The sequence below is a fragment of the Marmota flaviventris genome, chromosome 1 (assembly GCF_047511675.1).
Source record: "Marmota flaviventris isolate mMarFla1 chromosome 1, mMarFla1.hap1, whole genome shotgun sequence".
NCBI lineage: Eukaryota > Metazoa > Chordata > Mammalia > Rodentia > Sciuridae > Marmota > Marmota flaviventris.
Genome location: NC_092498.1, coordinates 12,949,921 through 13,010,868, shown reverse-complemented (window position 1 = coordinate 13,010,868; position 60,948 = coordinate 12,949,921). Strand labels below are relative to the sequence as shown.

Below are 60,948 nucleotides of genomic sequence, written 5' to 3'. Positions count from 1 at the left end.
GTGTAACTGTCAATCCCTAAGTTTCCCTGTCTGACCACAGTGACCTTCCACATGCAAAGGTGGCTGTTTTGTTATATTCAAAACCCTACACAAATGCCTCCTTGACCAGCTCTAACCCAGAAACATTATGGAAAGATGTTTCCAAATGAGGAAAGATTGAGTTAACACCTCTGACCCAGGAAGGATTCTTGGGGGCACACCTGTCTCGCCCCTGCTGTGGTCTCCATGCTCCTCCTCTGTTCCAGGTGGACCTTGGACTCCTCTGAAGTGTCTCTGATCTAGATTCCCCTTCATGACTGTGGCTGAGGTCTTTCTCCTACTCAGCAGTTGGCCTGTGTCTCTTGCTTCTTTTTCTTCATGAGCTTCCAAGGTACTGGAGTTCAGCCCAGCAGGATTAATTCCTGAAGAATGTGATGCCTTCCTCTACTCAAAGGAGAGCTTCTGACTCCAAAGTAAAGAGTAGTCATTTAACTGAGAATAAGTTGGAACTAAGTAGTAAAATAAGCTCCTTAATGTTAGCTGACCAAAAGTAAAACAAATCTTTATTGACCTGGTGATCTCCACATTTCAGTTCCCAGTTACCTAGTCCAGGGTTCAGAATGTGTGAGAGTTAGTCAATCTGGGCGTGTGAGCTGGTCTGTTGTGGGTTTGTGACAGTCACTTGTTGAAAAAGCATGGGAGAACTAATTTCCACAAGTCAAGCATTTTCTAATGTAAATCATGTGTTCTGAGGTTGTGGGGATGGACAGAGGAAATGATGTCACTGTGGGGACTGCCTTGCGGTGACAAGGGACAGACCTCCTCCTCTTCTACTCTTCACAATGGCCCTGCCTTGGTGATCCTCCATCCTTTCTGACCTGCTATGGGCACTAGACTACTCTTCTGGGTGGGCTTCTGTCTCCTAGGAACAGGTGAGTCCTCAGAACACCAAGCAGTTTCATTGTGTGTGTGTGTGTGTGCACGTGCACATGTGTATTCAAAATAGAACTCAAATTCAGTGTGTGTGTGTGTGTGTGTGTGTGTTGACTAATATTTTCCTGATTCTTGTCCCATCTTCTGTCTCCACGTACCACACCCATGCTGGAGTCTCCCAGTCCCCTAGGCACAAAGTCACAAAGAGAGGACAGAATGTAGTCCTCAGGTGTGACCCAATTTCTGGACACAATGGCCTTTTCTGGTACCGGCAGACCCCGGGGCAAGGCCCAGCATTCCTGATGTCTTTCCTGAATGAACGTGCAGCAGACAAGTCAGGGATGCCCAGTGAGCGGTTCTCTGCCAAGAGGCCACAGGGATCCTTCTCCACTCTGGAGATCCAGCTCACAGTGCAGGGGGACTCGGCTGTGTACCTCTGTGCCAGCAGCTCAGCCACAGTGTGGCATAGGCTCCCCCTTCCTGCTCACAGACCCCTGTGCTCAGCCCTCCTCATGTTCTCAGAAGCCCTGCAGGAGGGAGTGGCCAGTCTCTTCCCCAAGGAAGGGAAGGAAGGCATCTGTACCTTCAGGGGTTCTTCCAACAGGAGGAGGTCGGGAAATGACCTTGAATCACTAAGACAGACAATGTTGGGTAGAGAAAATTTTGGCTCATTGCTTTCTGGTGTTTCTCAGCTTCAGTCAAGATTCAATAATTGGCTTTGAACACCAGAGCTTAGTCTCAGGGACAGTGACAACTTCGTAACTTCAGTACATTATTGATAAATTCCTATGCTGGGTGTCTAACTCAGACCTCTCTAAACCAAGGAGTGAGCCAACAGAACAAAGCCATATTAAGCCATTGGCAACACCAGCCTTAAAAAGAGAAACTTGAATCCTCAGTAAGGATTGTCATCCTCAATTATCCGGAAGGCACTGTCCCCACAGGCATGCCCACTGACCCATGTCCATACAGTGCCGTTCTATTTCTTTAAGTTTAATTCTCTTCTTCAGTCTAGCTTTCTTTCAAAATAGAACCAAAATTCAGCTTGATTTCATAAAACATAACCCCAATTGAGAAGGTGTCAAATGGAAGTGATTCAAAGACACAGTCAGTAGTAGCATCCACCAAGGGGGACTCCTGGGGGTTTTCAAAGTGGTTATAACAATTTACACTCCCAACAGGTGCACAAGAGTTTCAGTTGTTGCTCTGGGGCTTTCTACCTCCCTTTCTGTAGATTATTTTTCCAGTCTTTTGACTCTGTGTTACTCACCTATTTTTCTTAGTAGTTTAGTTGTAAATATTAACAGGGTGCAGTTAAATAATTTAAATACATCGTGTAGTGATCACAAGAGTTGGCATTTATATCTCATTAAACATTTTATAATTGTTTTTTTTTAATTTTTTTAGTTGTCAGTGAACCTTTATTTTATTTATTTATGTGCAGTGCTGAGAATTGAACCCAGTGCCTCACACATGCTAGGCAAGTGCTGTATCATTGAGTTACAACTCCAGCCCCACATTTTAAAGTTTTAACTCTGTGTTAGTATGCTAACTGTATATGTTCATGGGATTGTCTTAATTCACTTTTCATTGCTGTGATCAAAATGCATGACACAAACAACGTAGAGGAGGAGAGCTTATTCTGGACTTGCTGTTTAGAGGTTCAGTCCATGGTCAACTGATTACATTTCTCTGGACCTGAGTGAGTCAGAATATTATGGCAGAAGTGTGTGGTGGAGGAGAACTGTTCAGCTCATGGAAGATGGGAAGCAGAGAGTTATAGAAGAACCAGGGACAGAATATAATCCCCCAAGGCAAACTCCCACTGACTTACTTCCTGCAGGCATGCCCCACCTGCTTGTAGTTACCATCCAGTAATCCATTCAAATTATTAATCCTTCAAATAGAGCAATCCAGTGACACAGTCTAATCATTTCACCTCTGAACATTCCTTCATTGCCTAACACAAGGGTATTTTGAAGGAATCTCACATCCAAAAGATAACTGGGCTGGTGTATATGTATATTTATGGTGTGATATTTTGATAAGTATAAGGTCTTAAGCCATATCTTTCCATATTTACCTGTTTCTTATAATCATTTTGTATTTTGGTCATCACTTTGTATTAAGATTAGGAAATTGTTGCCTACTTTCAAATGATCATGTTTTCTTATTTTTCATCCTAAAGTCTTTAAATTTTCAGTCCTTTAATTGAAATCTGTAATCTAGCTGCAATTAATTCTTCATATGTGAAGAAGGGATCAGGTTATATTTTTCCACATAGTTATCCAGTGGTTAGTCCCTGGTTCAGCAATGTGGCTTATTAAAGGATTCCTCACTGCCCTGTAATAACACTTTTGTCACAAATCAGTCATTATGCATGTGTTGGTCTGCTTTCTGGGTGTCTGTTATATTTGTCTACCTATTCAGTTCTTGCACAATGTTGCATTTATCTGTTCCTTTATTCTCAGTGGTTCTAGATGACTGTTTTAAATTTTTCATATATAGTCTAGAATTGGCTTACTAAAGTCTTCAAGAAAAACATGCTCATTGAGAATTTTCTTTTTCTTTTAAAAATGTTTTTCCTAAGTGACTAAAGATCATCATAGAACAAAGCTAAGATATTAACAACAATACTGAGATACCTATCACCCAAATGTATAAAATATACAACATTTGGCATCTAATCAAAGATTCTGGAGCCGAGTGTGGTTACAAGTCTGTAATCCCAATGGCTCAGGAAGCTGAGGCAGGAGGATCGTGAGTTCAAATCCAGCTTCAGCAACATGAAGAGTCCTTAAAAAACTTAGCGAGACCCTGTCTCTAAGTAAAATATTTTAAAAGCTAGGATTTGGTTAAGTGCCCCTGGATCCAATCCCAAATATGGTAAAAAGAGATTCCAGTCACACAAAGAAGGAGCAAATATGATCTTTAATGGGGAGAAAAATCAATCAATAGAAACCAATTCAACAGTGACAAACTGAAAGAATAAATAAAGAAAACAGTATTATCACTGTAGCCCATAGGTTCAAGGCTTTGTAGTAATGGAGAAAAAAAAAAAAAGATCCAAATCAAGCAATAAAAATAAATGTCAGTGATGAAAAATACCTTGGAGGAATGAACAGCAGATCAGCAGATTAGACATCACAGAAGGAAAGAGAATGCATTAGGAGATACAACAATAAGAAATTCAAAATGAAAGACAAAAGAAAATAAGGATATAAGTGAGGTAAGAATAACTTGAAGTAGCATAGTACGCAATAGGAGATCCCAAATGTCCATAGTTTAATTTGAAATGTTTGAATGGATGATTTCCTATCTACCAAAACAATTCTAACACAGCACAAGTCTTGCAACATATGCAATATATGTTGAAATTTAAATCAATGATATAAAGAAAGGAAGAGGGCTAATGAGTATATGCCATTCAATTGTAAGGCTTTCCTAACCTATGTGCAGTCATTGGAGGATAGACTGTTGAGACAGAGATGTACACTGCAAACTCAGGAATGACCACTAACATGGTCATTAATGGCCCAGAGATAGAGTTAATGAGCCAGAAAACAAGAAGTAAATTATGTAAATGCTCAATTAATCCAAAAGTTAATATAAAATCAAAAGAACAAAGGAGAGATGGGAAACAAATACAAGATGGCAAACAGGAATTTAACCAAATCAACAATCCCATCAAATCTAAATAGTCTCAATGCCCCAAATAAAAAGCATCAACTGTAACTTTGAACAAAACAAAACAAAACAAAAAAAACAGTCAAACTATGTCTCCTACCAGGAAGGTAAAGCATTCTCTGACTCCAGTGGGACTATATTAGAACTCAATTACACAAATAACTGTGTCTGGAAAAACCCAAATATTTCAAAATTAAACAACATTTTAAAAAATGTTCCTAGGGCAAAAATAAATCAAAAGTAGAAAGTGTGTTATACTGGATAAAAATGAAAATGTCTTGAAGATGATAGGGTGCCACAAAAGCAGAAATAAGGGAAACTGAGGAACAGGTAATAATTTCCTATCCCTCTGAGATGAGCATTCCTCTGACATCAAAGTCAGAAATACTAAACAAATAAACAAAAAACGTGAAATAATACAGTTTCAGTTATTCATTCAAAGTGACAGTGTATTGAGTACAACAATATCTAAAAAGGATAAAATGTCATAGCCAGTGGCATGACTTTAATAATGCACTGATTTACATTCAACTAAAAAGAAAAAAAATATAGCCATATAATCGCATCTATAGATGTTCAGGAAACATTCATTTAAATTCAATATCTATTCTGAAAAAAAAAAAACAAAAAACTATAACAAACTCTCCATAATACAAAACTTCCTTCACTAAATAAAGGAAATTTATGTAAAATGTATGGTTAAAGAGAATATTTTACAGGTAGACTGTAGTAAGTCACAGATGCATATGTTAGACCCTAGTTAATCACTAAAAGAAGGTTAAAAAAAACAGTCTTTTCAACAAACAATACTGGACAGACTGCATCTTGACATGCAGATATAATGAACCTCAGCTCTTATCTCATTCTGGAGGACAGACGCAGGCAAACTATTACTCAGGACAAAATATGACCTGTGCTTGCTTTCACATGGCCCACAGGCAAACAGTGATTGTTTTACACTTTTAAATTGTTGAAAACATTTTAAAAGTAATATTGCATGACCTATGAAAATTATACAAAATACCAATTTCAGTACCAATAAAGTTTTACTGGAAAAAGGCCACATTGATTCCTTTATATTGTGTGTTTGCTTTTGCACTATAATGAAAATTGAGTAGTCAGTAGACCAAGACTCCACAGTGCACAACACATAAAATATGAGCCTCCACAGAAGTGATCCTCGCCATAAACAAAAGTTAATATCAGGTGTTTCAAAGTCCTCAGTGATGTGAGAACTCGGGTCTAAAGCTTCTGGAAGAAAGTTTCCCTAGTTTTCTTCATGATCATGCGTAGGCCAAAATTCCTAACAGAGGCAGAAAACGGGCTCTCCCTCAAGGATTACTTTATTCTTCACCAAAATCAAAATGATATTCTAAAAAAGAGATCATTTAGTACATATCTGTGTATACTTAATACTTATGAGTTATTTACACACCTATATCTACATAAAATGGACAAATTATAGAGGTAATATAAAGAATTCCTACACATCAATCATAAAGAAAAATATCAACTCAATCTTAAGAAAAACAAAGTTAAAGAGATTAGAACAGAATATTCAAAAGAAAGAAGACAGGTAGGGAGGCAGTTTCTTGTTCCTTGGGCTGGTTGGCTTATGTCCCAGCTGCTTATAGGCTCACTGGGCATAGAAGTCCACTGTCACCCTCTAGGAACTGCCTGGGTTTGCCCAAGTTCCTTCCACTCCCAGAGAAATTGGCATCTAATGACTGGAGGGTTCTCCCTTCTTACAACATTAATTGGTAAGATTTAGAATTTTATTCAATTTCTCAGAAGAATAAAGGAATTTGATTTATTCTCTCTCACTCCTAGATGACAGTAGGGACTATAGCAGGTTAATCTCAAATCTGTGAGTGCTCTGCTGGGTCCTGCAGTTCCTGAGGCTTCATTAAAAAGCCACAGCCTACTTAGCATCCCTACAGCTGCATCTTAAACACTGCACAGTGGCCACTAGAGGGCACTGGGGGTCCACTGACTGAGCTGCAGCCAGTGCTTCTGGGAGAGGGATGGCTCAGGGGTCTTGGCTGGGGGACTGCATTAGGGATAACACCTGATGAGCCAGGACAGGTGAATCGTGTTCTCCACACATCCCATGAAGTGCACGTGAATGACTCAGAGTACGGAACCATGAACTGCATCTTGGTAAATCAAGATTCTCTGGGAGCTCCTTTGACAGGGGATATGATTGGACTCCACGGGGGCAGCACACACCACAATTCAGGTGGAGAGAAGCCCCTGACTCCCAGGAAAGCTGGAGAGTGTGGGCATGGACTTCCACCCCACACCCTGGCCTACCCTGATCAGCACAGCCAGCTGCCCCTGTCCCACAGAAGCTCCACAGAATGGGGAAGGATTACATCAACTGAGCATGTCCAGGGGCTACAGGAGACCTGCTGAACCCACAGGCACACTGGCATCAGAAGAGCGACATCACTGATGTCACAGCAAATCCTCCAAACAGAGAAAACGGAGGAGCCAAGTGCCTGCTCTCAGCCCAGTAGACCAGCACCCTGAGTGCAAAGATGCTTAGACCTGTCCTTCCTGACCCTGCCTGGGGACCCAGGCTCCTCTGCTGCATCACCCTTTGTCTCCTGGGAGCAGGTGAGTCCTGAGCACAGGGGACAGCCCCTGGAGCCACAGTCCTTTCTTGTTGCTTTAGATCAAACTCCTCCCTGTGTTAGGTGTTCACTCCTGTCTCGTTCCTCCCCAGGTTCAGTGGATGCTGAAGTCATCCTGTTCCCAAGACACCTAATCAGAGCAAAGGGAGGAAAGGGCACTCTGAAGTGCTATCCCATGTCTGAACACAGAAGTGTGTCCTGGTACCAGCAGGCTCCTGGTCAGGGGCCTCAGTTCCTTGTTGAGTACTTTGAAAAGATGCAGAGAAACAAGGGAAACCTCCCTGATCGATTCTCAGCTCAGCAGTTTGATGACTATCACTCTGAGCTGAACATGAGCTCCTTGGAGCTGGGGGACTCAGCCACATATCTGTGTGCCAGCAGCTTGCACAGCCCTGCAGAGTCACTGGCTTTCTGTACCCTAACCTTCCTGTCCCAGCTGAGGGTGTTCTAGGCAGAGGAGCTGTGGGTTGCTACCCAGACTTATCAAACGCCCCCAAATGCTTCTAGCTCTTTGTTAACCTTCTGTCTGCCCTGCTGAGCTCAGTCAGAGTGCTCCTGGTCATTCAGGCCCAGACCTTCTGAGTGTTCTTACCTCTAACCTGGCACCTTCCAATTCCTAGCAAGTGGCAGGAACCCTACTTGGTGGAGAGTGTGGGTATTCATGATGAATTTTGATGTAAGGATCAACACTTGTATCCATTTTATGGATGATCACCCACCGTATATCACTTTATTTAGAGGAGGTTGCACGAAGCCCACAGACTCTCCCAGTATTTCACATTTACAAGTATCAATAGCAGAATGGAAACCTACATTTCCAAAATCAAAAGTTCTTCTGGAATCCATTATTGCTCCCTGGTCTTTGTCAAAATGTGTATGAGAGCAGAGTCTCTTCCATTCAAGACCAGCTGGGCAGCAAGGGGATGTCACATTATGGGATAGAGTTACATAGTTTATTGCCTTTCAACTTCAAAGACACATGCAATTAAGGGCATGTTTGTCTGTCATAGATCCAAGTCAAGTGTACCTTTCCAACAACAGAAAATGTGTGACTTGATAATTAATTACAAATTCAATGAAAAGACAATATTCCTGGGGGATGCAGATTTCCCCAAAGAAGTTTGAGTATTATTGATAAATCAGACTATATGTTCGAAATTGAAAGAAAAGTGACCACAACACTCGGAACAACCAAGAGATCTTTATTGTAGCAGTGCAACAAAGAAAAAAGAAAGAAGGAGAGAAGTGGGAGGGGGCAGCTGGGGAAGGCTTTTATAGCCCTTCTGCTGTGCTGCCTAAATCTAACAGGGTCTCTGGGTTTGCAAGCTGCCTTGTTGGCACACAAGGGGGTTAAGTGCTCGGCCTTGAGTGGCAGGCTATGTGTTCAGCCTTGAGCAGGGGGGTGAAGTGCTCAGCCTTGAGCGGGGGCTTGGGCGTTTGGGCTTCAAGCAAACAGGTGATAAAGAATCAGACAGAGGGTTTGAGCGGCCAGGTCATCCTACAGCCAACTTTGTTTGGCATGCCCTGCAGACAGCTTACTCAGCCTGTCCTGCACCTAACAGAAATGATCCTCAGAGCCAGGGAATTCCAAATGTCCTCTGTTGGTGGACCTTGGAACCAGCTGAGCTCTGACCACAGATAGGAGAGACCTTCCTAGGTTGGCCAGGTCTTACCACACCCTCTGCTGTGTATGCTGCTCTTACCTCCTCCTGATCTCTGTCTGATTTTGTGCATTTTCTCACTAGACATCTTGTAAAAAGTACCTATCAAGACTCCACTGAGGTGTGGAGACACCAAAAGAGGCCTCACAGTGAGTTATGGCCTGTGTGGGAAAGAACAGCACTCAGTGCTATTGCATGGCCGCCAACATGATTCAATGAATCTTCTCTTATTTGGTGGATACAAGATCATATGAACGAGGACAGAGCATTTCCCTGTGACAGTGGAGGCACGAGTCACGTGCTGATATCTCATCTGCAACACTAATGATCCATCTCTTGTTTTGATCGGGAGAATTGTCATAGCGATCTAGGTAGCCAGGAATCCTGGCCTCACCTGAAGCTGAGGGAGCATCCACATCTATAAAGACACACTGAGTCATGAGACTGCTTGGAAGGGATTCCTGACTTTTTGTGAGACTAGATTAAAATTTTTTTTCAAGTAGAAATGACCTTGATCTTGCTGCTCTTAAACCTTTTGGGGTCAGATGACTCACGTAGTCATGAAGAGCATTGCACACTGACATTCAATTCTGAGAATTTGGGCAAATAAAGAACTAGTACAAGGAATCTGAAATGACTTTGGCGCAGCAAAGTTATAGAAGGCACTATGACTGCCATTAGTATATTCTTAAATTGAAGAAACATGGGGAAAAGTTAAAACAGTACACAAATAAGAATGTGTATATTTCAGGGAATAAAAAATGCCTAGATAAACAAATATCCTTCCTAAAATCAGACAAAAAGAGTATCCACCCTAATAATTTAAAACAGACTACAAATTCTTTCCACTAAGAGCTGTTGAATTTTGTATATATATATATATATATATATATATATATATATATATATATATATACACACACATACTGTAAATTATCATATTTCCTAATACTATATAAACATATATATGTAAATGAAAATTGACTTTTTCCATAGGCAAGAGGTGTGGAAGGTTGTTTGTACATCTCATGCATTTGTGGAAGAGCGTGTCATTACTCAGCCACTCATGGCAAACGTTCTATTTCCCCCAAACAGGGTTAGAAAACACAGAATTCCCCTTGGCCCGAAAATGGGCACCAAGGTCTTCCTCTGTGTGGCCTGCTGTCTCCTGTGGGCAGGTGAGTGCTGGTCATGGGGGCTTCCTTCTCGGGAATTCCAAGGCCTCAATCCAAGTCTTTCTCTTGAGGTGACATAAACTTGTGTCCTTCTCTACCACAGGACACATGGAGGCTGGAATCACCCAGAACCCAAGGCATATCATCACGGAGACAGGAGAAAAGGTGACTTTGAGATGCCACCAGACCTACAACTATGACTATATGTATTGGTATCGACAAGACCCAGGGCAAGAGCTGCAGCTGATCCATCACTCATATGGTGTGGACAACACTGCCAAAGGAGACGTGTCTGACGGGTACAGTGTCTCCAGATCAAACAAAACCGACTTCCCCCTCACTCTGGAGTCCACCACCCGCTCCCAGACAGCTGTGTACTTCTGTGCCACCAGTGACTACACAGTGCTCCAGGGCCACCTCCTTGCTGCACATAAATAGGAAGACTGTGGCTGCCTGTGCTCAGGAGCCCTGGCCACCCCAGGAAGCAGAGCCCTTGCCAGCCTGGGGACCTCACAGCCTGGGCAACAGGCCCTCAGTGCTGAGGTCCTCCCCTGCCAGTCTCAGCCTGACCTCAGACCTCCCTGCCCCCTTAGCTTGCTGCTGTTCTCTTCAGCAGCCCTCTCTTTCTACCTGCAAAAGGAAAATGCATCTTAGTGGAGGTTCCTGTTGAAGGCCTTGCCAGTCTCAAGGCCACCACCTTCTCACCCCAGGGCTTCAGTGTCTTCCTCATCCTCCTATAGGCTCTTCAACTTCAGCCCTGAGTCTCCTCCCCCATGACCTCTGCTCCTGGCTGCATCCATCCTGGGGGGAAGCCCTAGGGGTCTGTGTCATGTGCCTTCCTGTCTCTCCATCCTCCCTGCACCTGGGCCCTGGCTGTCAGCTCCTGCCACACTCTCCTCTGAAAGTTTTTTTCCTGCATGTGGACTTATCCTCACAGGGTGTTTCTAAACATATGTCCCTCCTCTCATTCCTGGGACTACTTTATTCCTACATGACAGTGTATTTCAGGGACACTACTCCTTAGTTGTGACATGCAAAACTTTAAGTTTATTAGAAAAGATGAAGGAAATACTTCTCTCATTTCCTTGAGGGAGGATTTTATTTTATTTGAGACACAAAAGAAAACATGGTATGAAAAACAATTTTGTAATCATGGCAGTTGTATGAAATTAAACCAACATTAAATTAAATCACACCTTTTAGGGGTTCAGAAGGGGACCTGTTCTCTTGTCTTTTCAGTCACTGGAGGCCACTAGCACCTGGGCTCATGGCTCCTTCCACCTTCAAAGCCAACAGTGACCACTTGAGCCTTCCCTTGGGCTGTGTTACTCTGGCTCTTCTTCCTTTTCCTTCCACATCTTAAGGCCCTTCTGATTACAACAGCTTGGGGGGACATTCCAGGGTAATCTCCTTGTTATCAGTGTCCCCTGGTGAACCACCCTAACTCCATTAGAACATTTAAGTCCCCCTGGCCATGCAGTGTAACACATTCCCAGGCTCCAGGGACTAGTCACACCTATCTGCAGAGGAACATAATTTGACCTGCCACATGTAGGCACCTGGAAATAGAAGGAACAAACAATGCTGCTGGTTAGAAAGCAGTGAGGAGCCTAGTCTTACACTAAAGGTTCAAGACACCCTGCAAGAGGACAGTGCCTTCAAGGGAAGCAGGCACGTCAGATGCCTCCAGCCTGCCTGTAACTGTGGGTTATCTAAAGTTGTCAGGTTCTCTCAGGTGCAGGGGACTCAGAAGGCTGTCAGGGTGTCCACAGCACATGTGGACTTCTGTTCCTTCTTTGTAAGCAGATAACGTAATTGACCACCCTAAGAAACAGAGCATGCTTCAGCTTCCCATAACGCCAACCTGAGAGGAGGTGTGCTGGGGACAGGTCCTTTCTATAGGGAAGAGGCAGGTGTTCATGACATCAGTGCAGTCCCTGTAGATCCACAGTGAGTTGACCTCTTCCTCTTCCTGGGGAGCCACAGGTCAGCTCGTACCTAACAGAGGGTGATCTGGTTGTGAGTGTGTGACTGGGGTCTTGTGCCATCAGTGAGAGCAGAAGCTGGTTGCAATGAGATAGGGGATTTGTGTTTCAGTGCTTGGAGTTTGAGGTGCAGATGGAAGGAATGGGCAGGCTCTGAGGTGAGGGCATCTGGAGAGGAGTCATTGAGAGATGATAATGTCAAACAAACTGCAGAGGGCCAAACGTGTAGATCTGTATCTCAGGTCTTTTAAAACTGAATCCAGTCCTGACCAGTTCATCACCCAGCTGTACAGCCTCCTCTGAAGGGAGCTTTCAAGTTGGGGACAGTGGCTCACTGGATGATGTCACTGACAGATGCATCTTGTGAGAATAAAATGTGCTAAGGTTCCTTTCTTCTTCCTGCTCAGAAAGGCCCTCCAGGTCTTCCACATCTGCTCTCATGGTGAAAATGACTTTCTCATGGGTTCTATTATATTTACATACATTTGGAGACCAGGAATTTCCTTGAACTCTGCTTTGCTTCTGTTTAAGTGCACAACTCCTCTGCTTGGAATCTTTCAAGATACAGCGACCTCATCAAAATTAACATTTGTCCTGTGAAAGACTGTTAGGAGGAGGAAAACAGAAATTACAGCAATACAGAAAACATTCACAAACCACCTGTTCAACAAAACGCTGGCATCTAGATCACTGAACCAAGACACACAGAACTGTCCATCTAATCCATGCACAGGAGGAGTAATAAATTGTGACATTTTATACCAGTGAGTTCTAGGGTGTGGGGGCTTCACAGTGTTATTGGCAGTTCCTGATTGGCATCGAATCTCATAAACTATTTCTGGTGTGTCTGAGTGATTCCCAAGTGTGGCCACTAGGTTTTACAGAGACTGATATTCCAACCTGGTCATTCTTAAACACTTAACTACAAATTCCCAAAAAGTCTAATTGCCTTACAATAAGAATTTACAAAATAGTTAAGTTTCTTTGATCTTCACAGCAGATAATTCTAATTATGCATTCATAATATCCAATAGATGTATTTGTGGTCAGTAACAGGCCTATTAACATTTCCACTTGTTCAAATAAAATGCAGAATATGTATTTGGTGGGAGGCAGCTGCAGGCTTCTGGGTCCCCCACGATGCACATGTTGTCTGGCCATTTGCTCAGATCCTGGGTAATTGCAACCTCTCTGTTCACTGGTAGAAGATTACAAAAAATACAGGGTCAATACTGATACAAGTCTTTCAGATGGTGAGGAGATACTCATTGAAAAGTCTCCTCAAGTGGATTGTCATGGTAGAATTATGATTTTTAGGATTGTCCAAGATGACAAGGAGAGTTAACCATCAACAGCTGTGAGCTCCCAGGCAGAAATATTACAGTTTGTGATAGGAAATGACAGTAAGTACAACCACCAGGCAATTTCTGTTTTAGACAAAAAGTAATGAAGAGGACACTGAAGATGATAGAAATTAGGTACACACAAAAATCCAAAATCAATCATTTCAATGACTGCAATAGCTTAGAGCATGCTCCAAAGAATGCCTGTGCTTCCAAGCATGTGACACACGGAATTAAATTTAAATCTGCGAAGAGGATAGATGAGACTGGACAGTGTTTGCAGGTTAAGCACCTGTTTTGCCCACAGGACAGGAAAAAAATGGAAGAATATTTGTGAAAGAAAGCCTTATGGAGTTAATTATATCTTGAGCATTTCACTAGGTGTTAAAAAGCATTCAGTCAGTGCCCTGTCTTGCAGCAAAGGAAATTGAAGCAGAATGTGCATAATTGTCCCACTGTCACTTAGCTAATAAAGGAAAGGGGATTTAATAATAAGAAACGTAGGAACAAATTTATAAAAGCCTTTACAAAACATTTCAAGAAATAAAAATAAAAACATGGATTAACTACATAGGAGATTTCTGCAGAAGCAGTACTGGCATCTTAGGTGACAGGAGAATGGGGATCCCAAGTTCAGGAAAGACAGACTTTAAAGGGGAAAAGAATTACAGCCAGGGCAATCTGCTCTCAAAGGGGGTGGTAGGAAACAGGAGGACTGAGTATAGTTATTGCCACGGTAGATAAGATGACTGGGCCTCAGGAAAATGCACTGGGAAAAACCTTCAGGATCTCACAGGCACCCTGGAGGAACCCCCCAAAGGAACAGAGATTTGGGGTGTGTGATGACTGTCTCTGAAAATCACTTGTCTATGAAGGTCACATACATCTGGAACAGTTGCAAAAGAGGGTGCTTGGGGAGATCAATGACAAAACTCACACCATCATATGATCTTCAGCGATCATCTGAGCCTCAAGGATCTGCCTAATTACTTGCTAAACTATGATTCTTAGGAAGGTCAAATGCACAATGGGATACATGAAGGAAAAAGCAGGAAGAACAGAAAGAGGGAACCTTAGAAGTGGGCCTACAGGACAGGGGAGAGTGAAGGCACACAGTGTTTGTTGTAATAGTGCTTGTTTATGAAGACCCAGACCTTGCTAATTTCACATCTCAGCTAATATCACAGAGTTCAAGCCTACAGAATATATTAGGAAGCTAATGATGTGGATCAGAAAGAAAGCATAAAATCAAAGAAGCTGTTCAATTCCTCTGAAGATTGCTAACACTATTTTTCTGAGAAGGAACAAAGAAATTTTAAAAACATTTTAAAAATTAAGAAATTCATTCAGCTCAATGTTTTTTGTAGTAGAGGGAGAGCTGATTAAAGTGTATCATTCTAATAGAAATTAAAAAAAACCTGCAATGCAAACAAACACTGTTCAATGCCTGGAACACATGAGATTGAGAAGAGAGAGAGTCGAGGATTAGATTGGCCTCCCTTTGGTCTTTGAAAGGAATTTGTGGGAGAAGTGGTACATAGTCCAATTCGAGGCGGCTCTGGTGTTGGCATTTTATCATTGGTGATTCAGTAGGCGTCCTTTAAGCTTGTCAAAGGATCTTTGTTTCATCAAAATGAGAAATATAGCAAGGCATATTAGGGAAGAAAAGGTGACTAGAAAACTAATTCTGAGCCTTTCAGCCAGGGTGGCCTAGGAACTTAATTGCCACACTGTCATGAACCATTTCACGTGTTCTGTGGCCAGAGCTGTATTCAGGGGAGCAGCAGTTGATTCTGAAGGAGACACCTCCAGGAGGTGGGAGCAGTGCCGTCCTCACAGCCTGTCCCTCTCCTGGCCCACCCTGTAATGGATGAGTCCCAGGTGTGAGGGCCATGCAAGCTTTGAGCATCTTAGGGAAAATGATAATTGTCTGGAGACCTGCCCTGGATGGGAGGGGTGGGATCCTCTGGAGCAGTGTTTCTTCCCCTCCCTCCTCTCTCTAGTGGGAAAACCCAGTGATCTGATTGTGATGTTGAAGGAAGGAACTGGGCATGCTCAGCTCAGGCCCTCTTTTACCACCTGTGAGGAAGATGCTTTCCAGTCTCCTGCACAGAATTACAGCACAACTAGCAGCAGATTCTTCATTCAGGAGGAGAGTTGGCCACTATAGAACAGGAGGATCAAGGGTTGACATGCTCAATTCAGAGGGACACTGGCCAGCCACAGCTGCATAGGTGAACCCCTCCCATCCCAGCACCAAGGCAGATGTTTGGACTTTAGTTTCTCTGAGCTCAACATTCCTCTCTCAAGTGTTTTTGATGTTGGACCAGAAAGAATGGTGGTGCTCTTGGACCTAAAACCCCAATGACTCTACCCTCATTCCTCTGAACCAGGGGAACACAGCATCATTCATCCATGATCATGGCAAAGGGCTACTCTAGGGAGCCTGCCCGTTGGCCACTATGGGACACTGTGGCTCTTCCATCACTCAGTGACTTCAGAGGAGCAGAGAACTGTCTGGCAGGGGGAGTTAATGGAAGGCTCAGGCCTGGTTTCTGCACCATAAACCATACTTGTGGCTTCTAGGCAAACACCAGAAAAAGAAAGGTGGGACTCAAAAGCCTTGTATTCTTGTGCAAATTAATTAAAACTAATAGTGAACATGGGATTTTTAAGCAATTTGGAATGCCTTAAAAAAGCAGCCAGTAGTATTGCAGCAGCACAATAAAGTAAGATTAACAGAGGTCTTTCTTTGGTGGAGATGCACACATATGGAAAAGAGGAGGAGCAATGATTCCCACCTCCTGCTGCAGTCTCATAAACCCACAGAGCTGTTTGCTGAGGGGCAGACCCTGTCCTGCCACTCCACATAGCCATGGAGACAGGAGGGCAGCACACTTCTCTGTGACAGTGTAACCACAAAATTCTCTTCCTGCTGTAGGAGTGCCCTGATGACAAGGAGGATCTTGTTCTGTAATTGAAGGGGGACCACTGAGGCAGCTGTGAGCTGGTGACTGAATGAGGTGTGGAAAGGCACCTCTGTGGCCCTCTGTGCATGCTTCACAGGCCACCTCCAGGCTTGCATAGGACACCAGGGAAAAGGAGCTGGTGGGACAGCTGTGTGCCCCAGTGTAGGAAAAGCAGCCCACAGACGGTTCCCATCAGAGCTGATGGAAAGGGCTTTCCTGTAACACAGGCCGGGTCCGTCCTACTGTGATGCTCTGAGATTTCAAGTCAGGGCCCAGAGACAGACAGTGCAGTTGTTCTGAGTCAGAGGGGCTCTCAACTTCAGAAACCTACAAGTGTACTGAATCACCAGAAAAAAACAATTTCAGGGCCCAGGTTGGCCACAGTATGCTTTCCCCTAGTAAGGATCAAAGTACCAAGGAAAGCAATGCCCCAGTCATGGGCTGAACTTCTTATTTGCTCACCGTTCCTCTTTCATGCTCCTCATACCCTAGACATCAGCCCTGGGTGCAGGTAGAGTTTTCCCATCCTGGAATACTGGGTCCTGGTACAAAGTGATATCCCTGGGTTAGGGGTACCATCTTCTCCCCAATCCCTGGATCCAGCTTCTGCCTTCTTCATGCCAGGGTCCCTGGATGCTGCAGATCCTCAAGACACCTGGCCAGGGAGACAGGACAAGATAGAACAGAATGTACACATGTGCAGGTGTGCGCCCGCGCACACATACACACACACACACACACACACACACACATACACTCACACACATTGGCACAAATATGCTCTAGGCCAAGAAGACATGAACACAGCTGATTCTCCACATCATGACAGTTTCACTGCCTATCTCCTAAGAGAGTTGATCACATGTCTTCTCTTTTGAAGGACATATGGCCCAGTTTTGGGCATAGGATGGCTGTATCTCTGTGCCAACATCAAAGACACAGGCCTAGTATGCTCTGTCAACTCTATGAACAGAAACTGTATAATCCATAATGTAAGCACCTGGCCATTTCTCATATTTCCTTCTCCCCACCTGAAAGAGTTAATCTTGGTATCTCATTGTTCAATGTCAGATGTTAATCATTGAAAACCTTTGCTAGTTGTAAGATTAGACGCAACTGCAGAGTGCTTTATTGAAGTGCTTTAGGAAAAGTTAAAAGCCCAATTATTCTGTTCACAATACGCCTAAAGTATTAACAGAATTTATAGTCTGCCCTGTGCTCTGGGCTGGGGTAGGCCCTGCAGCACAAGAATGCCAGTCTTTAGCCTTCACCAAGAATAAAACTAGCATAGTCCCAACTCCCAGGGTATCTGCTCTTTTTCATGACTAAAGCCAAAGGCTTAAGGGGGAGTCTTGGGAAGTTCCTAAGTAAAAAATGAATCATTTTGGTTTTGTGTGTCTGGGAGATAGAATTCTCGGAGGAGAGGAAAAATCAATTTCTTGAAATTCAAAAGGTAATTTATTGATATCCTGATCATGAGCTGCTACAGGCACATCCAGGTGGAGATATCCAACAGGACCCATCAGGTAGAGTGGGAGATGTGACATGTGATAGTCACTGCAGCACAGGGCTAGGAGAGGTAGCATCTGGTGGAGACCTTGGGGTTTGAAAGAGCCCACCACATCCCAGAGTAACTATAATTTATTTTGGTCAATCTTCTGTAGAGGATCAATGCTCATCTTTGGAAGGAAGTCCTCACAGTCCTGACAGAGACAATGATGTCACTGCCAGGCCACATTCTATGCTGGTGAGAAAAGAGGTCCTAGAATCCTCAACTGCACTCTTCATGCTCACAAGGTTTTCTGTGGGTGAAGCCTCCTCCTTCCACACCTTGCCATGGTCACCAGGATTCTTTACTCTGTGGTTCATTGTTTCTTAAGAGAAGGTGAGATCATAGATATAATGAATCTGAATTTCTGGACATTTTTATGTATAACTGCAGTTTTGATTTGTAATCTGTGCCCTGCTTCTGTGTCTCTTCAGAATCTATGGATCCTGGAGTTACCCAGACACCCAGGCATGAGTGGCACAGAAAAGATAAGCAGTAACTCGGAGGTGTGACTCAATTTCAGACCATGAACCTTTTCTGGTACAGACAGACAGTGGGGCAGAAGCTGGAGTTGCTGACTTACTTCCATAGCAGATGCCTTAATGATGATGGTGGAATGCCCAAGGATCGGTTCTCAGCTGCCATGCCTGAGACCTTTTCCACCCTCAAGATCCAGCCCACAGCACCTGGGGACTCAACTGTGTACCTCTGTGCCACCAGCTTACCCACAGTGCTGCAGAATCACCCTGTACAGATGCAGAAACCTTGGCGCTTCCCTTCTGTGTCTCCCAGCCTCTCAGCAGTCGTCCTAGGCTGCTGTCCTATCTCCGGAAGGGTAGGGGTTCGGTGGTGTACCTGACCTGGGCAAGTAAGGACAGATGACATTCATGCATCACATCAGGAAGCTTTTGGACACTGGGAGTTGGCTCCTGATGCTTCAAAACTTTTTCACAAGAGCCACTGTGTCCAATACAGAGGCAGATGTCAAAGACAATGCTTCTGTGTGGTTAGGTAAACCTAACATTGTGCAGCCAGAGTACGCAGTCCTTATCTCCCATTTTTGCTTTTCATCATGTCTTCTGTACTGTTTCTTGGCTCTTCTACCTTACAGCTCCCAGCTTCCTTGATGGCTTCCAGTATCTAGTTGATGCTTTGGCCTCTCAGTTTCTTTGCTTGTTCAATTCCAATGATCACTTCCTCCAACCCATCTCAGTTATTCACTTCCATTCTCATTTTTCAGACTTAGAATGAGACATGATTTGGACAGCCTGCAAAACAGCCCTCTTGAATCTCATATTTGCCTTCCACAGTCTTCTCATTTCCTCTCTAATGCTACCTGATCAGCAGTGCTACACCCCATTAGGACCACTAATATGCATCTTCTGCAAATGGCACTGGGTTTCACCTGCTTATGTACTCACTTCCTTCCTTATTCTACTAGAGTCCATAATAAACTGATGAAATCTTTTATATATTTTTAAATTGCATTCCTTTTCTGTTTTCTACCTGGAAAGAAAATGGCGCAATTTCTGTGCCCTTTTGCATGGTGCAATGAACCATAAAGATCCTTATGCTCGTAAAGCATGTTCTAACAGGGGTGAGTGTCCTTAGGTCTGTAAGATCATCTATCTATGCATTGGAATTTCATGAGCTTGCTATTTTGGATTGTTTCTATCCTTTAAGCTTATTTAAGTTTTTTATTTTTTATTTTTTGTGGGAGAATGGTTACCAGGGATTGAACCCAGGGTTGCTTAATCACTGTGGCACATGGCAAGCCATTTTTTATTATGATTATTATTTCATTTAGACACAGGGTCTCCCTAAGTTGCATAGGGTCTCACAAGTGTGCTAAGGCTGGCTATGAACTCGCAATTCTCCTGACTCAACGTCTAAAGCAACAAGGATTGCAGGGTCACACCACCATTCCTGGCTATATTTAAATTTTTGACAATAATAAAAGCATTAAAATTGTGCCTACAGACTGGATGATCTATTCTCATTGATGTGTGCATGTGCTTCACTTCTTATGCACAAAGAAGTTAAGAGGTGGTAAAAAAAAACAAAAAAGCCCATTTATGAATGTTCTTGAAGGAGTATCAAAAGGTGAAGGGGAATTCCGGTAGTCAATTCCTTTTGTCTGTTTTCTTGTTTTTTTGATCATATGATCATATTTCCTCCTACACTAGGTAATTATTGGAATGCAATATATTGCATTTGAAAAACTGTAGATGCAGTGAGACTCCAAATTATTTCATCTTCAGAAGAGACATATTTTTTGCTTTTCTTTAGAAATTGTAGCAAGGACATGTAGGGGGCACAGGTCACCTTAATTTAGTTCATGTTTGAAATGGATTGAAGCTGGTTTCTGCCTTTGTGGTGACTTCCCATTCTTGCTCCAAGGGTGTACCTATTTAAGTTCCAAACATAATGTCTAGAAGATTTTTAACAGCTTCATTGCAGTGAAATTCACAAAACTTAATATTGACCCATTTCAAGTTTGCAACTGAATGTGTTTTAATACATTTGGGGAGTTGTAAACTATCACCAGGACCCAGTTTGAAACCATTTTTAACCCCACACCTTCAAATTACATTTGTGCTCCTTTTAGGTGAACCCCTGCTCCTGAACCCAGGCCAAGACCTGGGATCTTTACCAGGGTGTTCTCCTGCAGTCACTGAACATAATGGTTATGCTATGAACCAGAAAGTTGATGGACACTCCTCTCAGCCTCACATGCCCTCAGTGTCTTCCTGCATCAGCTGTTTTACTGAGGATATTAAATTGGAAAATGGCTTAAAAGGAAAAAACGGTTCATCAGATTTATCTTTTCTCCTTGAAACATTAGTCTATCGCGTCCTTAGCACCTCCATTAGCACTAAATGCTGTCCAATGTGAACCTTTTATATTTTAAATATAAAATATCATATTTTCTAGATGACTAGGAGTATTTTTCTGAAACAATCTAATGTACTACACTAAAACCCAGTTTTATGTGCTTTAAAGTTGGAGTGCATTTGAGTCTGTTTGTATTTGGGGTGGAAGTAGCCTGAAGAGCGGAAGGAGGGAAGAAGCCTATCACTTGTTCTAGAAACCTCATGTTAAATATTATCACTTCATCTATTATCTCCAAATGTTGGTGTTGCCCATCTGTGAAATGTCTTACTAGAAAATAGCTCCTAGAAAACAGGCCTCTCCAGGTTCTTTAAAAATGTGGGGCTCGTTAATTTCTGTCATTTTAAGTCTTCACTCTGTCAATGTTTATCAAAGGGTTCAGCTGATATTTGGGATGGAACACTTCCATTTTGAGAGAGGGTTTCCTCAACAGTATTTGAATTTTGAAAACTATCTGGTAAGAATGGCAGCCATTATAAAGTCAAACAACAACAAGTGCTGGCGAGGATGCGGTGAAATAGGTACACTCATACATTGCTGGTGGGACTGCAAATTGGTGCAGCCAATTTGGAAAGCAGTATGGAGATTCCTTGGGAAGCTGGGAATGGAACCACCATTTGACCCAGCTATTCCTCTTCTCTGACTGTACCCAAAAGGCCTACAAACAGCATACTACAGGGACACAGCCACATCAATCTTTAGAGCAGCACAATTCACAATAGCTAGACTGTGGAACCAAACTAGATGCCCTTCAGTGGATGAATGGATAAAAAAAATGTGGCATTTATACACAATGGAATATTACTCACACCAAAAAATAACAAGATCATGGCATTTGCAGGCAAATGGATGGCATTAGAGCAGATTATGCTAAGTGAAGTTAGCCAATCCCTAAAAAAACAAATGCCGAATGTCTTCTCTGATATAAGGGGGGGTGACTCAAAATGGAGTAGGGAGGAAGAGCATGAGAGGAAGATTATCACTAAATAGGGAAGAGAGGTGGGAGGGAAAGGGAGGGAGAAGGGGAATTGCACAGAATATGGAAGGAGACCCTCATCATTATACAGAATACATGTATGATGATGTGAGTGGAAAAAAAAAGAAGTGTGTCACATTAGATTGGGTAGAGAGAAGTGATGGAAGGGGAAGGGAGGGGAAGGGGGGATAGGAAGGGCAGCAGAATAAAATAGACATTATTACTGCTTTATATATATACGTGACTGTATGACCAATATGATTCTGCAACCTGTACACTCAGAAAAATGAGAAATTATACCCCATCTGATGCAAATGTATGATATGTCAAGATCATTGTACTGTCATGTTTAACTAATAAAAAAAAGAAAACTATCTGATAATTTGGGGAATCAAAATGCCCTTACACATTTACAAATGTCCCCAAGAGATACAAAGCACACAGTCTCTAATAGACAACAGCTAGAACCTGCTATTCTATGTAGAATCTTTGGTTCTGATATTTCCCCCCAAATCACCAAATCATTAACACTGAGAAGCTATTCAACAGTTCTCTCTCAGTCCCCATCTCTGGGCTTATCATCCCCAGGTTCTGAAGTCCCTTGGAGGTGCCTCTGCCACATGGCTTACCTTCTGGTGTGGGCCTGGACCATATGCTTGGCCTCCCTCTGAGAGGCAGAGGGAGTCCTGGTCACTGGTGTCTTGCTGGGGTGGAGGCTCCTTCTCTTCCTGTGGAAGTTGTTTCTAAGGCTGAGGTGCCTCAAAGACAATGAAATCACTGTTCCAATAGCCTGCAGTGGCCCTTTTCTATCTGATTGCCTGAAGCCTGACCTTGGGGAATTCTCTCCCTGCTTTGCTCACACAAGGGGCACGGGGTTCTTCAAAAGGGGGCATTTTGAGAAATATGACTGGATTGAGAAAGGGCAGGAACTGATTACCATCCTCTCCCCTCCCATGTGGTCTCTGTTTCTAAGACCCTTACCACCATGCTGCTCTTGGTGTGCAGCAGGACCAAGTCCTAGTACTCCTGACCCTGCAGCCACAAGGGGGAGCTGTGACTCTGTAGAGATCTAGCAAACTCTGAGCAGGGCCTGAGAGAGTGCTCTGGATGGGAGAGGGTTAAGAGGAAGTTTGGGTTCATACATCTGGGAAAAATGTGGTCTGCAGGAGCTGAGGTCAGTGCTGTGGTGTGGGCTGTTATGGGCCCAGCTATGCCCTTTGCAGTGAAGAGCAGGTGTTGCTGTGTCAGCCAACAGCCTGGACTGTCAGATGGTTGCAAGGGAGCAGCCTGGGACCAGAAGGAGGAGGGTTTGAGCTGAGGAGGTCTGGAGACTCAGGCAGGTGCAGATGGGGGACCTGTGCCTGAGGGAAGTTAGAGAGGCTTGGGGACCAGTCTCAGCTCAGTTCAGCCCTATCCAACCCAGCCCTGTGGCAATGATCTTGAAAGGCCAGTGTTCCCTTACTCCAGATACCAGGAAATTGAACTAGAAATGGTGTTCCTCTTCTTCATTTACTGGGTGGTCCTTTGTGATCTTAGAACAGGCTGTTCTAGTAATGGCAGGTCATTTCCTTTCTGGAAAAGAAACGGTTCCTTAAAATAGCAGCAATCTCTCCCCTCTGAACCCTACTTCTCACCCCTGTCTCCACCTCGAAAGACCCATGAAATCTAGAATTGTCCAACTGCCAAAACACCAGATAATTCCATATTATAATTATATATAATTCCATATAATTTCATATCATAAAGATAGAGCAACTTGGTTCTAAGCTCCATCCATCATGAAGATCAGAGCTGGGACTTTTCACTTTGTCTCAAGGCAGGTGTTTCATTTAAAAAAAAAAATCTGGAACTTCTCTCTCTTCTTTGTAATCTAAGAATGCAGCAAAGTTATATTCTATGGTGGTGGCTCTAATGGTCCTGCAGGAGAAGGGAGCTTCCAAATGTTTCTCTATGGTGCCATGTTTATTCAACCACATGCCTGAAATAAAAGTCCAGGAAAACTGTTGAACAGGAAAACAGATCCCACTTGTGAAGGTTGATCTTGCAGTTCACCTTGAAATGAGCAAAGGAATCCATTAAGAAGCCTCATGTTTCTACACCAAAATCAAATTTTACTAACTTTTTTGTGTTATGAGACATTTTCAAAATCTGTTAGAAGTTATTAAACACCAGAAAATGCAGAAACACACTTTTTTTTTTTTAGTTCTGGGGATTGAACCCAGAAGCCCTTTACCACTGACTACATGACTATGTCCCCAGCCCTTTATAAATATATACTTTTTAAAGATATTTTTGACAGGGTCTCATTACATTGCTGAGACTAGCGTCAAACTGGCCAGCCTTTCTCTCCAGCCTTCCAAGTCTCTGGGCCTACAGATGTGCATCACTGCTCCCAGCAGGAACATCAGGCAACTAAATATTAAAATTGAGTAACTTTAACTCAAGGTTTGGGAATTCAGAATTCTCCTGGATTTTTCTTACTCCCTCCTCTACCAATCATCTATACCTCATTTCCAATAACAAAAATAACATGACTTATAGTCATTTTCAAACTTAATAAATAATGCCTATGCATCATATTAGTGTATTGAATTTGTGGTGTTGTTTTCAGTGAACTGTAGATTAAACATTTATGATCCATAAGACAGTAGAAATGATAAATGTAAATATTTTATGTGGCTAGATGTATTTTCAATAGGTCAATAACTTAACCTGAATACTTATAAAGACGAAGTACAAACCTGTAACAGGATGCTCCTTTGGGCTTAGATCTGAATTTCTGTAGCTGCAGGTCCAACTGCAGACAAATGATTGCATGAATTGCTGTGTATACTGATTTTCATATGTTGACTGCAAGAAAAAGGATTGTTTTCAGGGTCAGAGGCAGAGGACTCAGCAGACATCTGGGCAGAATGGACAGGATGCCTGGCCTCTGGTCCCCTGCAGATCTAGAAGCTCACTTTGAGCCCCAGTGAGGAGAGGCAGAATCTGGTGATGCCAGGCTCTTCCTGGGGTTCTGTGCCAAGGTGACCGCACTTGATGTGACTGGGAAGGAGAGATCCTCCCTCCACCTGTTCTGCCAGTCCACCCAGCACAGTAGCCTCCTGAGTTCCTAGGGATCCAGTGGAAGGAAACCGCTGTGCTAGGTGCAGCTGTGGTCTCCTGGAAGTCACCCAGAGCAGAGGCAGTCATGCGCCTCTTCCATTCCATTTCTAGAATGGAAGAGTTGGCACACGCCTATCCCCCAGAGACGGAAAATTCAGCACAGATGTAGAAAGAGGTTTAAATATCAGACAGCAAAATCATGACCAATGTCCATAATTTGCAGTTGGGTGTCTTCTCTTCAAGCAGAGCACCACTCAGCTCTGCCTCTCTAAAGAGAACATTGCAGGCAGCAGGGTTGCAGCTTAGTCCCCTCAAGGCACATCAACAGAGTGCTCCTGACAGTCATCACATTCAGGCAACTTAAATGGCTGCAGCTGTTTGGGTGAGAACTCAGGGCAATCTCCTGCCCACGCCTAAAGTGGTCCAGGGGCCACTGAGCCTAAGCAGACATTGAAGGGAGACATGATGTGAGTGGGGTCCTCCAGCATTACTGGAAAGGCAAAGGAAGGGTCCAGAGCAGGAAAACCAGCCTCATTCTGACACTGTCCGGAAAAGGAGGGGAAGGGCAGAGGTGGTTCCTCCTGGGGCTCTGAGGGAGGGAGGGAGCTGCTGGTGCAGGAATGGCTGTCAGACCAGCCTGGAGGCAGCAGGCCCAGCCAGCTCACACCTCTTCCAGAAGTTCCATACTCAGCTGGGACAGGAGCAAGCTCAAGACAGGAAGAGGAGGAGACTGAGTTCATGGAGACCTTGAGAACAGGGAAGGTGTCACAGCTGTGATGTAACCAGCAAGGCCCCTGGCAGAGCTGTGGAGGCTGCAGCTGCTCTAACTCTGCAGATTGAAATCCTGAGCTGGGGCCTGGCCTGACCTGGCTGACTTACCATGGGCTCCAGGCTGCTCTGCTGTGTGGCCCTCTGTCTCCTGGGATCAGGTGAGTCCTGGGCCGATGGGACATGGTACTGTTGACCTTGCCTAGATTCAGGACTAGCTCCTGGGATTTTCCTGGATTCTGCTTCTTTCTTTCACAGGCCCCTTGGACTCCGATGTTTCCCAGACTCCAAAATATCTCCTCGCACAGACAGGAAAGAAGCAGTTCCTTAAATGTGAGCAAAATCTTGGTCACAATGCTATGTACTGGTATAAGCAGGACTCCAAGCAATCACTGAAGATGATGTTTAGCTACTATAATAAGGAAATGACTGTAAATGAAACGGTTCCAAGTCGCTTCTCACCTCAATCTCTAGACAAAGCTCATTTAAACCTTCATGTCATGTCCCTGGAGCCAGAGGATTCTGCCTTGTATCTCTGTGCCAGCAGCCAAGACACAGCCCTGCAGAGTCACCAGCTGCCCGTGCACAAACCTGCCAGGCAGCCAGGAAGCTGTGGTGACAATGAGTTCCCTGTGCCTGAGCCTCTGCTCTCCATTCCTGTGGTCCCCGTGGAGTGTCAGTGTGCAGCAGCCTCCAGGGCGCCTGGTGGGCAGCTGAGTTCTCCACACACAGAGCCCTGCAGAATCCCTCTGGTCAGCTGAGCAGGGACTTCACTATCGTCACCCACCCATCCAAATCCACCAAAGATGGAGGACTAAAGACCTTAAGTGATGGAGCAGATGTTCATTGTCCTTATCTGCTGTACCTATGGCCACATCTTGTCCATTATGTTGTCAATGGAGACACAAGTTTTAAAAATGTTTGATGAACACAAGCCTGAAGAGTGGCCAGGGTGAATACTCCTATGATCAAAAGGAATTCAGATTATCAAAGGCTTCATTTTCCAAAATAATAATAAATAAATATATAATATAAATATGTATGTGATACATAAATATATAAATATACAATAATATATAAAAATATACATTACAATGTAATCTAAATATTATTTTATCTATAAACATATATATAAATAATAATGATGATAATAATAATAATTACATACATTTTCTTTGAAGAAACATGTCCATCATTGGCTCCAGGTGAACCTGAAATCAAGGGTGGCAGAGAAGTGAATCCAAGCTGCTTATGCTTTGGACACTGCAGCCCTTCAGGAAATGTGCAGCAGGATCCTGTCCCCATTACCACTGACTGTTGTCTTTGAACCTTCCTCACAAGCAGGAAGCAGCCAGATGATGAACCATGCTGGGAGCTTGGGAAGGACAGGGGCACAAATCTCTAGGCAAATCTCTACTGTTGGTCTCACCTGATGGAGAAGGCATGATCAAGTTTGCATTTGTGTGAAGAACATGGGAAACAGTGAGGTATAGAAGGCTGATAGATTTTAGGGAGAATGGACAACTAGTACTCTTCTAAAATATTTCATGTGAAAGATTATGAAGCAGTTTGTGTAGTGTGCTGTGGAAAACAGAGGGTAGAGGCTCTGTATCATGTTATATTCTTCTAAACTGTGTTAAGTTTATGCAAGTAGATTGGACATAAGATCTTCAACTTTGACCTCCCTTTGGGCTGTCTTAGCATGGGGTCATCATTTCTAAAACATGAACTTTTGGGGTCTCAGAGCAATTCACTGCAGTTTCACAAAGGACTCTCACTCTGAATCAGAATGACAAAGTCCTCCAAGTTGTGTATCTTCTGAAATATCTCCTTAGGTCTCCATCCTTCCTTCCAGAACTTCTTTTCTGTTTACCCTTCTGTTGTCTCACCTTCTGCACATGGAACTTAAGAATTTCCCAGGGAAAAGAGAGAGAGAGAGAGAGAGAGAGAGAGAGAGAGAGAGAGACAGAGAGAGACAGAGACAGAGAGAGGGATCATTACACATGTTCTTGAGCTCATTTTCAATTATCTATGCCCTAACTTCCTGCTGTTTTGCAGTCATATAAGAATTTTTCTATTTATCACCAAGTATTATATTGTTTGCCATTTATATAGTTATGCTTATTTTAGTTTATTTTATTATTCTACTTTGTACTCTTATTTTTAATTTATTATCATTATCTTGCTTCACTAAAATGGAACTCCATGGACAAAAATATGTGCGTTCTTCTGCTTGTTCCTAGCTTTTGTTCTGTGCACATCTGTTGAGCAAAGCACGCTGGTCAAAAATCAGGGCTGGGGAGTCAGTATCTGCTCAGCTCACTGCTACGAGTCCTGACATGCCAGTCTCTGGATTGTAAAACGGGCAGTGTCCTGGGTGTGTGGCGCCTGGTGCTGGGGCCAACTCTTTCTGTTGTTTCAGATGCTTTTCTCCTTCTCTTTCTCCCCTGGCAGTTCCAGCCCTCCTAGGGAGTGCTGGCTGGAGGGGTAGAGGCCTGAGGTCTGGAGAAACTTAGCTTTGGCTACAGGGTGGCGCTGTGCTGTGTGGAAGTATGTGAAGCAGGGCTGAGAGGAGTAGAGGGAGGGGAGAGTGGAGAGGTGGGCATTCCATCTGACTGCATTCTCTCTGCTGGGAGCTTTTCTTTGCACAAGTCATCGAGTCAATTCCAAAGTGACTCCCCTTGTCTTGTAGCACCCTTGCTATGGCATTCTCTTTCTGAATCTTGTGTGCCAGATATGTTTGTAATAAGCACTGCCAAACCCCCACAGTCTCAAAGACAGGGACAGAGACAGAGGTTACTCCTCTCAGCACATCCTCAGGGCCTGGCTCCTGGCTGGAGTCACAGTCATGCACCTTAAATGCTCCTTAAGTGGTCCAGAAGGGCACCATGGACATCTAATCATCCTCCCTCCTCAAAGCAGGCTATCAAAGTTAGACGTGTTGGGAGAAATCTTTCCAAAGTGCTGTCCCTGAGCTGTGACTGAGCAAGGGAGAAGGGGAAAGTGGTCTGCCTTGAGAGGTGTCCTGGGACGAAGGGTGGAGGGGCTCCCAGGGGCTGTCCTTGGAATTCAAGCCTGTTCCTTGGAGCCTTATTCCTGGGCTCAGTCTGAATTTTGTCCTTTTCTCCCCATAGTCCCCATGGACACCAGCATTAGCCAGCGACCAGGACACCTCATCATGGAGATAACACATAAGAAGTCCCTAGAATATGAGCAACTTCTGGGACATAATGCCATGTGTTGGTACAAGCCCCTGAGCTCATGTCCTCTGCAATCACAGGGGACTGGTTGAAAACCAGACTGTGCCCAGGTGCTTCTCACCTGAGTGCCTGACACTCTCGTTATACCTGGAGCCCCAGCACTCAGCTGTGTCCCTCTGTGCCAGCAGCTGAGACACAGCTCCAGGGTCACCCACCCCCTGTACAGAAACCTGTGGTGACAGCCTGGAAGCTGGGGCAGCTGAAGGCTTTGATCATTCCCTGTAGGACCCCAGACAGGAGCTGCAAACCATAAAAGGCCCTGCCACCTCCGCCCACTGGCAGCCCTATATTTGATGGCATCTATAGGGGTTTCTTGCACTGCTGTGACTCTGCTCTGTCAACTGATGAAAAGATGAACATGTTGGGTCTAGGTTGTTATATTTCATTTTTACTTTTTGGTACTGGTGATTGAACCCAGGGGCACTTAACCCACTGAGCCACATCACCAGCCCCTTTTAAAAATAACTTTATTTAGAGAGACAGTCTTGCTTCACTCGCTCAGAGCCTTACTTAATTGCTGAGGCTGGCTTTGAACTCCCAATCCTCCTGCCTCATCCTCTAGAATCACTGGGATTATAATCATGCGCAATCTAGTCCAGCTTTTTGTATTCATTTTCTAACATGAAATAAACAATACTGCTGTACAGTGGATCTTTTATTTGAGTTCACTTAGGTCCTCTAAACAAGTACCTGTGCTGCCTCAGTCACCTATTGTACAGGGCCAGAGGGAGCAAGGTATCCGCCCAGGTGTCCTGCTCTCTAAGGTTCAGATCCTACCACTTCCAAGCTTCTTCTCACCACCAAGAATTCCCTACCCTCAGGATTGCTGCCACCCAGGGTTAGCATCATCAAGATCAGGGAAAAGGAGGTGGGTTTTCCAAAATGGGTACAAGATGGAGCCAGCTCCAAAGGACAATAGGAGAATCCCACCTTTGGGAATTATTTTTTCAAAATTTATATATAAATGTATGTGTATATATAGAGAGATACACAAATACATACATACATATATATATATATATATGTGTGTGTGTGCGTGTGTGCGTGTGTGTGTATGTGTGTGTGTGTACACACACACACAGTCTTTTCCAATTCTATTCTCCTTTATTTCAGCTTGTCTCTAATTGAATTTCTACTTTACTTTCCAGCTGTACTCTGAATCCTTCCCCTGATGGATACTCCACATCTGTATGCTCACTTTCTCTGAAACCTCAGGCAGGAAACATGGCCCATGACCCACTCAGCTTAGAGCTTGCTCTTCCCCCATTCCTCTTCCCTTGCTCTGAAATGTCCTTGCCAGTTTCTCTCTAGATTGCCTCCCTTCAATGACATTTAGAGCATCACCTTCTGCATCCTTTATCTCTTTTTTTTTTCCCACCAATTGAAGCCATCAGGGTCAGTGGACTTTGCATAGACCCGTAGGGAGGAAAGTGGGTCCTGCTATTGTATTTGGGTCTTACGCTCTACCTCACTGTCCTGACCAACATTACCAAAGGGCCCCTGTCAATCATGCTACCTAAACCCTTCTGCACACTACAGGATGCTCAGGCGCTGCCTTAAGGCATCTGTTTCCACAATGCTACTTAGGTCCTTTCTCTCCTGGGGACATTCTTGAGTCATTGGGTGTACCACAGGCTGAGATGTCACTTAATCTCCCCCTGGGACTGCTGAGCACCACAGCCCCAGCTGGTTGAGGCCTCAACCTGCCCAACCTTGCCATGGACAGCAGCCTCCTCTGCTGGGTGATCTTTGGTCTCCTGGGCACAGGTGAGTCCTGGGAGGGCTTGGGCAATTCCCCTCTTACCTTTACCTGAGGGCAATCCCAAACTTGCCCTTCATTCTCTCCTTGCCCTCTGCCTCCTCCACAGCACATATGGAGCCTGGAGTCAGACAAGCCCCCAGTCACGCTGTCACAGGGGCAGGACAGGATGTGGCTCTGAGTTGTGACCCTGTTGCTGGTCAGGCTTCTCTCTATTGGTACCGACAGACTCCAGGAAAGGGACTGGAGATCCTGGTTTCTTTCTATAACAAGCAGCCTTCAGGGAAGGCCGACTTTTTCAGGGATCGATTCTCAGCTGAGAGGCCTGAGGGATCCTTGTCCACCCTGAAGATCCAGCCCACACAGCTGGGGGACTCAGCCACCTATCTCTGCAGCAGCAGCTTAGGCACAGCCCCTCAGAGACACTTCCTGCCCTTGCAGAAACTCCAGGGCTTCTGCCCCAGCTCTTCCTGAGGCAGGAATGATGGGAACTGGGTGGGACTGCAGGGGTCCAGTGGAGGTTAAAGTAACTGTAACAGAAGCTTAATACCAATGGGGGTGTCAGGTCTAGGGCACTAGGGAATGCCCATAGGCATCAGAGCAGTTGACTGTGAACCCAAGGATGGAACAAATACTGCTAAAAAATGGATCTCTGTTCTGGTTCAGTAAATGGTGAGTGGTGACTCTGTGACACTGTGGGCCATGGACCACTTGTGGGCACTGTGGTTTCATAGAGCTGCAGGGCACTTGAGAGGCCTTCCAGAATGGCCCAGGACTGCAGGGCTGAGGGGATGCTGGCTGCTTGCTTGGAACAGAGAGGCAGATTGAATTCTCTGAGTGGGTCCTGAACACTTGGATATAAACACAGAGTCATCACTGTTCAGTGCAGAGAAGAGTGCATGGGACTGAAAGAGTTTCTGTGTTCCTATATGGACTGGGGAGGGGAAGAGAATGGAGAGAGGAGAGCGGGGGATTAGTTAAGGCCAGCAGTGGGAACAGCTGGGAGGAACCAGCATGGAAGGAAGTAGGATATGGAACTGGCCTAGGAGGACCCACCTTCAGATCAGGGGCTGTGCAAGGCAGGAAGAGTGGAGGGGTACAGCCTGGGTCTTGTCACTGGGTGCAGTGGGCCAGGTGGCCTGCAGGGAGGGTCATGTGAGAGCATGACATATGATGCTCTGGGGGAGACTAGAGCTCCAGAGATTTAAATGCTGAGCCCAGGAGGCCACACCCCTCAGCCAGGAGACCCTGGGTTCCTGATGCTGCTATGGGCTCCAGGCTCCTCTGCTGGGTGGCCCTTTCTCTGCTGGGAGCAGGTGAGTCCTGGGTATGACAGGTGAGTCCTGGGTACAGCTTCTTCTCTGTTATCATTATTCCTGGAGCACATCTCACTCCAGGATGGCTCAGCGGGACCCTTGCTCCTGGGCTCTGCTCTTAGCTCCATCTCCTCCCACAGGCCCAGTGGACTCTGGAGTCAAGCAAACCCCAAAACATCTGATCAAAGCAAAAGGACAGCAAGTGACACTGAGATGCTCCCCTCTCCCTGAACACCTCTCTGTGTACTGGTACCAGCAGACCCCGGGCCAGGGCCCTCAGTTTCTCTTTCAGTATTACAATGGGGAAGAGAGCGAAAAAGGGAAGAACATCCCCAGTGGATTCTCAGCGCAGCAGTTCCCTGACTACAGCTCTGAACTCAACCTGAGCTCCTTGGCGCTGGGCGACTCGGCTCTGTTCCTCTGTGCCAGCAGCCGGGCACAGCCACCCATGAGCATCAGCCTTCAGTACAAAATCATTCCTGCCTGTGTCAGGAAGTGGCCAGGAGGGTGGAGCCTCAGCCAGGCTGGTTCAGGCCTGGGAAGCTGCCAACCTGTCCCAGACACCTGTTGTGGAGTGCATTCAGCTGCTCTAGTGCCACAGCAGTGGTGCAGGGCAGTGTCATTCACCTGGTCCCATCCCCAAGGGGACGCAGCTTCCTGGTCTCATGTGGTCATTGGCTGATGTCAGCTCCTCAACCAGGTGTTCCCCCACCCCTCACTCTGCAACTACTCCCTCCACTGGTTTCCCTCTCTCAGGTCTCCACTAGCAAGTTGAGAAGGTCATGCAACATGCGTCTTCTCCTGTGTGACTTGTCCAAGGAACACATGACTTAAAGGTAAAGCATATCCCAATGGGTCCTCCTCTGTGAAGAAAAGTAAAAGGTGCCATTTTCTGCACTGTAGTCCTCTTGCTCTGGTAAAGACCAGGCCAGGTCATCTTTGTCTCTTTCATGGGGCCATGAGAATAGTGAGCATCCCCTGCTGGGGTTCAAGAGGAGGGGCATTATCAAGAGAACTTCCATCGTCCTGAGGGTGACACAGTTAGACCTAAGGGAAAGGAAGAGAATCAATGTTACTCACTCATTTCCTTTACGTTTTATTCAACAAACATGTTAGGGTACACACTTTTTTACTGAAGACAAAACATGGGGGAAAAGTGAAAATGGGGAGAATAAGGAAAACAGAAAAAAAAAATTTAAAAAAAAAACCTGTGCTCCGTGCCTTTGAATATACATTTACTGTATAGTTTACTCAATTTCTGAATTAGGCAAATTTTCTTATTTGCTAAATACCCATTTTACAAGCTTAAAAAGATACTTAATTGTGCCAAGAACTTTTAAATGAGATCTAACTCCTTATCAAGTTTTGAGGAGTATTGATTTATGTAGGGCACAGTGTTGTAGAGCAGGTCTCCAGAACTTGTGCGTCTTGCATAACTGAAACGTCTTACCCGTTGACAAGGACTCCTCATCCCCACCTGCCAGTATTGGCAACCACTATTCAGGTCTCTGCTTCCAGGAGTCTGACTATTTTAGACGCCTCCTATAAGGTAAATCATGCAGTACTTGTCTACCTGTGACTGGCTTACTTCAATATACATGTCCTTCATGGGTGTGGCTGTTGTGTCATAGGGCAGGACTTGCTTCATTCTGAAGGCTTCATTACTGTTCCATCATGTGTGCATACCATGTTTAAGTGGACATTTTTCACATTGTACACTGGATTTCCTATAGAAACCACATGTCACCCTAGCAGAAGGGTCAGTGGCAGAGCCATAAGCTCGCACTCAATTGCACTCTCACCACTCAATTCTACTATGTATTGAAGACTCAGAAAAAATAACCTTGGCATCAGTTGTTACCAATTTGCTATATAGCAAATAAAAGCCTGCATTTGGAACATTTCATTGAATCAGAAATGCAGTTATCAGAGGAAAAACTTAAGAAGAAAATGCTATGATTGTCCTCATTTTCAGTTGAGGTCATTGACCTATAAATAAAACAACTTGACCAAATCCAATAGCTATTAGGATGCAGAGCTGGAACTCAACCTCTGGTTTAAGTCCTATGTTTGTGACTCTTTGCAACAATGAACATTCAATAAGGGAGATCCCTACGTTCACAATCACTGTGTCATCCTCTTTGTCCCTCTCAGACCTGTTGAATTTCATTAATAGAAATCCATTCTTTGGGAGAGAGTAGACAGAAAGATCCAGGGAGCGCCACATACACCTGCTGCTGACTGCAGCTCCAACACGAGCTCCACAAGACTGGGGCCAGTCTCTTGACATATTTGGCTGAGTATTTTCCTCTAAGAATCTCTATCTATAGGGGTCAGAGTTCTCCAGAGAAACAGACTACTAAGATCAATTGATCTATCTATCATATATGTATGTTCATTATAGGTTATTGGCTAATGCAATTAAATCTGAAATCTGCACGGTGGGCTGGAGATTCAGGGAGAGCAGAAGGTGCAGTTCAAAGGCAGTCAGTGGACCATTCTCTGATCTGGGGAATGGACTGTCTATTCATTCTAGTCACATCTTCAACTGATTCAATGAAGCCCCCTCACATTATGGAGGACCATGTAATTTCCTCTCCTGATGAAAATGTTAATTCACTCGCATGTGAAACTCTCCTGACTTACATATTAATCTCATCCAAACTATCATCAAAGAGAGATCTAGATTAATGTCTAACTTAACTATCCTGGCAGTGGCCCAGTGAAGTTGACAACTCTCCATCCTCAGGGATGTATGCAAAGGTAATAAATATAAAGTCCACTGCACATAGTAGATTGCAGGTATCTTGATTCCCTTGGCTTATATTAGAGCCCCGTCCATCACTCCTTCTGTGAAAATGCAAATAACCACACATTTTGCCTCGTTGTCTTAGAGTTGAAAAACTCAAAAACCACAGAAATGAAAATACATATATGCCTGTTCACTACATGAAATTAATAAACATACATTCCAAGTCAGACATTGGAAAATCAACCTTATTGATATATAAGCCACAGGTAATAAACATTACACATTTTAAATAAATTAGTCCATGATTTTTGAGCAATATATATGCAGCCATGTAACCTCCCATATAAAGGCATAGGATATTTCCACACCAGGTAAATTCCCTCATGCCCCTTTCCAATGCATCTCTTCATCTTTTTTAATCCATAATGTGATTTCTATCATCATAGAATAGTCTTTCCTCACGCATCTTTTTTACAGAAATTTAAAATCTCTACCCAATAAAACACTTCCTCTTCAATACCTCATTAAACAGACAAGAGATGAAGGTGCTCCTGGAAAGTCGTATGGCTTCAGTATGTTTGAAACCAAGTGAATACCTGATCCACAATTGGGACAAGCCCATCTCCAGATAGAGGACGTGGTAAATGACTTTCAGAAGGTCTTCTCAGCTGGTGCAGGCAGATTCTACTCACTTATATTCATTTCTCATCTCTTCACTCACTCAAATTCTTTTATATTCATACTTTGACAAAATGAATCATTTCCCAGGATGTTATTTGAGATTTCATCAGAGAGCTTGTGCCTGGACTCCCTTTATAAATTCCTGAATGTTCTGGATCTGAGCACACCAGGCATTAATGACTTCACTGAGGGACGATACCACACCAGGAGAGAGCTCTCTTTGTGTTGACCTTGAGTATTTCACCAATTGAACATGAACATTGAGCTACTTCTGGCCGTGACCTAGAGACCAGGCTGCTATGCAGTGTGTCCCTCTGTCTCCTCACCAGAGAACTCCTGGGCACAGACACAGAGCCTTCTGGTGGGCTTGCCACCTCTACAATCTCAGTTAGGGGCATGGCACCAGTCTTCCCGTAATTTCCTCTCCTGATGAAAATGTCAATTCACTCGCATGTGAAACTTTCCTAACTTAAATATGAATCTCATCCAAACTAACATCAAAGAGAGATCTAGATGAATGTCTAACTTAACTCTCCTGGCAGTGTCTCTGCATTTGATTTCTGTGTCCTTCTTTCCTGAGCCCCACAGATTCTGAGTGACCTTGCCTCAGAAATGAGCTTGTGCCAAAAGGAAAAATAATCACCAGGGAGAGTAGGAAGAATCTGAAACACAAAATCATGTACTATAAACCAGCTTCATAACTTGTTGCTGGATCTTTGGTCAAATATTGTTGAGAATTTTCTAGATCATAACAGCAGATTATTAAACCAAGGATGAGGTCCTTCTACCTTAGGAGCTCTGTGTAACTGGATACAGTTTCTTAGCTCCCCTATTTTTAGCACTTAATAATAATAGGCACATGAACAAGGGGCTGTTCCCTATGAGATATAACATCTCAAAGAAGAAGAGCTTTTTCTCTCACCTTTGGGACCACCTTTCCCCGAGTCCCCCATATACTTCCTCTCTGTGCCAACAGGCCACCTACAGGGCTGAGTGGTCCCCATTCTCCACAAGGGGAGGGGAATCACCTCTGCATTGAGGCCTCACCTGGGCGCAGGAACAAAATGCTCTGAGTGGATGAGAAGGGGCCCTAGGTATCTTTGCCAGATGTCCCACCTGCCAAGGAATCTACAAAAAACAGACCAAATCCTTCTTCAGATGCTCATAAGCCCCTCCTGGGATTTGAATCTGGATACCCAAGAGTGTCATTCATTGCAGGCTGAGGGCTTGAGCAGCACAGTGATCAGTTGAGCAAATTTGAAAATCATACTTGAAGGAGAATTTGGGACACACAGATCAAAAGTCACCAAGCAGCCATAAGGACTTACCCAAAGATTCTGGGTTCAAGAAATGTTAGATGACTGAACCAAAGTAGTAAGAAAGAGTGACAGCGTCACTGGAGCATAATATCCACGGGGTTACAGACTGTTTCACAAACTGGTCAAGAGAATGTGGCAATTCAGAAAAATGGGTTCCATTCTAAGCCACTCACTTGGCCACTCATTTTGGATCTGACCTTCTAGGGAAGGTGTATGGCCCCTTGTGACAGGAAGGCTCTGGGCCCAGGCAGGGAGAGTGAGGACTCAGAGTGACACCCTGGAGGTTCCTGTGCTGCTCTCTGCATCACAGGGACATTTTACTCTCAGGCTTGAGTGTGAGCCTTGCAGGATGGAGTGTGGTTTGTAATTTAGATCCACCTAGACTCCCGGGTTGCCTGGCACCCACTGCCTCTCTCTCTAGGGCTCTTCCACAATCCCATCCCTCCTGTGCCCTCTGTGCCAGCCCATCTTTCCCATATGGACTGTTAATCCCCTCTGTGCCCTCAGGTCTTGGTGTTCCCACCTCCCTGTTCTTTGCTCCAACCATGCTGCCAGTCCTCATCCAGGCCTGGTTCTTCCCACTGAAGACACATCAAAGGGGGCCTCCTCAGCCTTGGGCAGAGGAGTAGCCCTACCTGGGCTTAAGATATCACCACCACCTTCCTGAGGGCAAGACGTCCTCATCACCCTCTTTAGCACAATTCCCCTTGTGTAAAAATTTTCCAGAAATAATCTGCCAATCAGTAGAATTTAGTGCAATTGGAATTTTCTAGATCCCTGATTAATTACTTCATTCCACAATTCCATTTTTAACCTCCATGAGGACAGGGTTAGAGGCTGCTCCATTTATCCCCGAGGTGCCCTGTCCACAGTGAACTCCCATTTCCTTGAGAAGGGATGAGTAAATGATCCACTGAATGGATGGATGGACCAATAACAGAGGCACCCTAGGTCACACTCTACCCTGGCAGAGGTCCAGCGTTAACTGAGAGAAGTCACACCCTTTGATGCTTGGTCACAGTGGGCATGCAGTTGATGAGCAGTCTCTGCCCCTAGACACCCCTCCTGGCTCAAGGTTTTCTTCTGTGGCTTCAGTGACAGATTCCTCCAGATGCATGTTCTCTTCTTCAACCTCTTTGTCCACAAACAATTTAATCAGATCTGAAAGACACTTTCAGAATTCTGTCCTTAAAGTCTTCTTTCCTTGGAACCATTTCTGGTACCAACAAGTTTCCATCGGTGCAACAGACTTGCTAGAAGCACTGTGGGAAGAGGTTTATCAGAGAAATTAGGCCTAACACAAATGTGGGCAGAGCTGAGGCAGAGCAGGTCTGGAAGGGAGAAGTCAAAGGTCAAGGGATGGCCAGCAGTCAGTGCTCTTGGAATTCTGGTACAGGATCTGGCCCTGGGGTTGCAGGGAAGAGGGTTCAGAGCACACCCAGCCGCCTGGTGGGACTCGCACAGGAGCCAAAGTGCATGGAAACCTGCTTCTGGGGAAGCAGCTGCCTCTGTGTGGGGCTCCATAGCCTGCCTGTGTGGACATTGGGAGGAAAGCTAGACAGAGTACAGAAGTAAGAGGACCTTGTGGTCTGTGCACACTTTTGTAACTGTCACCTTGTCTCCCTGTCTAACCACAAGGAACTTCCACATGTGGGGGTGGCTGTTTTGTTTCTGTCTGCTAATTCTACATAAACGCCTCTTGACCAGCTGTCACCCAGACCATTCTGGAAAGATGTTTCCAGATGAGGAAAGCTTCTCTGGTGGCACACCCATCTCACTCCTGCTGTGGTCTCCAAGATCCTCCGCTTCTGAATATACCTGCTTCACGTGGATTGTGGACTCAACTGCGATGTCTCTGAATTAGTTGGAACTAAGTAGTAAAATGAGTACTTTAGCTGCTTAATTGTCTTCAGTTGCCCAAATGGTAGAACAAATCCTTGATATTAAGACTTGGGGTCCTAGTGTTTTTCACCTTTCAGTTCCCAGGGCTCAGAATGCGTGAGAGTGAGTGAGTCTGGGTGTGTGAAGTGGTCTGCTCTGGGTTTAGGAATAGTGCAACTTGTTGAACAAGCAAAAGCCTAACTTTTATTTGTGCAGATCATTTGTTCGTTGGCACAGGAGTTTCCATTCTAAAATATAGATTATCTTTATCTGTAATGAGTGTGCAGTCTACATATATAGTTCTGTCACTGTGAATGTCTACAGATATAGAAATTTTCATATTTAAGTTTCATATTAAAATATGAAAGACAAATTGAAAGACATACTGAAAGACAAATGAATAGAAAGCCCTTGTTCTGGACTTTCGGAGAGGACACACAATATGAGATCTCGGTATACGATAGCACTGAGGCAGAAAGTGCTGACCCATGCTTTGGTTTTTGTTAACTAGAAGTATATCAATATTTAAACATGTCATGCAAGTATGCTCTAATGTGCATCACGTGTTTTCAGGTTGTGGTGATAGATAGAGGAAATGATGTCACTGTGATAACAAGGGACAGCCCTCCTCCTCTGCAGCTGCTTATAATGACCTCCTTTGGTGAGTCTCCATCCATCCTGAACTCCCATGGGCACCAGGCTCCTTTTCTATGTGGGCTTCTGTCTCCTGGGAGCAGGTGAGTCCTTAGGACACCAAGCAGTTTGATTGTATGTGTGTGGGTGCACATATGTGCCTTCACGTGGGTGTATGTGCATGTGTGGGTGTGGGTGTGTTGACCATGATGCATGCCTCATCCTCTGCCCATCTTCTTTCTCCACAGACCACGCCCATCCTGGAGTCTCCCAGTCCCCCAGGCACAGGGTCACAAAGAGAGGAAAGAATGTAGTTCTCAGGTGTGATCCAATTTCTGGACACAGTGGCCTTCCGTGGTACCAACAGACTACGGGGCAAGGCCTGGAGTTCCTGATGTCTTTCCAGTATGAATGTGCAGCAGATAAGTCAGGGATGCACAGTGAGCGGTTCTCTGCTAAGAGGCCACAGGGATCCTTCTCCACTCTGGAAACCAAGCTCACAGAGCCTGGGGACTCGGCTGTGTACCTCTGTGCCAGCAGCTCAGCCACAGTGTAGCACAAGCTCCTCCTTCCTGATCACAAAACTCATTCTTCTCTCTCTTTGCAGCTCTGAGACACCTAGTGTTCTTTCTTTGCTCTTCAACCTTCAAGGGAAGGTGGTGGACTAGGACGTCAGCTGGCCTTTGAGTAGAAAGAGGTCACAGAAGGACTTCCAAGGATGGGCAGGATTGGGTTTCTGAGATTCCTTTCATTTTGTAGCATTTGCTTTGCCTTCTGTTTCATCCTGCGTTCTCATCCATCTGGAGGGCAATGCCTCTGGATTTGCTTACGGCTCTTGGGGAGGTTTCTGTGGTTCCCTTGGATCCAGAAGTCAGTCATTTCAATAGCTCAGCTCTCCCCCCAATAGGCAGCCAGGACAGTGAGACACACAGCAGAGCTTGTGCAGCTTTCAGAGCATCACGTTAGGCATCCTAGAATGAGGGGTCATTGAAGGGCAGTTGTCCACACCTAACTCTTTTAGTCCAGTTTAAAAGCTACATGATCTGCCCATATGAGAGGTCTCTGTCATTATGAGCTGATTTCAAAGATGGGGAAAATCATTCTCCTCAAGATGGTTCTCAACAAGAATGGAATAGGGAGTTGTGTCAGGGAAACCCTAGGACAATCAAGGATTTGGAGCAATTCTAACTCAGGGTGGAGCCAGGGACTCAGGAGCAGATGCTTGGAACTGGAGACAGTTCTTTGGGTGACATAGCAGACCTGGAATGAGCTCTATAATCCAGCACAGAGTCTCCTGGCATTGCACCAATGTGCCTTTAGCTCCCTCCACTCCTCTTTTTCTTCCAGAACCATCTCTCCCTCCCAGCTGCTCCCATCAGCAGGTGTGCATTGTCCAAGTCCTTCTTGGTGTAGGATGCACTTGGTCCCCCTTCCCTCTGCCCACCACTGCCTTCCCCATGAGATACTGCTCCGTACGTGATTGTTGCCTTAAGGTTAGCCCACCTTTTCTTACATTCTAATTCTACTTTTCATTCACCCATTTAACTTTGTCTTGAAGTTGACCTCATTACATGCCCAGGTCTTTGCTCATATATACTTTTGAATTAACAGTGACAGGCATTTGGTTGTGGTGGTCTGGATTTCTTGGCATTTTTTATTTATCTTGAGTAATAGAGTAAAGAAACTTACACTTCAATTCCTGTGTTTTCTTACTAATAGTTTTACACTATATATTATTTCCTGTCATTCCTCCCATTTTATTTCTCTGCATTTAGAAGACAATTTGAAGGGTGAAGATCTCAGATCAAAACTGCCATGTCTGTGAGTGAAGACTGATGGTGTTTTATGAAGCGTGGCAACTGAAAGAAATAGTCAGAATTAGTATCAGCGTTGGGATTAGGGTTTAAGGAAGTTGATCCTAAAACTTCCATTACTACTTCTGGAATTCTATCCTAATTTTGGAGTGGACGCTTTATCACTGCCTGGCCACAAGATGGCACTGTGAGACCATTGGGCTCCAGTGATCTCAGGAAGCGTCTGAGAGAGCAGCCTAGGAAGAGAAGGGTTAAGAACAGCCTGGACTTGGGTCCCACATCAGGTTGGTGTTGAGAAGTTTTCAGTTATTATTCAGCTACCTACATCGCTGGGAGGGGTAGGAGGTCCCTCTAAGCTGAGATGCACAGTTGAAGAATGTAGGCAGGACAGCTGCAGGTGTCAGGGCAGCTACAGATGGAGTACAAACTGCCCCAGAGGGAGGAGGGAAACCACAGGTGGGGGTGCCCCAACTCAGTGCACTGCTGCCACACCCACCGTCCCCCAGTTCTTGCTAAGCAGCAGCATCCATGAGTGGAGTGGTTGATTTGCCTGAGCCAGTGGGGAGGCCCCTGGGCCAGGGAGAACCCACAGGGTGTGGAGGAGTGGCATGAGGGCCCCACCTCTCAGGTGACTGGAGAGCAGCCTCAGAGCCCCAGCTGTCATCCTGTGGTCACAGCATTAGCTGGGAGAGCTCCTTTCCATGGGGACCTGCATGAACCCCAGACTCTTCTGTGTGACGCTTTGTCTCCTGGGAACAGGTGAGTTCTGCAGCTGCTGGAAAACCCTGTCATGGCTTTGCCAAGTCCAGGCTCCCAACTTCCCAAACCTCTGCAGATACAGACACTTTTTCAGTCTTGACTTTGCCTATGGCTCCCTCTCCACAGGCCTCATGGACGCTGTGATCACCCAGAGGCCCCGACACCTTATCCTACACACGGGAAAAAAGACAACCCTGGAGTGTTCTCAGAACCTGAACCATTATGCAATGTTCTGGTACCGACAAGACCCAGGACAGGGGCTGAAGCTGCTGCACTACTCAGACAGTGTTGGCAGCACAGCTGAAGGAGAAGCCTCCCAAGGGTCCAGTGTCTCCAGGGATCAGAAGGAGCATTTCCCCCTGACCCTGGAGTCCCCCAGCACCAGCCAGTCCTCCCTGTACCTCTGTGCCAGCAGCGAAGCCACAGCAGGGCACAGCCAGCTGCTCTCTGCACAAGAAGTGCAGCCACAGGGTTCAGGTGGACTCTCCTTCCAGAGCCCCTGCCTCAGCCAGCAGAAAACATTGTCCTGAAGCCCCTCCAAGACTGCCAGCCTCCACCCCATGGACCTCGTGCAGCATGGATATGAGAGCTAGGTTCACTAGTGTGTGTGTGTGTGTGTTGTCCTGACATACAAATAACATTCAATGTCACTTTCTCAATTGAATATTCTAGTAATTGATTCAAGGAGAGAAAATCACTTCAACATGAAATTTAGATTATATTTTCTTTTCCAGGGAGAAGAACAATGCAGATAATCTAGGATTTTCTTAGTTTACTTCCATTGCAGAAAGTCACTTTTAATTCCATTAGATCCCAAGCAAACATACCCTGTTAAATAAATCTCATTAACAAGTCTTAAAACACACCCATAAACTATCCAGAGAGGGGAAATGTTGTTAGAGGCACCAAAATACCATTAGATCTGAAGAAAATACATTGGGAGAATTATAAAAAAGAGACAATAAACTAAGTCTTCACAGAACTGTGTTGAGTCTTATGGTAGTTTGAAATAGGACCTTGATTATTAATTGTGTTGGCTGGAATTAAAATACATGATCACCTTAATGTTCTTCTTACAAAGTATTACAGCATAATATTGGACAACCATTTTATCTTCCTCCAGCCCATCTTCCTCCTTGGGACCTGCAGAACAGGTCCACACACATAAGCATGATTTCTAAACTGGGACCCATTTTCTGCAAGACCATGAGGCTTACAGCTGGGATTCTAAGAACACAGAAAACACAAGTGTCTATGGTGCACACTGTGCACCTCTATGAGGCTGCCAGAGGTGAGCACCTGCTCACCCAGGGCCCTGTGTGTGAAGAGGGGAGCAGGCAGCTTGTTGGTAAAATGTCAGTTTACGGCTGATGAATGGATGAAAGCTCAAATGAATGATTGATTGGTGAGACTGATGGAGACTAGTTCCCTAAGTTTTGACATTTAGAGCAATTTATGAATGAGTCCAGCAGCCTTGTGGATTTTTTCCTAAGTTTCTGTTTGTCTACAACTTTAATTCAGCAATCAATGCTCAGGTGTATTTTCTCCAACTTGTTAATGTGGCTTATTTTGATGCTAAATTTTTATGTTGTATATTTCAATCCTGAACACTTTTATAGTCAAAGTATTTTGTGTAATATATGTATGTACATGTTTGTTTATATTTTTGAAAAATGTTTAAATTAAAAAACAGAATACAAGCATATTTTCGTACATAACTTGCATGTATCACATGATTCACTTATTTAGTTCATATTAATTATTTACTAAGGTAAAATAAGGAGTAACATACTCAAGCTAATCAGTAGACTTTTGCCAAATATTGATAACAGCACACCCCATTGCAATCATAACCAAAATCATGATTAAGAATATGTCCATCACCCAAGAAAGCTTCCTATGCCTCTCCCCACCAATTTCTGTTGAAGAGGTAACCACATTTCTTACTCCTATCCTCATTGACAAGTTTTGTGTGTTCTTGAACTTCATAGAAATGGAGTTATATACCACTCCTTTTTATTGACATCTATTCCACACACAAAAGATTACATTTTTGAAATGTATCTATGTTGTTTGGTATATCAGTAGATTATTCGTTTTGATTGCAGAGTTGTGTTATGTAAGGGTACCATAATTTCTCTACTTATTTCAGATGTACTATATACAAAGGAATGGGATCTACCCAGGTCCACATTTGGTGTTCTCAGTCTTCTTCATCAGTCATCCTATTGGGTCTGTAGTGGTGTCTCCTTCCCACGTCCCTCATGAGCAATACTACTTACTGTTGTCATGTACTTATTGGTTCTTCCTATCTTCTTACCATGTTTCCTCCCTTTGTAAAATGTCTGCTTTTAAATTTGCCCATTAAAAATTGAATTATTTGATTTTATTTTTGATTTGTAGGGAATATCTTTGTATATTCTAGATAGGAGCCGTTTGGTGATTGAACTACTGAGTCTGTCTTCTCACAGAGTGGCTTTCCATTTTCTTTTATTAACAGTATGTTTTGATGAACTGAAGTTTTACATTTGAATGAAGACTGCTTCACATCTTGTTCTTTTATGCCTAGTCATTCGCCTCCTAAGGCATTTTTTCCCTCCCCAATTTCATGAGTTGCTCTTTTCTGGTTCTTACTCTGTGTTCCACTGTAGCAGCCTCTTTTCCTGTTCTTTGTCATAAATGAGCAAGGCTCTGCCTCCCAAATCAGGAGGTGAACATCTGTCTATCCTGCCACACCTGTGTCTTGACCTTACTGGCTTCCCCTTTCCATTGTCAACTCTTCCTTGGATTCCTTAGGGCCCAGTGAAGTGGGGATGGGTGGGTGTTGTTGAGGAGGGCATCCAGGTGCAGCCCCACCATGTCACCTGCACAGGAGATGAGTGCCATAGTCTTCCCTCTGGAGGAGCACATGAAGATGTGTGGCAAATGTTTTCTAGATTTTTTTTTTTGGCCTCTATGTCCCCAAATCACTGTTTATTTTCACAATGAATATTTCTCAGTGTTTCTCCTGGCTCTGTTTGCAATGTTAATTGCACAATGTTAGAAGTTTTGGCATCTAATTGCAGAATGTAGAAACTTTGTTACCTCTAACTGCTGAACGTTAGATCTTTTGTGGATTTTTTTAAAGCAAAATATATACTCCAAAGTTCATTTTTCCCCTTGCTAGGTCTTTTAGTCAAAGTCCTGGGAAGACTGAGAAGAGAGAATTAATGGATTATTTACAAAGTCGTACAGGTTCACAGGAAACTATCAAGGTTAGGAGAAGCATCTGTGGCTAGAATTAGTGGGTGGTTCTTATTTACATTGGGCTCAAATCCAGATCAGAGGCTTTGAGGCTCTGGGCATGAGAAGTGGCTTCTATAGCAAGATTTTTAAATTTCTTTTATTTGTTCTAATTAGTTGTACATGACAATCAAAAATATATATGTACTTTGATATATCATACATAAATGGAATATAATTTCTTATTTTTCTGATTGTACATGTTGCAGAATCATATCAGTCAAGAGGTAATAATATCTGTTTTATTCTACTGTCCTTCCTACAAGGTTCTGTGCCATTTAGTAGAGAAAAATAGCCACTAAGAGCTGAATTCTAGCAAGAAGGGAGCCGTGGGAATAGATCTTGCAAACCAGGACAGTTGTTGCCCTCCATCACTCCATCTCCTCACATTGTCTCCCATGAGCCACATTCACAAGGGAGGGAGAGATGAATGAAGGCCATTAATATAGTAAATTGTGCTCAGCCTCTAGAATCCAGGATGGATCTGGAGGGAAAAGATCAATTCTGCAGATTGCTACTCAAGAGATGGTGTTGGGGGTGGTAATTGCAAACTTGCTAATCTTGTATTGTTAGCTGAAACAGTTGCAGAATGTTTTGGGGAAATGTTACTAGTAACAATTTACAGACAACCCAGGCTCCCTTTTTACCTGCTCAGATGGAATAAATTTTGGTTATTCTACAACACTGACAATTGAGGTGAGGAGCTGGGAACACTTCCTGAGAAAGGAAAAATGTAGTCCCCAAGAGCACCCTCCCAGTGACCTACTTCCTCCACCAGGCCAGGCCTGCCTACAGTTACCACCCAATAATCCATTCAAATTATGAATTAATACCAATCAGGTTATAGCTCTCATACTCTAACCATTTCACTTCTGAACATTCCTACATTGCCCACATGGACTCTATAGTAGACACCTCCTATCCAACACACTTCAGGACTCTTTGTAGTTATCACTTTGTGTTTTGATATTCAGATTAGAAAATTGCTGTCTACTTCCAAATGATTATGTTTTATTATTTCAGTCCTTTTGTCTGACTCATCTCAGGCCTAGAACGCTAGAGTCCACTGGTCTTATCTTTCCTTGCTGTCTTGGAATAGCACTGGTGTCTTTTCTGGGTGTCTGTTTAATTCATCTGCTTCATGAGTTCTTGCACTAATGACACACTGTCTCATTTCCTGATGTTTTGTTCCTTTTTGCTAAGGACTCGTGATGACTATTGATTCTTTTTATTTTTCATACATATTTTATAATGTCTCACCAAAGTCTGCAAGAACAATATGCCTGCTGACAATTTTCCTTTGTTTTCCTAAGTGCCTAAAGTGCATCAAAGAACAACTCTTAGTAATATTAACAAGACCATTAACCATATTAATATATCTAGCACCAAAGAGTATAAAATATGCACCATTTGATATCTCATCAAAGATTCAACCATACACAAGAGGAAAATATAAACTCTAGGGGGAGAAAAATCAATCAATGCAAACCAACCCAGCAGTGATGATCTGGCAGAATATAATACAAAATTAATACTGTATCTGTAGCCCATAGATGCAATATTTCCTACAGATGGGGATATAGAAGAAGATCCAAATCAAGCTTCTAGAAGTACAAATCACAGTGTGTGTGATTGAAAAAAATAATAATAACTTGGACATAAGGAACAGCAAATTAGACATCACAGAAGAAAAGAGATTGGACTAAGAAAACATACAACAGTATGCAATTCATAAAGAAACAGAGGAGCATAAGGCCATAAATGAGCTGGAAAAGTGTTGAAGAGGCTTAATATGCAATAAGAGATCCAAAATGTACATGTCAAAATTTAAATTTCTTAAAAGGATCATTTGCTCTCTATTAAAATAATTCTGACACAGCAAAAGGTTTATAATATCTGAAATATAAATCAAGTTAAACAGTAATAAGAAAACAGGAAGAGCACAAATGATGATATGTCAACCCATTGAAAGTTTTGCATAATGTACATGAAGCCACTTGAGGGTGACTGTGTTGAGCAGAGATGTTTACTGCAAACTTTGGAGTAGCCACTAAAATAACAAGCCCAGAGTTAAAGCTAATGAGCCGGCAAGCAAGAATTAACTTATAAAAGTGCTCAATTGTTCTACAAGCTAGAATAAAATAAATGGAACAAAGGAGAGATAGGAAACAAATACAAGTTGGCAGAGGAGTCCTTAACCGAATTAGCAATCCCATCAAATCTAAGTGGTCTTAATGTCCACATTAAAAAGCATATAGTATAATTTTGAACAAAACAAGGGGAAAAAACCTATATGTCTTCTACCATAAATGTAGTCTCTGACATCTGTAGAACTGAATTAAAAAACAATTACACAAATAAATAGTCTGGAAAAAATCTTCACTATTTCAAAATTAAATGAAAATTTTCTAAATTACTCCTAAAGCAAAGAATAAATCAAGACAAAAACTTAAAAATGTGTTAAACTGAATAAAACCAAAAATATAACAGGCTAAATTTGGTAGGATGCCACTAAAGCAGAACTTAGGGAAAACTGATTAACAGGGAATATTCCCTATTCCTTGGAGACAGCACTGCTTGGACATCAGAGTCAGAGATATTGCAACAATAACAACAGAGAACTAAATATCTCTCATGAACACAGAGCCAATGATTCTTTTAAAGTGGCATATTGAGTCCAACAATACTTAAAAAGAGTAACATGTCATGATCAAGTGAAACTTACTTCAGTAATGGGCTGCTTTAACATTCACCTAGAACATCAGAGTGAAAAAAATATATGATCACATCTATTGATGCTCAACACAAATTTATTTAAATTCCATATCCAATCCTGACAAAACTGTTAACAACCCGTCAGTAATATATTTTCTTTACCTAATAAAAGGCTCTAATGTAAAATGTAGGGTTAAATACAATTTTTTTTAGGTAGACTGTAGTTACTCACAGATGCATTTTGAAGTCCCTAGATAATCGCTAAAAGTAGCAAAAAAAGAAGGGAAAAATCATATGTCAACAAACAGTACTGGAAAAACTGCATCTTGACATGAAGGTATAATGAATCTCAGCTCTTATCTCACTCAAGAAGATAGACACAGGCAAACTATCACCCAGGGTAAAGTGTGATCTGTGCTTCCTTTCATAGGGCCCAGGCAAATAGTGATTTTTTTTTCACTTGTGAATCATTGAAAATATTTTTAATGTCAGAGTATGTGAAAATTACACAAAACTCCAATTTCAGTAATGATAGACTTTTAACAGAACACAGCCACGTTCATTTCATTATATTGTGTGTGTTAGCTTTTGTACCATGATGGAAAGGGAGTAGTCAGTAGACAGACACTGCATGGTAGGCACATAACACATAAAATAGGAGCCTTCACAGAAGTTTGCTGACATTTGCCACAAACAAAAGTTAATTTCAGGTGATTTGAAGTCCTCAGTGATCTGAAAACTCAGTCCTAAAGCTTCTGGAAGAAAGTTTAGCTAATCATCCTCAAGATCTTGGGGTAGGCCAAGGTTCCTAATAGAGGCAAAAAATGTGATATTCCTAAAAGATTATATTGTTCTTTTTCTAAATAAATATAATGTTATATAAATATTAATGAAAGGCCCGTATGGTATTCATAATACCAGGAATTCCTATGAACCAATCAGAAAGAGGACAAACAATTCAAACAAGGAAAGGAGTCAAAGTGTTGAAAGGAGTAGTCAGAAGATACTGAGTTCCTGTTCCTGGAGAGGATGGGTTTTAGTCCCAGCTGCTTAGAGGGTCATTGGAGATAGAAGTCCAATATCTCCCCTCTAAGGAGTGACTTTAGGTACAGAAAGTGGTTTGCCCACTCCCACCCCATTTCCAGGGCAGCTGGCCTCTAATATCTATCTGGTGGGCATCTTCCATCCTACTACATTCATTGGTAAGATTTAGACTTTTTATTCCCTTTCTCAGAAGAATTAAGGAGTTTGTTTCATGCCTCCCTCAATCACCATGACAGCTGAGACTGCAACAGGTAAACCTCAAACCTGTGGGTGCTCTGCTGTGCCCTGCAGTTCCTGAGGCCTCATTTAGAAAGCCATACATCCCCAGCAGCCTCCCTACTGTTCATCCTAGAGACTGCACAGTGGCCACTAGAGGGCACTGTGGGTCCACTGAGTGAGCTGCAGCCAGTGCTTCTGGAAGACAATGGCTCAGGGGTCTTGGCTGGGGGCCTGCATTAGGGATAACACCTGAGGAGCCAGGCAGTGCTGCACAGGACAAAAGAATCGTGGTCTCTGCACATCCCATGATGTGCATGTGAATGACTCAGGGAGCCATGAACTAAACTGCACCTTGGTGAATCAAGGCCTCTCTAGGAGCCTGCATTTGACAAGGGAAGTGATGGGACTCCAGGGGGCAGCTCACACCACCATCCAGGTGGAGAGAGGGAAGCTCCTGACTCACAGGAAAGTTAGAAAACAGTGAGCAAAGACTTCACCCCACACCCCACCCTGCCTTGCTCAGCACAGCCAGCTGCCCCTGTCCCACAGAAGTTCCACAGAATGGGGAAGGACTACATCAACTGAGCATGTCCAGGGGCTACAGGAGATCTGTTGAACCCACAAGCACACTGGCATCAGAAGAGTGACATCTCTGATGTCATGGTGAATGCTCCAAACAGAGAAAAGGGAGGAGCCAAGTGCTGCTCTCAGCCCAGGAGACCAGCACCCTGAGTGCAAAGATGCTTAGACCTGTCCTTCCTGACCCTGCCTGGGGACCCAGGCTCCTCTACTGCTTCACCCTTTGTCTCCTGGGAGCAGGTGAGTCCTGAGCACAGGGGACAGCCCCTGGAGCCACAGTCCTTTCTTGTTGCTTTAGATCAAACTCCTCCCTCTGTTAGGTGTTCACTCCTGTCTCCTTCCTCCCCAGGTTCAGTGGATGCTGAAGTCATCCTATCCCCGAGACACCTAATCAGAGCAAAGGGAGGAAAGGGCACTCTGAAGTGCTATCCCATGTCTGGACACAAAAGTGTGTCCTGGTACCAGCAGGCTCCTGGTCAGGGGCCTCAGTTCTTTGTTGAATATTTTGATAAACTGCAGAGGAACAAAGGAAACTTCCCTGATTGATTCTCAGCTCAGCAGTTTGATGACTATCACTCTGAGCTGAACATGAGCTCCTTGGAGCTGGGGGACTCAGCCATGTATCTGTGTGCCAGCAGCTTGTACAGCCCTGCTGGCTTTCTGTACCCTAACCTTCCTGTCCCAGCTGAGGGTGTTCTAGGGAGAGGAGGTGGAGGTTACCACATAGACTCAGTCAAGGCCCCTGGATGCTTCTAGCTCTTTGTTAACCCTCAGTCTGCCCTGCTAGGCTCAGCCAGAGTGCTCCTTGTCATTCAGACCCCAGCCCTTCTGGGTGTTCTTTTATCTAAGCCGACACTTTTCAATTCCCAGCAAGTGGCGGGAACCCGTACTCAGTGCTAGAGTGTGGGTATTTATGATAACACTCGTATCCGCTTTATAGATGATTACAGTATATCACTTTATCAAGAGGAAGTTGCATGTAGCTCATGGACTCTCCCTATATTTCATATTTACTAGTATCAAAGAGAGAATGGAAACCTACATCTCCTAAATCAGAAGTTCTGCTGAAATCCATGATTGCTGCCTGATATTGGACAAGAATGTGTATCAGAGCAGAGCCTCTTGCATTCAAGACCATCTGGGCAGCAGGGGGAAGGCACATTATGGGATAGAGTTATGTAGCTTATTGCCTTTCAACACTGAGGACACTTGAAACTAATGGAGGGGTTGTTGTCCTGTCATGGCTTCAAGCTCAAGTGTACATGTCCAACAACAGAAAACTTGTGACCCTATAATTAATTACTAAGTCAATTAAAAGGAGATATCCCCAGGGGATGCTCATCTCCCCAAGGAAGTTTGAGTATTGTTAGTAATTCAGACTTTACTTTCGAGATGATCCTTAGAGGTAGGTAATTCAAAGTGTCCTCTGTTGGTGAATCTTGGGACTAGCCAATCTGTGGCCACAGATAGGACAGCCCGTCCTGGGTGCCCACGCCCCTGCCATAGCCACCCCTATGAGTGCTACACTGATTTCCTCCTGTTGTCTCTGTGTTTCTACACCCTGTTCACTAGGCCTGATTGTAGGCAGTATCCACTAAGAGTCCATCAATGTGTGGAGACACGGAAAAAGGCCTCACAGTGAGATATGGCCTCTGTGGGAAAGAACAGCACTCACTGCTATTGCATGATAGCAGATTCACGACTGAATGAATCTTTTACTATTTGGTGGATATGAGATCATATGAACGAGGACAGAACATTTCCCTCTGACAGTGGAGGCACAGGTCACAAGCAGATATCTCATCCACATCACTAATGATCCATCTCTTGTCTTGAATAGAAATATTGTCATGGGGACCTAAGTGGCCAGGATTCCAAGGTCTCACCTAAAACAAAGAATTCATATCCATAGTGATGCACTAAGGCTTCAGAATATATAGAAGGACTCCTGTTCCTGACCTTTTGTGAGACTACTTAAAAAAGTTTTTCAAGTAGAAGTGACCTTGATCTTGATGCTCTTAAAACTTTCTGGTGGTCAATGATTCTTGTAGTCAAGAATAGCCTGGCATACTGACATCTAATTCCCAGAGTTTAGGCAAATGGAAGAACTAGTGTAAGGAACTTGGAGATGATGTTTGAGCAGAGAAGTTACAGAAGGCACCACCACTGCCATGCAGATGTTCCTTATATTGAAGAAATATTGGGAAAAGTTAGTTACACACAAATAAGAAACTATATACTTATAGGAATAAAAGCTGCATGGAGGACCAAATATTCTTCCTAAAGTTTAGGAAGGATGATTCACACTTATAGTTTAAAGCAAACTACAAATTCTTTCCATTCAGAGATGATGAATTGTGCATATGTAGCATAAAATATTACCATCTTTCACAATATTATATATACATATATATGTAATTGAAAGTTGACTTTTCCCTTAGGGAAGGGTTGTGGTAAGTTATTTGCACAGCTCATGTATTTGTAGGGGACAAGTCATCACTCGGCTGCTAATGGCAAAAGTTCTATTTCCCCAAAACAGACTCAGAAGACATGGGACCGTCCCTCATTCCTACAATGAGAATCAAGCTCTTTGTCTGTGTGGCCTGCTGTCTCCTGTGGGCAGGTGAGTGCTGGCCATGGGGGGCTTCCTTCTCTGAAATTCCAAGACTTCAATCCAAGTATCTCTTGAGGTGACATAAACTTCTCTTTCTCTACCACAGGACACATGGAGGCTGGAATCACCCAGAGCCCAAGACATGTCATCACAGAGACAGGAGAAAAGGTGACTTTGAGATGCCACCAGACCTACAATTATGACTATATGTATTGGTATCGACAAGACCAAGGGCAAGGGCTGCAGCTGATCCATTACTCATATGCTGTTGACAACACTGAAAAAGGAGACGTGTCTGACGGGTACAGTGTCTCCAGATCAAACACAGAGGACTTCCCCCTCACTCTGGAGTCGGCCACCCGCTCCCAGACATCTGTGTACTTCTGTGCCACCAGTGACTACACAGTGCTCCAGGGCCACCTCCTGGCTGCACATAAATAGGAAGACTGTGGCTGCCTGTGCTCAGGAGCCCTGGCCACCCCAGGAAGCAGAGCCCTTGCCAGCCTGGGGACCTCACAGCCTGGGCAACAGGCCCTCAGTGCTGAGGTCCTCCCCTGCCAGTCTCAGCCTGACCTCAGACCTCCCAGCCCCCTTAGCTTGCTGCTGCTCTCTTCAGCAGCCCTCTCTTTCTACCTGCAAAAGGAAAATGCATCTTAGTGGAGGTTCCTGTTGAAGGCCTTGCCAGTCTCAAGGCCACCACCTTCTCACCCCAGGGCTTCAGTGTCTTCCTCATCCTCCTATAGGCTCTTCAACTTCAGCCCTGAGTCTCCTCCCCCATGACCTCTGCTCCTGGCTGCCTCCATCCTGGGGGGAAGCCCTAGGGGTCTGTGTCATGTGCCTTCCTGTTTCTCCATCCTCCATGCACCTGTCCCCTGGCTGTCAGCTCCTGTCACACTCTCCTCTGTGAGTTATTTCCCCATGAGGACTTGTCCTCACAGGGTGTTCCTTTGACCCTAAACATATGTCCCTCCTCTCATTCCTGGGTCTACTTCATTCCATCATGAAAGTGTATTTCAGGTAAACTAATTCTTAATTGTGACATGCAAAACTTTAAATTTATTAGAAAAGATAAAGGAAATAGTTTTATCATTTCCTTGAAGGAGGATTTGACTATATTCAAGACACAAAAGAAGACAAGCCATAAAGAATGATTTTTTATCATGGCAGTTGTATTAAAGCATTATTAATTTAAATCACACTTTCTGGAAGGTCAAGAGAAGGATCTGTTCTCTTGTCTTTTCAGTCACTGGAGGCCACCAGCACCTTGGCTCATGGCCCCTTCCTACTTCAAAGCCAACAGTGACCACTTGAGCCTTCCCTTGGGCTGTGTTACTCTGGCTCTTCCTCCTATTCCTTCCACATCTTAAGGCCCTTCTGATTGTAGCAGCCTGGGGGGAACATTCCAGGGTAACCTCCTTGTTATCAGTGTCCCCTGATGAACCACCCTAACTCCATTAGAACATTTAAGTCCCCCTGGCCATGCAGTGTAACACATTCCCAGGCTCCAGGGACTAGTCACATCTATCTGCAGAGGAACATAATTTGACCTGCCACATGTAGGCACCTGGAAATAGAAGGAACAAACAATGCTGGTGGTTAGAAAGCAGTGAGGAGCACAGTCTTACACTAAAGGTTCAAGACACCCTGCAAGAGGACAGTGCCTTCAAGGGAAGCAGGCACATCAGATGCCTCCAGCCTGCCTGTAACTGCTGGTCATTTAAAGTTGTCAGATGCTCTTGGGTGCAGGGGACTCAGAAGGCTGTCTGGGTGTCCACAGCACATGTGGACTTCTGTTCCTTCTTTGTAAGCAGATAACGTAATTGACCACCCTAAGAAACAGAGCATGCTTCAGCTTCCCATAACGCCAACCTGAGAGGAGGTGTGCTGGGGACAGGTCCTTTCTATAGGGAAGAGGCAGGTGTTCATGACATCAGTGCAGTCCCTGTAGATTCACAGTGAGTTGACCTCTTCCTCTTCCTGGGGAGCCACAGGTCAGCTCGTACCTAACAGAGGGTGATTTGGTTGTGAGTGTGTGACTGGGGTCTTGTGCCATCAGTGAGAGCAGAAGCTGGTTGCAATGAGATAGGGGATTCGTGTTTCAGTGCTTGGAGTTTGAGGTGCAGATGGAAGGAATGGACAGGCTCTGAGGTGAGGGGATCTGGAGAGGAGTCATTGAGAGATGATAATGTCAAACAAACTGCAGAGGACCTAATGTGTAGATCTGTATCTCAGGTCTTTTAAAACTGAATCCATTTCTGGCCAGTTCATCACCCAGCTGTACAGCATCCTCTGGAAGAAGCTTTCAAGTTGGGGACAGTGGCTCACTGGATGATGTCACTGACAGATGCACCTTTGAGAATAAAATGTCCTAAGATTCCTTTCTTGTTCCTGTTTAGAAAGGTCCTCTAGGTCGCCCACATCTGCTCTCACCCTGCTGAGGGCAGCCAGACCCTGTGTTGTGTGGCCCTGTGTGTCCTGGTGGCAGTGAGTTCTTAGAATATTTAGCTTCCTCCTGCTGAACTTCCTTTTTAATAACTCCCTATATTTTACATTCCTGTCACCCAATTCGCTTTCTCTACAGAGCTCACAGATGCTAGGGTCAATATGACACCCAGGCAAAGTGACAGGGAGGGGACAAGCAGTAACGCTGAGATGTGAGCCCACATCAGGACATACCTATCTTTTCTGGCCTGGACTGTGGGGCAGGGGCTGTTGTTGCTCATTTATTTCATAAGCAGATCTGTCCTAGATGATGAGGGAATGCCCATGGACGGATTCTCAGCTGCCATGCTCAATGCCTCCTCCTCCACTCTCAGGATCCAGTCCAGAGAACGCAAGGACTCAGCACTGTACCTCTGTGCCAGCAGCCCAGCCACAGAGCTGCAGAGACCCTGTGCTTCCCCTTCTCCCTCCAGCCCCAGCAGCCCTGAATGAAGTCATCCCTGCTCCTCCCTCCACTTTAGATCTCTACCAACTCGGGGTGTGAAGAACACAGAAAATGATAAGCTATCAACACTGGAAATATTGGTAGAAAATAACATTTAGGTTATGTGTTTCAAGATTCCTCAAAATTTTTTTTGTGAGCTCAAACTCACTGGTTAGGGAAAACTTAAGGACCCACAGGGTAGACCAAAAACAGTCTTCCAGCTTTTTCACCCCAGGTGGGTGTGGGAGCCCCGATAAGGGCTGACCTGCCACCTTACCTGCCTCTCCATAATGTTCTCCTCCTAAGGTATAACAGATCCTTTCCCCCATGAGTTATCGTTATTGTAAAGGAAAGTTCTTAACTAAAATTTTGAACATTTTTATTTCTTGTTTCTAATTTGAATTAATATTTTTGTAGAGTCTTTTAAAGGCACTTGGTAAAATGGACAATTTATCTGTGAGCTGCCCATCCTAGTCTGAAGGATCCATTTGTTTCTGTCCCACATGAGCAAGGCCCAGTGCCAGCTGAAGGCTAATGTAGGCTCTGAATCCTGAGAATGTTCTCTGATGGTGTGCGGCCTGCTCTGGAACATTCAGGTGGAGTCACACTAGAACTTCCCAGATCCTGCAGGCCTCTCCAGTCTTACTTTGCCCCCTTTCCACCAGATCCGGTGTTCTTCACACAAATCTGCATGCTTCTTCTGATCTGTGCCAGCAATGTCTCCTTAGCGTCTGCCATCTCCTGGAAATGATGTCAATTCTTCTCTTCTAGGACCTTATTTCTATACCCATGGCTTCTCAAACCCAACCAGCTTATCCTTGTGTACTGGTGCCAAGGATACCTGTGTCCAAGTGGCCAAGACAAATCAGGTTTACCAGAGGTCTGCCACATAGCCATAGCCATGTTACATTTTTCAGGCTCTGGATTTCAGTGTAAAAACAATGCAGAATGAAGTATACTGGATTTGGAACGTGCATGGAGAGACATCCTGTTTGTATCTGTTCCTCCTTCTGGCTCCTCTCTACTGCTGCCAGACCACTTTGCTCCCTCCTGCCTTAATGCCCCACCCATTTGCATGTGTGACATTGCAATGTCACCTTTCACATTTGCATTCTATTGTTTTGTGCTCTTACCTTCAGCTCTGTCTTCTCATTCAGCCCTACTGCCCACTGCTGGCCCTGCCACCACTCTTGGTGTCTGTCTGTAACCTCACGTGGACAATTTATACACACGTTGACTCTTCTGTTTCCTGACCTCTTCGCTTCTGAGGACTTGCTTCTCTCCCAAGATAATTATCAGCTGAATGAATGAAGGAATGAATCTTTCTCTCTCTTAGCCTTAAGATTCCCTAGGTGGGGACGCTGACATTTTTTACACTGATAATAATTAGGTATTTGACATGGAAGCTAATAAATTCATAGGTTTTGCATAAATCAAGGAATAAATAGACTTAAAGAAACAAATGCAAATCAAGTGCTTGGAGCTGCTGTTCTGTAACACGTGGCAAAATCTGTGTTCCATCAGGGTAGCTCGAAGGCGATGTCATCAAGCACCACCCTTCTCATCAGGTGCAGCAGGTGCTTTGACCTCTTTCCCACCAAGCCTCCCTGTTCTCCTGCTTTGACTTTTCTATTGTTGCAAAAAGCCTTCATTTACTCTATTGACACAATGCAGCAATTTTCTTAAGATACACTTTCCAATTTTTATACATCCAGCCGCTCTCCATTGATCACAGCACAAAAGTCTCAATTTGGGGATTTGAATTTTTAAAGCTTGGGCTATGCTTTATAACATTTAGGGATCCAGATAGTCATCTCCTTACAAAATATTCTTATGCAATTTATTATCTCTGTGCATTTGCTCTTGTAATTTCTCCCACCTTCTACATGCTTTCCAGTCCTTCCAATCCCTCAAGACGCTGTCAAATGCTCTGTTCTCTATGAAATGGCACATGAGCTTACTTCTTCTTCATGAGTAACAGATACTCATTTTGTGAAGCACCTATCATGATCAGAATCATCCTCATCGATTAGCCTCTTTTTTACATACATTTGAAGATCAGGCATTTTACTGGGCCCTGTTTTGCTTCAAATTTAAATGCACATTACAGTGTTACCTGCAGTTCCTGCTTGAAAATCAGGACTTAGGAACTGTTTAGGTGTCTATAAGTGACTCACATGTGGTCACTAGTTTTGCTTTTTCCAATTCTGCTCATTCTTGCACACACGGGTACAAAATACAATAATTTTGCTTCTAAAAATATAAATATAATTGTCTAATTGTTTCACCTGTAGAAAAGATGTTACTATAATCGTGCATTAATAATATTCAATAGATGAACTTGTGATCAGTAGCAGGCCTATTAACATCTCCACTCGCTCAATTAAATGCAGAATATGTTTTGAGTGGGAGGAAGCTGCTGGTTTCTGGGTTCATAATGATACACAGAGCTGCACACTGGCTGCTGCTCTTATCTGGACCTTTTTTGAGATCATGGGTAATTATCACCTCTCTGTTCATTGCTAGAAGATTAAGAACACATGTATGGTCATGTCTGCCATTGAGTCTTTCAGATGGTGAGAAGATACTCATTGAAAATCCTTCCCAGAGGAATTCTCATTGGAGAATTTCAATTTCCAGAATCCAAAGACAATCAGCACAATTATCACAAATCTTGAGGATGTTTATAGATGCTGTGCTTGGAACACGAATACGGAGTCACAGGGAATTTAAATCTGCTAAGAGATGAGACTCAACAGAGGTTGAAAGTTGAGCTTGCTTCTTTCCTTCAGGACAGGAATAAAGGAAGAGTATGTGTAATAGAAAGCCTTAGGTAGTTTGTTACATCCTGGGCTTTCCACTAGGTGCTTAAACCATTCAGTCAGTGCCATAATGCACAGGAAGGAACCTTAGCAGGGTGTGTATAATCTTCCCACTATCACTCAGGTGATAAATGAAGGAAAGGGAACTCAAATATGAGAAATTTGTAACAAATGTATAAAATCATTTATAAAATCTCTGCCAACCCAAATGAAAATTTTGAATCATTAAGGAAGAGAGATTCCTCGGTGCTACTATCTTGGAAGTCTTCGTGTTCCCATGTCACTGGAAAAGGGAAACCCAAGTCCCAGACAAACAGACCCTACAGGGAAGAGGAAATGCATTCAGGGTGAACTGATCTCAAAGGAACTAGTAGAAAAGAAAGTTTTAGTAGTCATTACAAGGCACCCAGGATAAGTAACCCAAAAAAGTCCACTAGGGAGAAAGATGCAGAATCTCAGAGCACCCTGGAAGGATTCCCTGCAGGAAGACAGGATTGAGGGTTTTTGGAGGAATGGCTGTAAAAATCACTGGACATGAATGTCATGTACAACTGGGGCAGTCCTGATGGGGTACCTGGCAAGACCAATGACAACACTCACATCATTATAGGACATTGAACTGTAGTCTGAGAGTCAAAGAGTCTGCCTAGTTGGTTTAAAATGATGAGGCTTAGGAAGGTGTAAGCAGGTAGAACAAAGCTTAGGTGGAAATGTAGAACAGAGGAAAGTGAAGGTGTGCAGTGTTTGTTTTAATAGTGCTTGTTTAAGATGCCCCAGACTTTGCTAAGTGCACACCTCTCCTCAGAGAAGATCATAGAGGCCATCTAGCAGGAAACACTAAGAAGCTAATGATGTGAACCAGGAGTCAAACACCAAATCAAAGAACTTGTTCAATGGCACTGAAAAAGGCTAATGCTTCTTGTTGGTTGAGAAGGAACAGTGTACTTTCAAATGGCATTTTAAACATTTGGAAATTCTGTTTAATCTTAAAGCATTAGATATTAGCATAGGGAAAGAAATTTATCAAACGTATATCATTCTAATAGAAATAAAAGAAAGACCTGCAATGAAAATAAACACTGTTCAATGCCTGGAACACACCAGATTTCAGAATAGATTGAGTTGATTAAAAATATGGGGATTTAGTTTGCTGTTCCCTTGAGCATTGAGAGGAATTTTGGGGGAAGGAAACACACTTATTCCCTGGAGAGTTGCCCTTGATGGGCAGGGGTGGGGACCCTCTGAAACCTCATTTCTTCCCCTCACTTGTCTCTATGGTAGGAAAATTGAATGATCTGTCTGTGATTTTGAAGGAAAAAACTGGGCATGCTCAGCTCAGGCCCTCTAAGTTATCTTTGGGTTTTTCCAAAACCCATGAAGAAGATGCTTCTTTCTAGCCTCATGACTCACAATTATAATAAAATTAATCAGTAGGCAAGCCCCCCTCCACTCTGTAAAAGGAGAGTCAAGCCTTGGTACGCTCAGTTTGGAGGGTTCTTAGCCAGATCACTTGGCTACAAAGTTTAGCCCCTCCTTCACCAGCACCAAGGTTGACATTGGGACTTTACATTCTCTGGCCTCTATATCCCTCTTCCAAGTGCTTTTAATCTTGGATCAGAAAGAATGACTATGTTCTTGAACCCCTAAGACACCAACAACCTCTAACTCTCAATGGGCCTGAACCAGTATGACAACAGAGTTCACACTGGGTCTTCCAATGGCTCACTTCTGATCCTCACCCACTGGCCACCAGGGGCACTGTGGTTCTTACATGGCTGGGTGACTTCCTACAGGAACTGAGAGAAATATCTTGGAAGTTCAGGGTTAATGAAAGGCTCAGGGCTGATCCCTGAACTTTGAACCCTATGTGTGGATAGGGAGAAACCACTGGAAAAAAAGTTTGGAACTGAAGTCGCTCTTCTTGTGCAAATTGGTGGAAACCTATAGTGAGCATCAGGTCTAAGTATCGTTGGGATCCTTCAGACAGTCAGGAACATAGCACTCCCACAATAAGGTCAGGTCAAAATAGGGTGTGTTTTTTGGTTTTTGCTTTTGTTTCCCACAGAGAAGCACACATGTGAAAAAGAGGAGGAGCACATGATTCCCATCCACTTCCACCCACCTACCCGTGTCTCATGAAACCACAGAGATGTTTGCTTAGGGGCCAGTGCTGTAGTAGATAAGGACCTTGTCCTGAACCACTCCAAATAGTCATGGAGACAGAGGAAAGCACACATCTCTGTGATAGTGCAATCCAATTCCCTTCCTGCAGCAGGACAGTCCTTGATGAAAAGGAGGATCTTGTTCAGCAAGCACATGAAGACCACTGAGGCAGCTGTGAGCTGGCTACTGAAGGAGGTATGGAATGGCACCTCCATGGCCCTCAGTCCACGCTTCATGGGCACCTCCAGGCCTGCATAGGACAGGAGAGAGAGGGAGCTGGTGGGAGATCTGTGTGCTTTGGTGCAGGAAAAGCAACACAGAGACTGTAAACCAGGCTGGGTCCTTCCTACTGTGTGATGGGATTTCAAGCCAAAGTCCCCAAGAGGATGGAACAGCTGTTCGGAGTCAGAGGGGCCCTCACCTTCTAAAGCCCACATGTATAATCACCAGAAAAAAATTTCTAGGACCTGGGATGTCCACAGTCATATTATTTCCCTACGAAGGATCATAGCACCAAGGAAAGAGATGCCCCAGTCATGGGCTGAACTTCTTATTTTTTTCACAGTTCCTGTTTCATGACTCCTTATATCCTGGAGCTCAGCCCTAGGTGAAGGTAGAGATTCCCCATCCTGGAATACTGGGTCCTGATTCAAAGTGATATCCCTGGGGTAGGGGTACCATCTTCTCTCTGAGCCCTGGATCCAGCTTCTGCCTTCTTCATGCCAGGGTCCCTGGATGCTGCAGAGCTTCAA

The 60,948-nt window shown here is 44.1% G+C and overlaps 4 long non-coding RNA genes across 4 annotated transcripts; all 4 read left to right on the top strand.

The window, feature by feature from the left end:
• The first annotated feature begins 826 nt into the window (after window positions 1–826).
• On the top strand, window positions 827–12,824 carry LOC139705451 (uncharacterized). Its single transcript, XR_011707403.1, has 3 exons — window positions 827–911; window positions 9,992–10,074; window positions 10,175–12,824. It is a non-coding gene; the product is annotated as an uncharacterized lncRNA (long non-coding RNA).
• Window positions 6,447–7,403, top strand: LOC114082467 (uncharacterized). The gene is made up of 2 exons (XR_011707402.1): window positions 6,447–7,218; window positions 7,328–7,403. It is a non-coding gene; the product is annotated as an uncharacterized lncRNA (long non-coding RNA).
• A 26,485-nt stretch (window positions 12,825–39,309) lies between the features above and the next one.
• On the top strand, window positions 39,310–42,427 carry LOC114082547 (uncharacterized). Its single transcript, XR_011706436.1, has 3 exons — window positions 39,310–39,363; window positions 39,508–41,832; window positions 41,959–42,427. It is a non-coding gene; the product is annotated as an uncharacterized lncRNA (long non-coding RNA).
• Window positions 42,428–49,797: 7,370 nt separating this feature from the next.
• Window positions 49,798–53,390, top strand: LOC114081998 (uncharacterized). Its single transcript, XR_011706435.1, has 3 exons — window positions 49,798–49,911; window positions 52,211–52,294; window positions 52,392–53,390. It is a non-coding gene; the product is annotated as an uncharacterized lncRNA (long non-coding RNA).
• The last annotated feature ends 7,558 nt before the right edge of the window (window positions 53,391–60,948 follow it).